This window comes from Pezoporus occidentalis, unplaced genomic scaffold, assembly GCF_034315485.1.
Source record: "Pezoporus occidentalis ecotype Australia unplaced genomic scaffold, CSIRO_AGI_Poc_V1 ctg42, whole genome shotgun sequence".
Taxonomy (NCBI): Eukaryota; Metazoa; Chordata; class Aves; order Psittaciformes; family Psittacidae; genus Pezoporus; species Pezoporus occidentalis.
This window is the reverse complement of record NW_026915747.1, coordinates 2174925-2247013: the sequence shown is the minus strand read 5'-3', so window position 1 is coordinate 2247013 and position 72089 is coordinate 2174925. Positions and strand designations below refer to the sequence as shown.

Here is a 72089-nt window from a genome sequence, read left to right as displayed (position 1 = left end):
TGCGACAGAAGCATGACATGGCCTTTGTAAACATGACATTTTGAAACAGCGTATATCTATCCTCTATGCAATGTGTAAACACACACCCACAGTCACATTACATCTATAATGCTGTAAAAATCAAATCCAAACTGCTTTGCATTAGTATTGGGAATCATAAACAAATTGATCAGAAACATTCCTATGTAGCAATTTTATTCCCTTAGAAAATGCTAGTTCAGTGAAATCAAAACATTCCTCAGATTTCCTGCACGGTTTCTGAAAACCCACCCACCTTCTTACTAGTAACTTGGAAGGTTTTCAAAAGGCAAAATTCAGCTGGCAAACCAAAACAACTTGAAAAACTGCAAACCCTCAATAATCTGGGCTCTGTTCCCAAGGTTTTTGTATGAGGTCCTCAGAAATTTATAGAGAGGAGTCCAGTCCTCATGAGTTCCCAAGGACCCTGTACCTTGGGGAACAAAGGCTTTCCTGCCAAAGCAAGGATGTTGGGAATTCACAATTGTTCCACTAAAAAAAAAACAAAACAAACCATTAAGGAATGATAAACTTTATTTATTGCTCTTGATTAAAAAATCCTATTTCCTTTCATCTGTTGAAAGACATGCACACTTGTCCTCTTTTAGTTTATAATAAACTCCATTCAGCATTTTTGGGGATATACTCATGTTGGTGGACTTTGGATCTAACCTGTTAATATTGTCGCTCTCTATTCACTAACCATGACATATACAGAATACGTTGGGACTATTGAGTGATAAAGAAGGAATATGCAGAATATGCAGACCATTAATGTGATACCATTATGGGAAGTGCATGAAAATCCCATAATCTAGTAGGTATGAAACTACAGTAGCAGTCAGTAAACCCATGCTTTCTTCTCAGCTCTCCAAAAAATACTCTGGATGATCTTCAGCAACTCCACTGTCTAGTGCCCTGTTTTCCCACCACCATCTTTTGCCTGTCTTTTGTATCAGGGTAAATACTACCTCCTGTGCCATGTGTGTGCTGTGACTGGCACAGGGGTTTCTGGAACTCTGTCAGCAAAAGATATTAACTGGAATTTTCTTTGTTTCTTTACAGAATTTTGCTGTACTAGCCACAAGTGAGAATGCTACAAAACCTCCCAGCTGACTTTGCAATAGTTAAGACTTTTAATCCATGGCCTCCAGTATAGCACCAGCAATGTTATGTCTGTTAAGAAATAAATAGGTTACTTCAGATTTCTTGAAAGGGACCAGAAAGATAACTTCAGTGGTGGAAGTCTTCTGTATGAAACCTTTATGCTAACTACAGCCCAGTCAGCTCTAGTAGATGCTACCCCACAAACATTTCCCAGGCCCAACCTCTGTGGAGCCAGGTTAATTATCTCCACTTTGGTTCCCTTCTTGCACTCTGCTGCCACTGCCAACAAGGGGGTCAGTTACAGCAAGATGTTATGGTGGTTTCTGCAGCGCAGACACTTGTCTGCTAGAAACAAGCAGTACACTATTGACATGGAGGGAAATGCCAAATTGCCTCAAATTGCCATATACAGCCACACCCTTGTGTAAGCATGGATTCATATTCAGAGCCTCTTAGATGCAGTAGTACTCACGGCATGAAATACATTCTGTATTTAGTTCCTTCACACTCAATAATGGCTTATTATGGATCAAATATTTCGCTTGCTTGGTAAGAATTAAACATTAAGAAATCATTGCTGCTGCGACTGCAAAAAAAAAAAGAAGGGATTTTATGTAATGTAAAAGTAGTACTTTTCACAAACATATATAACTGTTGGTTAGAGAGCAGCTTCTGATTAGCATTCCACTCCTGCTTTAGCTTTTCACCCATGTTTTTGGAGTGTCATTAACCTACTATATAATTTGCTCCTTTGTTCGTTCAGCTCAATCATTCAGTTTACTGTCTTATGGAATTTAGTCATTTTAGTATAACATTTCCTTGAGAAATGCAATTAAAAAAAAAACCAACAAACCACCTGATAAGGCACGTGAAAATTCAGAAATGCCAGGCTTTCAACTAATCAATTGTACAGAGAAATCCGCTGTTCTTACTACACTTCCAAATGGGGTAGGAACAGATGAGATAAATGAAACAATGAAACAGTGAAACAATGGCAGAAACAGACTCTTCTAAAGGCATAAATATAGATGGAGAAAAATGTAACTGAGTTGATTCATTTATAATGAGTTTAGTTTTGTCTTTCTGATTCCACTGGAAACTAATACTTAAATTTTGGAACTACCATTGTTAAGTAATGCATCTTTATCTTTTATTTTTGTATATGCATTTAAAGGAGAAGACTATGAAACCACACTTCTCTATTTCCACAGTGAAATTACAATATAAATATGACCATATCCAGTGCTCGGCTACGCTCACAGTAAAAAGGTGTCTCATGTTCAGACAGAGCCTCCTGGGTTTCTGTTCACACTCATTGCAACTTGTTTTGTCACTGGGCACCACTAAAGAAGTCTGGCTCCATTTGCTTCACAGTCTCCCTTCAGGCATTTACATATATTAATACCTTCCTCCCCTGAGCCTTCTCCAGGCTAAACAGTCCCAGATCTCACTGTTTTTCCCATAGAAGAGATATTCCAGTCCCAAAATTATCTTCATGGCCCTTTGATGGACTATCTCCAGTATATCCAGCATATATTTAAAATTACTATTTATTAATAAAATGCACCATCTATTAAAAATCTTACAATATTTTTGTCAAAATCTGATTAATAATTCACAATTCGTGCAGGCACTCTTCCAAACTTTCTCCTGAGTTCAGGGTTGTATATTGCTCAGATGAGGTACATCTAAGCCTCTGCTTGCTGACTGATACAGTTGAAGAACTCCACTGATAATCTCTAGCACTTTAGCATGGATCCACTCTCCTGTTCATAAAGCCTAGAAAGGTGGGATGTGAGATAGACAGAAGGCATATCAAGTTTAGGTCTGTATTTTAATGGCAGGCTCAAGACTAGACTACAGGTCATTTTCATTGCAACTACCCTGTTTTTATCAGGTATATTCTTTGAACTGGGTTTGAAGCATGTGGTATATTAAGGGGGAAACGTCTCTCCTGCAGTTACATGCTGCTTGCGCCACTTTCATGCACTGTCAAACCAAATGATGCCATGTGATCATGCTGTGCTGATAAGACAGCCAATGTCTATCCTGGAAGGGTCCCCATATTTTCAGATATGTGGGATTTGCAAACACTGATATGCAGAGCCAGATCTTAAGAGTATGACACTCTAGGACACCTGTGGGACTAGCCAACCCATGGGACTAGCTCAAGAAAACTGCAGACTTAGCCCTTGAGCCCCAAAGTACAACCTATTATGTGCATAAAAAGTATTCTAGTCCTGAGAGTCCTGACCCTTCATTCCTCCCTATGAAGTATATTTAAATACAATATTTTTCATTTAATATAAATTCACTAAGAGGAGTGGAAATTCTTTGGTCATCCTCCCACAGCAGCGTCTGAGATAGATGACTATTTCCCTTTCACATAGCTGTTCTAACCTCTACCTGCCCTCACCTCTCAGTTCTCTTTACATCATGACTGAATTTGCCCTTTTGTTTCCATTTGTTAGGCACTGAGACTTGCATGAGCAGATTCTCTCATAACGTTAGGTGTAGAAGAATGCAAAATCTGGACTGGTCATACCACAGTGGGAATAAGCCATTCAGATTTGGCTTAATGATTTCAAGGAAATGTTTTCAAACCCACTGACAGCAAGTAGTATCTTTTCATTAAATGCAGTACACTCCAGATTAAGCATTGAGTGCTTAAGACTACTCACAGCACTTTAGTGTGGTCTTTATGTTATTTAAATAGATTGAGAAACTCTTAAGAACCTGCTCTTTAGCTTTGTTTATTCCTAGCTAAATACCTTACACACAGAGATAGCTTGATCCTTTCTCATGCTAGATTAATTTGAATACCAGTCTTCTCTGAGTTTGACCAGGTGCTTCATGTAAAGTGAATCATTATCAACATGCATTGTCAAACTTGCTTCTAACCTTCCTTTTAAATAGAGTGCAAGTCTACATAGTGAAAGACTACAAAACCCTATCAAATGTATCCATAAGGTCATGTACCCTTTGTGTTACAGCTTTCCCATAATAAATAAACTTGCACCTAAGAGTAGGCACTCATTTTTATAGTTGTCTGTATGTCATTTCAGACTGCTGATACAGTGCTGCCTTGCCAGTATTCCTACTGCAGACACAGAGTCAGCACAAAGTCTAATACATCAGCAGTCGATGATATCTATAGGTATGTGGAAAACGAGGTAGGAAAGAAACATCATGCCTGGGTTTTCAGGGGTTTGTTTTGTTTTTAACCAAATAGTTGTTGTCGGGTCTTTTGCCATGTCTGAGCTTTTTCCATTAGATTTTAAATTGACAAATTATTAAATATTTGTGCTACTACTGATTGGCCATACTAAGACAACACATAAACAGGCAATCCTTTTACATACAGAGTTTCTTTAATGATTTTAAAGGATCTAGCTTGTTTTCTTCTGGGAAAATGTTTGCTGGTTTGTCGTTTGCAAGTCAAGCCATGATGATGATGATGATGATGATGATGATGATGATGATGATGATGATGATGACTTTGAGCTTTGTTTGCTCATCTCCAGAATCACACTTACTTGAGAATTTTCGTACCTCTGTTTTCCTTGTGTGGCAGAGTTCATTGTCTGTGATTCAACTCAGTAATGCAAGGGATAAATTTAATTTCATGTAAAGCACAATGAGTTTCCTCAGCATATATGCTCAGTTTTAGAGGTATACAGAAAAAATTGACAGCGTTAGTATAAGAGCCATTAAAAAAAAAAGAACTAAACTACTCACCAATTTCAGTAAATATGTCATAGGTGTAATATTTTATCTATCTGCTATAAACGATCACAGGAATGTTGAAAATATAGACAAGTACTTTTAAAATTTAGTATTATACCAAAATAAATACAAATATATTACAAGTACAATGATTCCTTTTATTAATATGAATCATATTGCTAATATATATATTTTAAAAACTTTAAGAAGAGTTTCTGTTAATCATCATAGAGGAAAAAACGTATTTTTCCTGCCATCTTAAACAAAAGAGCAATTGTATTCTTTACTGCAAAACCAAAGAGGACAAAACATGTAATCCATCTTACTATGGTTGGTAGCAAACATTGGCTAGACAGCTCCATTCTCTTTATGGAGGGGAGCAAACCACCCTCTCTGAAATTACAAAATGCTGATTATATGAGACCACATCAACATAGAAAGAATAACCTAAACACAAGTGACCCTCATACTCACCAAGTACGTAAATTATAACCATAAAGGAGAAGTAAAATTTTTTCAGAACATTAAGAGACAGAAGGTACCATCCTTCAAAATCCACTCCTGAGAGGAAGCAGGAGAAAGGAGAGGAGAAAATCATGGAACATAGTAAACTACAACTAAATAGGGAAAAAGTTATCAATACCAAAATGACATGGGGGTAAAACTCTAAATAATACCTATGTACAACAGAGATATGATCAGTTGGTTTGTTGGGCTTTGTGTACCAGTGTCTGGCACTACACTTGCTGCTCCTTTGACTTCCTCAGAGGAGCCTGCTATGTTCTCATCTCATTTGCTCATAAACAGTCAGGTATTTGTTTGGCACTCACTAGATCTCAGTCACTGTTATTATACAGAATGTCAGAACTTCCCCAGAGAGGTTGTGGAGCCTCCATCCTCGCAGATACTCAGAATCTGTCTGGACATGGACCTGGGTAACCAATTCTGAATAACCTTACTTTAGCAGCGGGTTTGCACAAGATGACCTCCAGAGGCCCCTGCCAACCTCAGACGTTCTGTGACATCATGTTAGCACAGATGTTTGCATGGTAAAAACAAAACTGTAACAGCATTATTAAAGAAAATGAGGCTTTCCTGTATGCTATGAAATCTACAGTTTCAGGTTTCAGACTTCAGATTATTTTACTGATTGTTTAATCTTTTGCTGCCCTGTCAATGACAGAATATATCTACAAGCTCATTGCATTCCTTGTCATCTTCTTTAAGTTAATATAATGCTCAAGATGATGCAGTAGTGACAGTTCAAGGAAACAAAACTTTTTCCATATAAGGGTACATTTTCTATATAAGGGTACATAAGCAAACAGCAAAGTGAGCAACATAAACAAGACAGTATCACTAATTTTCAGAGCCAGTTTGACTCAGATCCTAAAAAGCAGAGCTTCTTCAGGGACCATGAAAGAAATCATTGTAAAAATCTTACTTGTGCTGAGGACAAGATCTGGGGCTAAAAGAGATGATATTTATGAAAGATTCTTTTTCCTGGGAGAGGGTTAGTTTTATTTGAGCACACCTGAAACAAACTTACTTGTCAAATGTAGTTATGATGAGATTCTGATCATATATAAGCACTTTTCTGAAAGAAATCACCTGAAATCACTGATTCATACCAGAGTTGAAGAACTCCTCAGTGGCAGCACTTTGAATACTTCTCTCATAGTCTAGAAATAAAAGTCACTGTGGTCCTTTACTGACATATCGAACTATCTAGTGAATCTCTGATTTGTAGGTCACAGTTTGAATTGTACTGTCTGAACATAAACAGACACCAAAGTTAATCCAGTATTTTCTTTACTGTATTTCACAGTAATAATTGAGCAGTGTGTTGCAGGACAGTGTTCTACTGTTTGTCAGCTGACATGTTCTGCCATTAAAATCAATATAAGCAGTAATTAATTTCAGTTGTGTAGTGCACTTCTTGATGACGCTATTTGCCACTATGGATTTTTGATGTTCTCTGTTTTTAATGCAAAGCTGATGCCTTTGAACCTACCTCCATCTGATTCTTCTGTCTTTGTCACAGTACAAACTGTGATTCTGGGAACAACAGTTAACTTAAAATGCTAAGATTTCCCCCTTTGTATGTAGGAATTATGACACAAACATAAAGACAAACATCATAACAAACCACACAAGCTGCAAGCAAGGTAGGCGGCATTTGCCATCTGCACAAGGGCTGTCTGTTGAGAACCCACACACACAGGTCAGGAGTGATCTGGGCAGTTTGTTAGGTACACCAAATAATACAGAACAGCTCACATATGATGATAACAGAACGGAAAAATTTAATAACGTTTTTAAATTTTTTTGTCTAGCATTTCTGCAATTCTCTTCCAAAGAGTTTTCTGAGAAAGTATTGCTCAAAACAGGGACTATTGTGATGCAGGCAGTATTATAAATTTCTTCTTTCCACCTTGCAATAGACTTCTGCCCTTAGGTATGGTAAATCTGCCTTTCAGTGAACATACTCTCTGAGAAGAGTGACCAAAGCAGCCAAAGTTCTTTGGCATTCCTAAAGTGTAGAAAGAAGTACTAAAGGCAAAGTAGAAATGCACAGATGCATCTAATCAAAATCAGTAACTGTTCCAAAGCCGAAGCATAATCACTGGCTGTGGAGTATAGGATATATGTATACATGTTAAGTATTTAAAAGACCTGGTAAAGAAGCATTCTGGATATACAATATGTCACAGGAATGCATGATCCATATTTATTTCTGAATTGATAAACAATGGAAGGGGAGTCAAAGAAGAACTCTGTCATAAAAATTGACCTCCTTATTTTTCTGTTCCCACGGCATTTTTTGTGAGAATAGGGCTTATTCCTTTGTGGAAATAGATTCTTTTTCCCTAAACTGCAGCTCTGCTCCATGCAAGCTTTCCACAATACCAATCTGTCAAGATTTCCCCAATGTCAAACTGTACAGAAAGACAAATGGAATAAAAAATTACTAGCTTTGCTGACAAGGATATTGACTTTTCTGCCCCAAACGTGGACAGCAGGATAAGAAATTATATATATAAGAAATGATATTTACCTCAATTATATGTCTACATAATATGGATCATCAGCCAACAGAAAAGAGTCAGACTGCTCTCCAGAAGACATCTGCAGAGACTAAGAATGGGAAGAAAGAGGTTTTCAAGAGACTGTTGAGTTCAGTTTTGCACATGTCTGCACAAAAGGGAAGATTCACATGCAGATCTGGGAGACTTATTCCATCTGAGTGGCATTAAATTTCCTATGTCAAGAAAATCTTTTCATAGTTAGCTTTTCAAAGCATTTCTGAAGCCAGTTTAAATCAAGAGAAACACCCAAGATGGTACAGAAAACACTCCTACCAATTCAGCAATTCCAGCAGAGTGATTAAATAGAAACTCATATGACCTAAGTTGTGTGCTGTATTGCATTGCATTGCATTGTATTGTGTTATATTTATTGTATTGTACCATGTCATGTTACATCTTATTTCATTCTATTGCATTTTGCATTGTACTGTAATGTATTGTGTTGCACTGTATTCAGTTTTATTCTATTATATTGTATTCTGTTTTTTTTTTATTAAGAGTATCCAACCCTGAAAGCTGTGGGAAACTTTTTTTCAGAAGTCTCCATGGGTTTCTATGGAAATTTAAGAATATTAATAACAGATTTCTCAATAATGACTAGGTGTCACGTTAAACTCATTGGCTTTGCCTCGTGTCTATTACCCCTCTTGTCTATAATTAATATGCAATTGAATAATTAAAACCATGGATTGCTATTATTATTTTTGACTGATCCTTCAAGCACTGAAACCATAGCAAAACTCTTCCTGATTAGGTGGTGGAGGACTTACATTAGTACTGCATTAGCAGAAAGGGCTTTGATTCATTTTAGTAATTAGTCCTACTTAGACAGAAGATTTAGAATTCCTGCAATCATGTTTTTGCAAAAACAAGGTGCCTTCATATTGTTAAGAGAAAGCAAATATCACCACAGTGTGACCAAACAAAAATCCCATAACCCAAGAAAATATCCCAGCAGCCATTCTACAATGCAATAATTATGTAAAGTTCAGGGAGCTAGTGATGTACAGTATCTAAATCACTTCCAGAATGCAGAAAACTGTGTTTATACTCAGGTTGTACTTTAAATACAGAAGGATCTGTTTATAATCATGTCACAGACAGTCTTGCATTCAAGCTTGTTCATTAGTTCCAGCCATGCATATGGGCAGCCAGCTTGGAAAAAATAATTGTTATCTACAGATTATTTCAGACGCGTGTTTAAGACAAGACTATTTATACCAAATATACAGGGTCTGAGTGCAAACTACAACTTGCCCTAGGCCCAAAAGCAGTTTCACCACGAACATGCACAAGCTGATTGTTGTGTGCATTTGGAGTCAAAGGAAAGTGGTAGGTTGCTGTGCTACTCCTGACTGGAGCTTCTGACTGGAGCTCCCACAGATCACTGTATTATAAATGCCAACAAATTATCCTCTTGCTTACCTAAGGTTCTTTTTTTTTGTATTATTATTTTGTGTTCTCTGCAGTTTGGTAGCTAAGGCCAGATAATTTAACTTAACTACCTATACAGGCCAAGTAAATATACAGAAATCTTTCCCTGGTGCTGCAGGCAGACCAAGGCAGAGATCAGCAACCTTTCCTAGCCCCCACAAGAAGACACTGCATGCAGATACCCTGCTGTGACAGTTTGACTGGCCCATGCAAATGCCTGTCCTTTGCCCAGGAATTGCTTAGGAAAATTATATTTAGTTCAAGCCATAACCGTGCTGTGGAGTGTACTAGCAATTTAATGATGTAAAAAATTCGAGCTCTAGGGCCTGGGAACATTCCTTGGGACTGTTTAATTTGCTAGAGCGGCTGTAGCTTCAGGCTCAGGGGCTTCCTTTTAGCCTTTTGCCCAAGTGGAAGAGGCAGGTAAAATCCTTGATCTTGTGCACTTTAAGAAAACATTGAGCTGTACAGCACTTAAATTAAATGTAAATACCTGTTACTAACATCAAGAAATGAAGGAATAAAATTATCTTTATTGAACTGCCAAAACAAAGCTGTTTATAAAGTTAGTTAAAGTGACTGGCATTTTTCTCAGGGCTTCTGGATCACTTTTCAGAGGCACCTATTTAACTCCATCACGTCTTCAGGGAGAAAGGTTTTGGCATCCCTGCACAGCATGTCACCTGAACTGCTTGTTGCCATCTTAAACAGGAACACAACAGCAACAAGGCAGTTTGCCTGCACACTGTGAATGTTGATCAGTCAGTGATGCTACATAAACTGTGATTTGGAAGACTTGTAGTCCAGTACACCACTCCCCTGCACTGAGCAAAGTGTGCCAGACTATCAGTACTGGCAACTCTGCCCTTCCAACAGGTACAGAAGGGATCCTTCCCAGCACTGCCTCAGGACTGGACTGTCCAGAATCTTTTTCTGAGAGTCCATCACAGTACGCATCCTTCCTGCAACCTGTTACTCCAAGGAAGAGTTTAGCTTTCAATTTCTTACAATGGTGTAAACATGATGAGTCACACAGAGAGACAAAATAAATGCCACTCGTAGTCCTTGCTCAGTTACATTCCCTGCAACTTATGCTGTCAAATGACAAGCCCTGGTTAAGTGTGTTGCACCTGACAATGCAAGCTTTCAAACAGATTTCTAACTAATTTTGACTGTAAATTACTACAGAAAATAAACTTTGAAATAATTTCAATTTTTTGCAGTCCAGAGTAGTGCCTAATTATATTCCAAGGAAGTAGTAAACGCTTCTATCACTGATGAATGGTTGGCAACATCGTTTATTTTAATGGATATATATTACTTTGAAGTAAGTCTTTGCCATCTGTTCTGATCCATAATTAGGAATGTAAAAAGAACATATTTCACAATTATATCACTAAAACTTATAATGTAAGTGACTTAAATGCATATGTATGTTCTCTGAACAATGTAGCATGCATCTGCGATGTTTTCCTTGTGTTTCAGAAATAAATCAGGATGGACAGAAGCTACTTAGTCATTACACAGTAATTTTCTTGATGTCAAGTTTGTTCACAAAATCCAAAACATTGTAGGAGGAAGATTCTACTGTATGAGCATTTTAAGAAAAGTAAAAGTATATGTGGATAAAATGGGAAAACAACTAAAAGAATCATTTTCATTTCAGCGTCTTTAAAAAATAAACTTATCAAGATATAACTACATTTCTGTAACCATATGTTTCCTGCTGTTTAATGGACAGCTATGAGATTTTACTCTAATCTCTTGGGATTTATCTGAATGGAGAAACTGAGCTAATGATTTCTGTAGCATTAGTAATATGTTATACCTTAATGCAAATAACAAATCCTGGGAAAAATAATGTGTTGGACTCACTAGCACATTTATATTTCTTACAGCATTTACATACTCCTCTGCCCAGAAAAAAAAAAAAAAAAAGAAACAGAGTAATATAAATGACATTTAGGTTGTGATGTCATCAGTGGAGTTACTCTTCATTTTCAGCAGAAGATAATCACACATGCATTCTGCATTCAGCAAAAGTGCCATCAGCTGAACAGCATCAGGGAAGTGCTTATCCTCCATTGGAGTTAATTTTGTAGGAGTTTGGAAACTGAGAGCTAATTTGTTATGAGCTTTCAGTAACAATGCATTAAAAAAGAGACAATAGTAACTGTAAACCAATGTGAAAATTATGTAAATAATTTCTGAAATATATTCCAACTTCCTAGTGCCATCTTGTCCTGAGCCTTGTAGAGCCAAGCTGAAAGCCCTTCTTTCTCCCACAAATCCTAAATGAGAGAAATGCCATCATATATAAACTACTTTCCCAGTTCTGCCATACTCATGCTTTCATAAGTACTTCCATAAAAGGATATCATCTACTCCAATACTGAGAAGCATATTTCAGGTATCAAGTTTCTACCTAACTCAGACAGAACAGCATATGGGAAATACAGCAAAGTGCACCACACAAGAACTACTGCACCATGGCTATTGCATGAACCTTTCACACCAAGGGAAAACAGTGGCATGAGCCATGCCTTCCACCGCTACACACTGTCTGTTACCTGTATATTGAAAAGTACCTATTCAGATTGTACCAGAGATTTTGGGTAATTCCAAGAGGAATTCTGTCTTATTGTCTCAGCTTGCTTGCCATTAGTGGAAAGGTTTATACCGCAAAAGAGATTCCATCAGAGCGTTAACCCCAGCTCTGATAATCAAAAGGTTTAAGATTGTGTCACAAACTGAAGAGGACCATTTACTACATCTTCTCCATTCTCTGCCTCTGGGTAAACCAAGGTCCATGTGTAGGGAACCAATAACCATGTGATAACGTATTGTAAAGAGTTGTTCTAAGGTAGCCAAATCAATTCAAATATTAACCAATAAATAACTGAGGAAAAAAAAAACCTTGATCACTACTACAGAATGGGAAAAATGGGGAAAACAAAAAAGCTAACCACAATGCAGGCTTCCTAGTCAGTAATTCCCCTACCATTCGAAAGCCAGAAACATCTGCTGCTGCTCTAAGAGGCATACGGGATATGTTGATCATCTCTGACTTCAGCAATCATTGTTAGTGCACCCAAGAGTGTTATCACCAAGCTCAGGGACATATAGATAGCTTGGCTATTCGAAATGGGATTGGTGGGGGCAGAAGAATTTTCACAAGTGCTAGATCACTTCCCTGAAAGTCTCAGACAAACCTCTGTTAGGGTATTTTTTCTCTTTTTTATATAGTGCATCTGCAATGCATACTATCTCTATAGGTATTGTGCTCTGATATTTTATAAACAGACAACTGCTTCAGTACTACATCTTCATGCTTTCCTCAGTCACTGATACAAAAGCAAGTACCTATTAACAACCTGTTAGATGGCAAAGCTGAAAGAGTGATTCTTGAAAGCAAACAGAATGAAGGGATGATGTCAGGCAGCATTATGATAGCTGTCTGAAGGTCAGGAGATTTGGGTTCCATGTTTAGTCTTTGTCATTGCATTCAAACAGTTATCTGAAGGAATTCACTCTCTCCTTAACTTCTGCTTCTATTTCTTCTTTTTAGATGAGGCACTGAATTTCATCTGATTTGGCAAAAGACACGGCCAAAAAGCGGAAGGGGCTTTTCTTCAGGCCATGTGTTAAGACTCATTCTGCTATTAGAAAAAAAGACCTGGAGCTTGTACACATATTTGACAGCAACTTTAAAACACTAACTATGGGTTCTCAAAAGGTTTAAAACTGCTATTTGTACCTTTATGAAAGTCTTGGTGAAATTATCTTCATCAGAGGGAACAGCTCATCTTGCTCACAACATCTGCATATGAAGGATGGATTTGGGTACATGGGGACTGTCAGCTTTTAACTGTCAACTCAGTTGTCCCTCTGAAATCATCCAAACTCCACTTCCATTTTTATAGAACTTCTAAGGTTTTAGGCCTGATGAACAATTAGAGTTTGCCATAGAAAGAGTAATCTAACTCTTCGTAGAGTCAGATGAGAGCATCTTTTGTTCAAGTCACTTTTCTTGACACCATCAATGACGTAGATCAGGGGCTCTAGATTTGCATCACTCTGGCCCACTTTTTAACGGTGTTCTAGCTACAGGATCTGTACCACAGGTAGGCCCTACTGACTGCTGTAAGTGTGTTATACTGACATAGCAGTAACAATAACGGGGTGTTGCAATGGTTAATGTGTGCAGCTTACAAAGTATTTAATACTTACTACAGCTTACCTCTTTAGTGTTGAGACTAAAAAATTGGTCTGCTTTGGTCTGAAACTATATTCCATTTTTCAAGTGTGTGTTTCTGCTTCTTGCTGAGACATTTCCTACAGAGCACTGTCAAAGGACATAATTTTTAAGCAGAATAAATGTGCAGTAATTTATCAATTAGTAGAAATGTTGTTGCTAAGAAATTATTGTAAATCACATGCACCTCATGCACATACCAGCAGGGGACCCTGACAAGGTTCCAGGGCTGGTGGTGAAATACAGCACTCTAATTGAGAAAATGCTCAGGCTCTGAACACATCAGAGATGATTTTGCTTGCTTTAAGCCATCTTCTTACATTACAAGAAAAATTATTATTAAATGAGAAACATTAAACTTCACGGTTACAAAGAAAATTCTACTTCATTTGTTCAGAATGCTGGTCACAGTGAGTCTGAAGAGAAGCCTCTTGAAGGTGATGTGAGCTCCACCAGTGAGCTCCAGATCCCCCTTTCTGTTGTCAGTCAATGTTTAATCTTGGAGACCGATTACAAAATACAGTAGTGAAAAGTCTTTCATGCAAGTGGTTAGATTTGTCAATACAGCCCTTTAAAACTTCCCTCCTGTTTCTCTTCAATAATTTAGTTTAACGATACACTTAATTTTTCTAACACCAGAAATTATATCAAAACTCTACTGGAAAACAAAGGTGTAGAGCTCAAACTATCAAGCAACATTCTTTGGTATGTGCTTCAAAGAGGACATAAGATATTACACAGGCTCTTTCTGACCCATTGAGTCCACACATTTTATGCTCCCTCTCCCCATTCCATCTATGTGCTACAGAATCACACATTAATGCTGCAATTCACACCATCCTGTTTTGAGTTCGTCTTTAATACCACCTCCCCACCTGTTCTGCTATGCCTGAAATTGAATTGTCTGGGTGGAGAACAGATGAACAGAGGCAGCTGCAATAAAGTATGGTTCATGATAAAAAGTAAGAAAAATGACAAATGATTTTCCAGTTATATCTTCTATGGTTCCAGCTGAATACATCAGACAGGTCAAGAGCTAAAACAAAGTGCTTTCATAAAGTAATTTTGATAATTCCAGATGGTTCAAACCCCAGAGAAGGCTGTGGCAACCACAAATGCACAGGAATTGAAATTCTGTCTCTATGTGACTTCCTTCATGCCTAATACACATGACAGGAGAGTGCCACTCAACACCCAGGACCAGGGATTTCTAGTAGAAGAAGGAGCTGGTTTGTGAAACCTCACAATATCACTGTATCCCTCACTCAGTGGGCTATATTCCACAGTGGCTACCATGGAACTACACTGTAGGGGTTGGAATAAGTAACATACATAGTACTCACGGAAGGTGACAAAGCTTTTATGAAATGGCTTTCAGAAAACCTGGGACAGATTTAACAAACAATTCCATATTGTCACTTTCCAATCTGATGAACCATAATTTTGTGCAGACTTTAACTCAAATTAGAATCATAGAATCGTTACGGTTGGAAAGGACCTTAAGATCATTTAGTTTCAACCCCCTGGCCATGGGCAGGGACACCTTCACACTAAACCATGTCACCCTCCAACCTGGCCTTGAACACCACCAGGGATGGAGAATTCACAGCTTTCCTGGGAAACCCATTCCAGTGCCTCACCACCCTGACAGGAAAGAACTTTTTCCTTACATCCAATCTAAACTTCCCCTGTTTAAGTTTTAAACCTTTACCCCTTGTCCTATCACTACAGTCCCTAATGAAGAGTCCCTCCACAGCATCCTTATAAATCCCCTTCAGGTACTGGAAGGCTGCTATGAGGTCTCTACGCAGCCTTCTCTTCTCCAGGCTGAACAGCCCCAACTTTCTCAGCCTGTCTTCATACAGGAGGTGCTTCAGTCCCCTGATCATCCTCGTGGCCCTCCTCTGGACTTGTTCCAACAGTTCCACGTCCTTTTTATGTTGACGACACCAGAACTGCACACAATACTCCAGGTGAGGTCTCACAAGAGCAGAGCAAAGGGGCAGGATCACCTCCTTCAACCTGCTGGTCACGCTCCTTTTGTTGCAGCCCAGGATACGGTTGGCTTTCTGGGCTGCAAGCGCACACTGAAGCTGGCTCATGCTCATTTTCTCATCAACCAACACCCCCAAGTCCTTCTCTGCAGGACTGCTCTGAATCTCTTCTCTGCCCAACCTGTAGCTGTGCCTGCCTTGTGATTGCTCTGACCCAGGTGTACGACCTTGCACCTGGCATGGTTAAATTGCTAATGGTTAAATTGCTAATAGAAACACTGTTTAACTGATTCACTGTATCTGTTATCAAAGTTGATTATGATTCCCCAGTCATTCATGAAAATGTAACCAGGTCATAAATCAATGGATGTGCAATTAATTTGCTATTTATGTGCATACTGATCTATGTGAAACCCCTGTGATTTTCAGGGAAGTATGTGGAAGCATCATTTAGGCCAACCTGCTTGACTGTATCTATTGCATGTCAATAGGCTTCTTTTCCTGTTATCTTCTCTCCTCTGAATTCATAAGAAATGTGTCACATGCATTGATGGGTATACATGAGACCACAATAAAATAAACTGATTTTCAGAGGACTAACATTCAGTGCTTCCACAAATATTTCAGCTTGATAGAAGCTGGCCTTTGCCAAATTGCACTCAGAATGACTGTAAAAATTAAGTCAAATATCTGAAAGTTGTGAATTTTCCTTTGTATAGCTGCAAATCAACAGTACAAGGAACAAAAAATATCTCATACACCATCAATCCTGCACTTGCCTTATTATCCTGATTAACCTATTACTTATGTGGCCAACACAGAAAAGTCCCAAACCAGATAAATGATCTGTTTTTCAGGGTGGTTTATCATTCCAGGATCATATCACATGAATATTAATAAAATCCACACATCTTGTATAAAATTTCAGCTTTTTATTGTACTAAACAAAAAACAAAGTTGAAGGACGGTTAAATCTGGGCAGATGATTACCATGCCATACCCAGGTCTGCTGTGGCTTTTTCAAGCTGGACAACTGATCCTGGGAGGTACTGCAGTGCAGTCTTATCAAGCTTGCAGATGACACCAAGCTAGGGCCAAGGCTGTCATCCAGAGAGACCTAGACCTGCTGAAGGAATGAACCAAAAGAAACCTTAAGAAATAAGTGCAAATTCTAGCACTTTGGAAGGAGAAGTCCTTTGAAACGACACAGGCCGGGAACTGACTCACTAGGAAGTAGCTCTGTTGAAAGAGATCTTATTAGACAGCAAACTGAGCGTGAGCAAGCAGTGTGACCTAGTCGGGGGGAGTGCACCAGCAGTGTGATGGGCTATATTAACAGAAATGTCACCAGTAAATTGAGGAAATGGATTATCATTCTCTACTCAGCACTTGTAAACTGCAGCAAGAGTACTGTGCCCTGTTTGGGGATCCCCAAGATCTACAAGACAGACATTGATAAACTGCATTGAGTTCAGTGGGGGGTCACGAAGATATCTGGGAGCTGAAGTATGGCCCTGTAAGGAGATGCTAAAGAAGCTGGGATTGTCAAGTCTGAAGAGATGACTCTGAGGAAAGCTAACAGCAATCTTGCCAGTGGCTACAAGAAGGTTACTGAAAAGACAAAACCAGACTCTTTACCATGGCACATGTTGGGGGGACAAGAAGAAATGAGCATCTGTTGAAACAAGAGAGGTTCCAACTACAAATAAGAAGAAACTGTTTCCCAGTGAAGAATGTCAGGCTGCCCAGAGACGCGATGTCTGCCCTTGGAGGCTTTCAGGACATAAACTGAATAAAACCCTGAACTACCTCCTCCTGAGGCCCCTTCCCACATGAACTACCCAATGATTAAACTCAGGTATTGAAAATGCTAATTCTGTTCTTTAGTTGTAATGGATGAAATAAATATGGTGGGATTGTTTTGCCTTTCCAATCAGATGAACATACCGTAAATTTAAGATGTGGGTTTTCTCAGATACTTATATGCATATCTTTGAAAGTCCTTCCTTGAGACTGCTTTTACCAGTAAATGTCAAATATTCACATACTGATAAATTTAACATAGATAACATACTAACCAAATAAGAAAAGAGTAGACATAAAATATTTTTTTCTTTTTTATGAAAGGTCTTTAATGGACAATTTATATTAAATCTTGCTTTAATGATTTTAGATATTGTTCTCCAAACTGACTACCCTGTCACCTTCTGAAAGATTTCCGCCTTTGAGAAAGACTTGGAAGAAGTAAATAAAAGTCACTGAATAAATCCAGCTCCAATAAAAAGTTAAACTTCTTACACTAAGACTCTAATAACCATACATGTGACCAATAATGTGGGATAGTGCCTTTGAGCAAGCACTCTCCTCTATTGATTTTTAGAACAGGACAACCTTTGGCAGAGAGGCAACACATACATCTGGGGAAAATAGTTTAAACCATTACAACAGGATTCAATAGAGCACATCTGGTTGATCCAACAACAGTACAGATCCAAGGATAACAAAGAGAGAAGAGGGTGTACACAACTGAGACACTGCTTGTAGCAGAAGGACAACCATGGTAGCCATGGTTATCACATTTAAAGACAAACCTTCAGTATGCTCAGGAACAGTTAAATAACACTTCACTAGTCATTAATTATCAAATATAGCTAATAATAATATGGGGGGGGGGGAGGAGGGGGAAATAACAAATCTAGAATTACTTTGTTATACAGTCTAGTTAGCTAAGACATTGCCAGCCCAATCTCTGGCAAAAGGATTCTAGTGATCCTTCTAAGTGTGGTCACTGTATGGTGTCTGTTTTCAAAGTACATACACAACATCTTGTGGTAGGAACCTACACATATATGGAAACAATTTAAAATATACAGGACTTGTGTCAAGACCTCTGTTCACTATTTTGACTTATCTGAAAGCCTGGATGTGTTTTACATTTACATTTTACATTTACATTTTACACTTGTTAACAACAGGGTGAATTAAGGACAAGTATAATTTCAAAGTGCCCTTGCACCTACAGATTGAAGTCTAACTCTTAACTGATAATATTTTGATAGATTAAGAGAATATCTTTCAGCGTGTATGCTTGCATGTGTGTGATACTTTTGAACAAGTACCAAAATCTTCCTGCATAGTTTGAAGTTAGTTTCTTGTTTTACTCCAAATTCTGTTATTATTTTTAACGACAGCTTAGTTTTCAGTTAGACCTAAATCCTGTACTCAATGCAAACACAGTTCAAATACTTTCATCACTATCCCGTGTCTATCCTTCACAACACAGATACAAAATAATGACACAGTAATGAGGTAACCTGAATGTTCAAAAAGCAGTTTTAAAAACCAAAACATAAACAGGAATATTTTCTGAGTTAGTGGGCACAATAGTGAGGGCATTTAAGTTTTAAGTGCACTATCATTTGTGAAATCAATATTATTCCTACAGTTGAACCAAAACAGGTAACAAATTTTCCCACTATAGTTAAGACCTTAATATCAATTTTTTTTCTCCATCAAACCATAGAACATTTCCTCACTCACAAAATTCCAAGGAGATTATCAGCAATTCCCAATATTTCCAGATACTTTTTTATCATGAATGAAAGTGTCCTAAGCTATATATTGATACTTACTAATGGCTTTGACCAGAAGCAGGTAATGCAGGAGTGCTCTGTGTTCTATGGCCTCCAAAAGTTATCAAAAGACCATTCTTGGGTCACCAAGCGCAGTTTCTTGTTATCTAAAATTAGATAACTATTTTCTGAAAATTATCAAGCTTATCTTAACAGTAGTTGTTGTTTTTTTTTCTTTCCCAGAAGATTGCCCCAGAGCATCATTTCTGTCTTGAAAACTTTCAAATTCACAGTCTAAACTGATTTATGACTTTTACCTTGAGCCGTCACCACCCTTTTTCATTTCCCACCTACTAGTAATTAGTCCTTTGATATGTTCTTAAGAAACATTCCAACCTCCCTTAGATCTTCTCTGGCTAGCCTACATTTGACATGCTTTTGCAGTTTTTCTTACAGTAGCTCTTCATTTCCTCACTTACCCAAAAGGCTTTGTTTGACTATCACTGAAGGAATGACGGTAGCATGAAGTCATTCCATGTTACACACTGGGGGCAGCAGAAACACTTTATAAATATTTTCAATTGGAGCTCACACTTCCAGGAAAAACAAATTCAATCAACTGCAGTCACCTGAAAAAAAGTCAGCTTCTTGATTTCTGGTACCCCTAGAAGCAGTTTCCATAATGTAACTCAGTTACCACTCTTGATTGGAAGAATCAGAATGAAGCAGAGGACAGTATTTGCAATAGATTTCATATTCTTGCACTTTCTTTTTCCTAAAAACCTTTGTTTAGATTTTTCTGTTTCAGGATGACATTACAATGAATTGTGAAATTTAGCAAACATTTAACATTAATCTGGGCTAAAAAAAAAAAAAAAGTATGAACACCTTTACAAGCAAAAATATTGCTAATGCAAAGGACCATTTTCTTTCAAAGGAATTAATAAAGAATACACAATCTCCTTTTCCAGTCAATTTTTCTAGAGTGGGACTCTGAATGCTCCATCCCTGGCAGTGTTCAAGGCCAGGTTGGACAAAGCCTTGGGTGACATGGTTTAGTGTGAGGTGTCCCTGCCCATGGCAGGGGGGTTGGAACAACATGACCTTAAGGTCCTTTCCAACCCTAACTATTCTATGATTCTATGATTTTTTTTGACTCATGCTAGCTGTATAAAGGTTAAGATTTTGGTCTAATGTAGTTAGGTAACCAGACTGCTTCCACAGTCAGTGCAGAGATATGCATCTTAACAGGGCAATTCAGTAGGTGTGTAAAATATTCACCCTAGTCTTTCTCCAGACTAATGCAAAAAAGACAGACATTCAAAGGTCTACCACAGATGAGATGAATCTAATTTTCTTCCTTCCACTATCTTTTACAATGTATAGGAAACTGGACTGCATCATGAGCTGAACAGCAGTGTACATTAGCAGTTGTTCCAAAACAGTAATAGTAACCAAAGAAGCATAAGCATAACTCCAGCACAATTCAGATCATAATTTGGCCCCCGGTGTTGAGCAACTCCCATACTTTCAAAATGAAACAGTTTGCAAACCACCGAAACTGCAAGCCAAAACTTGCTAGGTTGGCTTGTCATCAGAAGAGCTGTTGTGGGAAAGTGCTTACGGAATATAAATCTGCCAATCTCTCCTTTTATTTGTAGTAAATCACATCTCTGTCGGTGGTCCTCATATTAATTTTGTTGCAGTAATGCAAATGAAAAGGATATTCTTGCAGAAACAACTGAATTCAACTAAAGAGCCTCAGTCTTTCTCAGGCTATATACATTAAGATGCCTGTTTCTATTAGAAATCTACAGTTCTTGTAAAAGTAATTTTCTCCATTGAGAAATCCTTTTATGGCAGGATAGTGAACAGTGCATAAATTCTACACAGCATATTTTGCATATTTAATTTATTATAATTACACCAAGGGCTTTTGGACAATTCTTTTTCTGCATCTTGGCAGTATACAGATTGTGCTCTGTTGCTTTAACATTTGAGTTTTGCAACAGTCTACATCTATTTGTTGTGTACCCTAGAGTCAGCTTAAAATGTGTGAAGCTTTCATCAAAGTTGGCTTCAATTTCTGGTTTAGGTTCTATTTTAGACAAAGCTTTACTTCCTTTTTTTAAATTTACATATTTTTAAATTTATATATATATATATAAAAATATATTTGTGCCATAGGGGATTTTTTATAAGCACTGATGCTAATGAATAATCTGTGTAATGAAAATATGTCTTCATTTTTGGCAAATTACTAAATCCCATACTCCTCCTCCTCCATTAAAAGATGAACTGTTTAGAAATGAAACATTAGAGTATTTACCAACACAATTAAAATGTGTATAGCAATCTCAATTAGTATACTTTAGAAACAGAAAATAACTTTTGACTCTTCTTTGATTGGCCAGCTAGAATTCATTGACATAATTGGCATCCACTAAGAACACAGCAATAATCTACCAAAACACCATGCCAAAAATAAAAAATAAAATAAATCTGTTCTATTTATAAGATAAAGATATTCAAACCACAGTTCATTAAACAAAGTTTCCAAATCATTGACTTTTCTTTCAGGGCACCTTGCAGATCATCCTAATGAAATGTCTAGGGATGTTTCTGTCCTTACAATTAATCAACTGCAAAGTGGTAGCAGTATAGACAATAAATCAGGCTCTTTTAAACATACAACATACATGCATGGTCTAACAGAGACTTAAATGAGGAGGTATTACTATAAAACTATCTCTTCCAGAGTCAGTCTGAGGACTTTCATTCCTACAGATCACAATGAAGAAGGAATATGGTTTTCTATTCTAAAAACCTCTTAAACTTTGTGGAGTCCAAGGACCTGACTCAAAGGTGCAAGGACTTAATGAAACCAGGAGGGCCCTGATTCTGAGTTGTAGTTTCAAAGATCAATTGAGTGACTGAAAACAGGAGCAGAGAGATCAGATGTCATACAAACATAATTTAAAATAATATTCTATAGAATTATATAAAATCAGTTTGTTTATATTAAATTAAGAGTAAAGAACTAGAATTAATTTTAAACTGGAGCTAGATAGACCTTCTGAAAGAATAATCTGTAGCTCGTCTTGATACTGACCCAGAAGGTCCCTTTCCCATATTGTGCTTTAATACTGAGAAGAAAATATCATTAAAATGTAAATACTGAGAAAAAGAGGAGATGATGTAGACAGAAACTGCTCACACCCTGAGAACCTGCTGGAGTGGAAAGATTGTTCAAGCATTAATACATACAGAAAGGGATCTCTCTTTTACAGAAAACATACAAACAAACCAACCACCAAACATCAACAAAACCCCATCCTTAAAAATACCATGAGAAGAAGGACAAGGTGGAAGAGTGAACAGTTCACAAACCCTGTGAAACCAAAAGCACAGTTCACAAGGTTCACAAAGCCTCAAAACAACACAAGATTTGCCCATCCCTTACTATTAGTCATCTACAAGAAATGTTCCTCCCTGACCTCTGTGAATCCTCTCCCGTGCATAGCTGATCCTTCTGGTTTTGGATATAGTGCTCCCTGCTCAGGTGCTACACACATTGATTTTGAGGAATCTTTGTTAGTCTGAGAGCAAACTTATATCTGGCAAAAGAACAGGTGATTTCACTACTGAGGAGAGATGGAAAAGTTTATAACAGGAGATGGGCAACATTCTGTGCGTTACACTGGAACATAACCAAATCCTGCAATGCACTGATTTCCAGCATACACCACTTGAAATCTGCAACATGATCGTTTTTTTCTTTTTAGGTTTACCAGAGTTTTGTTCTCCAAAAAGGTAAGAAATATACTTCAGTAGCATGAAGCATACTGACAGCACTCCCAAAGAGACTGACAATTTACCTTCATTTTCATCCACCCCACTCTCACTCTTCCCTGCTATTTTAGGACTTGTGAAAATCTAGAAATGCTCTAATAGACAAGGTCTGAGCAAAACAAATTTGTATGGGCTTATGACCCAGTTTCATATACAGACGCAGTTAATGCAGTTTTCCTTTACACCCATAAATTTCAGGAACCAGCCTTCAGCTGCAGCTACTGTTCTGCACTAAAGACAGTAGAGTTGCATCACCCTGCAAGGAATACTGGGACAGAAGGAAACAGATTGCTTCCTGGAGCTCTACATTTGCATTAGAGACACTGGGTGTGATTTGTGACACCCTTAGCAATAAAGCACTATTTCCTTCCAGCATGACCAACCAACCGCTTCTGGTAGCCTGTCTGAGAGGGAGATGAAGGTATGCTTACACTTACTGTCTGCATACTCCTTTGAAATACTTTCAGGAGATTAAACCCACACATTCTTAAACACAGTGGTTGCATTCCTGGGCTTGCACAGGCTAACTACACAGGATGTTTGGAACGAATGGGGTGAGAGGGGACAATTTCTTTCCCATTAAATAAGGAACAAGCTAGTATTAGAGTCTTCTTTCAACACTGTATTTCCTTCTAAAGAGAGATATTTCTGCATTCACGATACAATGCTTACCACTTTCCCTCAGAAGTCTTACTTCTAAAAATATTAGAAAGCTACGTGATAGCAGACTTCAATAGCGTTAATTTAGAAACTGTCTAAAGCAGCCTTATATCCCTGCTTGGTACTAATGAGAAAGGGTGGAGTCGCATACTATTTAAACAACAAACCAAACTGTAAACTATGATAAATAAATGCCTGAAGAAAACCCTGACCCCACCTTTGCCTGATTCAAATGAAAAAATACCAGTTTCACCCAAACCACAAACGCACACATGCACACACAAACACTGCAACCCTAAACTCCAGGATTTGATGACTGGAGCATTTTGAACAGGTGAATTAGTGCATCAGTAAAAACGCTGCCCTTTTAATGAGGGCTCATGATTTTTAGAAAATGTATTTCTTTTTGGTTTTATTTCCTAAAGATTTCAAAAGTTTAAAAAATAAGTTTCAGATAATTACTATTTCTATTTGTCCTTGAAATCCTATGTAAATATTTTATATTGCTTTTACTGTATTGTTTGCTACAGTACTTACTGCTTCCCTGTTATATAGTGTCTTCTTCAGTTCATGCCTTGACTTATTAATACATTCTTTGGTCCTTTTCTCTATCAATGAAGAGCACCTACCCTAGCTCTTCATTGTACTCCATGTTTTCACCGTCCTTTAATTTTTACATGCGTTATGTGTCCTCTATATATGGAAACGCCAAATGCTTTTCTTTACACTAACTGTTCTTGAACTTTTCCCCCTTCTTGACTGTAAATGGCCAAAAAATAAAAACTATTTTCATGCCGGACAATGTGCTGCAACCCCCCACCCCCCCGGGTAGCTGCTGTCCTCCTGGAGCCATATAGGAACAAACCCTAAGAACAGCTGTAACAGGTGAAAACAAAGATCTCTTTAGCCTAGTGTCCAATTCCCAACAGTAGCTATTAGCGGATGCTAGGGGAAAGCATACGAACAGGGCAAACACAGAGTATATAACTTCTATACATTCTCCCATGCTTCAGCAATCTGTGACTCAGAGACATGATCATGTCTTCTATCTCCAAAGAGGCCAAAGAGGCCTAGGGAGACAAAGAATAAAATACAATTCAGAGAACATGCTGCTAAGTGAAGTACAACAAACTTGAAAAAAGGAAAGAAAACTTATCTATAAATTGGTCAAAATATTAAAAGTACCTCTAAAGAAGTTTGCTTTAGGTACTGAATGCAGTCTAGCCACACAGGATAGCAGTCTGTACCCACTTTGTAATCCAGTTGTACAGAGCAATAGGCTGCCACTTCCAGATGAGTTCCTAACCCATTTTGGTCAAGATAGGTAATTTGCCCTAAAGGATTTGAATAACAGGTCTTGCTAACCCTTTTGCCTGAAATAGGCTAGGAAATACTTACAGATCTACAGGCTAGTCGCAATCAGGAGAGGAAGTTTTCAACCAGCACAGGTAGACATGACAGGTGCTATCAATCCACAGCAGTATAGAGCCAGAAATGAGACTAGACATACCCTGTGCCAGCCATAGGTACAGTGATTCCCCACTATCCATCACGATGCTGCCACTGGAGATTACACGCAGAGTTGTGCAAAATGGAGTGCTGTAACAATGGATGGAGTCAGTCACCTTTAGTAAAGTGAAACTTCAATTGCTTTACAAAATGCAGGTTTCACTAGCAGAAGTATTAATGCTTTTCCATGAAAGCACTCCTTTACCAATTCTTCTGCACTAAACTAGGTGAAGTGCTTCCTAGCCTGCTTCAAACCACATCAGCTAACCCCCTTCACATTGTTAAATAAAATATTTGAAATTACTTAGCTGATTTTGTCAGAAGAAAGTAGGAAGTGCTCAGGGAAACTTCCAGCTGAAGTCCTGGATGGGATAAATTATAACAGAAGGCAATAGTATGTGCCTAGAAAGCAATAGTAGGATATCCTCAGTTGCACCACACTATTTGTAGAACATAATCTACTTTCAACCATGGTGTCACAGGCAAACTGGTACAACTTGGGAGATTTTTACTTAATGCATTGTCAGTTAATACAGGTTTTGACAAGGTATGTCTGTGCACTGAGTTTGGTCATTTCTTTGCTAGCCTAGATCTATGATGACAGAGGGATAAATCAGCCACAGTTCTAATGGGCACCAACATCAATGCAAGAAAGCAGTGGAGCATGAAATGCATGGTGTGGGTAGTAGTAGGCAGGGAGGGTAAAAGACCTCCTCCTTCCACAGTGGCATTCAGTTACAGCCCAGTTAGGCATACTGAGACTCATTAGGAAAACAGGTGTTATTATAGGAAAATTGATGGTCCATGTTCAAGGGAAGATCTACAGATCCATCAAGAGCATTTGTTATGAAGACAGAAGAAATACTAAAAGATAGATGAATAAAAAACTCATCCATCCTAGCACTTCACATGCTTTTACTGAATGTCCTGTAGCAGTGCTGTTATCAACTCCTACGCTTCCTGATTGCCCTAGAATCTAGCTCCAAGAGGCTCCCCTCCTGATCTCCCAGAGCACACAACATTCAAAGCAAATCAATGCACAGCCTAGGTATCTTAAGGTGACTTGAAGAACTCAAGCCAGCCAACATCCAGAAGTCTGTGCACTACTGTGTCTTCACACTATGACCATGTCTGTTGGCCTTTATGCATTCCATATTTCTTCAAAGACTCCACAGTGTCTGAAAGACACAAAAACCCTCTTCTTCAGAATACAGTACCATTGGGTCAAGTCACATTTCTGGGAACCTGTAAGCAGGACTATACTGGAAAGTTTTAATACGCTATTTCTCTATTGCCACTCCCCTTTCACACAGAAGAAAAATGAGTAAGATTATCACCTTGCCAGAGCCAATGAGTCTTACAAGGCCATAAACTTTGGTGGAAGGCAATACTGCCTTTACAGACAAAAAGTTTTAGGAGCGCCTTTTTTGTTCTTGGCAATGCATAACCACATCTCTGGGAGGAATAGATGTCATCACCAAACCAAGGAGGAAACAATGTTCAACTGTCCCACCTTCAGATATTTCCAGAGGGGTCAGAGAAAAGGTATCCTATTTGCTGATGTAAGAGAAGGTATAAGAGAAGGCACACCAGGAAACATTGGAATCAAAGGCAGTTTAATAAATTTTTACATTTGCAATACAGAGTCCTGAACTAGTAGGTATAGTCCGTGTACAGTGGACACTTGGTCCATCAGAATATAATACTCAACCTGTTAGGGTATGAAGATATACTGAAGACATACATAGTGGAGTTTGGATACAAGACAGATTTCTGCCACCTTGTATCTGTATGAAGGAACCAGTAAGCAATATTTTGCCAGTTTCTGCACACTGAGTGGAAGGTGTATACAGTTTAATACATAAGGGAATCAGACATTGCTTGTGAGATGAAACTTCATAAATTATGAAAGCTGTTTAGCTTTTGGACCTTGTATAGCATTTGTTGTTACTAACACTATTATTATGACATTTAGAAGTTAAGAACAGACTCATTACAGTGACAACTAGTCTAAGAGGAAAGCTTTTCCATTCATTTCTAATGCATTCTATGATTCCTAATCATGCTCTTAAAAGAGTTTGTATGCCAGTTTGTATGGTATTATACAGCAGATCTCAACGTGTTATGACATTCTGTTATCTGCAATGTATAATACTGAAATCAGAGCAGGCAATGAATTACACTTCTACTACATATAATCCTTTCACTGATTATTATTTCCTGTCAAAATGCAAAGTTCAGCAATATGGATAACCATGGACCCACACCCAAAAGAAAAGTATGAAAATTAAAAAAAAAGATATGCGAGTAATAGGATGTATTAAAAATCAAACAAAGTACAAGAGATTATTGAAGTCTATTTTTCAGCAATATGACCTTCAAGGCTGATAAGTCTTTGCTCTGTTACCTCTTGATCCTGGGTATGGGTGGGGGAGGGAAGGCCCATTTGCTCCAGCAAAATAAGTATGCAATGGGAATCATAAAAAGCAATAGGACAGTAAGACTGCAGCTGCATAGATGAGTCTGCGATGGTCTTATTTAGATCTCTCTTCTGGCAATGGAAATCCTTTTGAATTCAGTCAAGAAAATCCAGGATGTGAGAAATTAGAAGTGGGCCTTGTGAAGCACTCTGGAACAAACACAAAAGCACCCAATAATATGACAAGAATGGCAGCAGAAATAACAGCTTCTCTTGTGAATTATTAGAGGTGGTTGGCAGAATTGGTGTCACTATACTTTGCCTCTCTTTACTTGCACAGGATTTAAAGAAACCATAACTAAATTATATTTTTATAACTTAACACTCACTATATTCATGGAAAATTCAGCTAAAACAATTCAGCCTTGAAATCACTTTCTCTTAGTGTTCAGACCTAAAAATTGTAGCAGACACATCAAGAAGTGCATCAGCCACCTTTGCCCCAAAGGTGGTAGTGGACCTCTCAGGGGTAAGGCACAAAATGGAAGGAATTAATAAATATTAGATATTAAGCTGGTCCCTCATGCCCGTAAGCGTCCTCAGACAGGTACTTTTTACACACATAAAATGGACTTCAACTTTCACATAATGAATTTAAATCTTTCATTTCACCAGAAATCTTATCCTCTATGAAACAATACAAAAAGCATTTGTATGGCCAGCAATACAACATTGGCTTATTCTCTTCTTTTTGACCACAGAATAGAAATTATGAGGTCTCAAACTACAGAGACACTACCTTCAGCCCATGTATTTTACACATTTTCAAAATGTAGTAAGTTTCTCACATTTGTCTTTTTTTTAAGTATTAGTAATATAGGTATACCCAATTTCCCTGCAGACAGACAGTAAATAACAGTAATAAAATACGGCATCAAGAAATGTAAAACAGAAGTTAAGAAAACCAGGTAACAGGGGAAATTAAAAGTATAGACAGAATAATTCCATGTTTGATTGGACTAAGGACAAAAACTGATTTTTAATAAAAATCAGAAGTAAAAGAAATCCCAGCTTTTGTGAATGTTGCTGCAAAGATGGCAAGAATATCACTTACATCAGAAAACACAGATGACAAGATTGTTAATCATGCAGGAAAAGTCAGAGGTGCTCACCACGTTTCTGCTCTGCTCAGAACAGAGCTAAGTGTGTCTTTGTACCATAAAATAATGGTGATACATTTCCTTTTCCAAGATTAGCTAAGGATGATGTTGAAGAGAAGCAATTAAAAATAAACACTGAAAAATAAGCAGGCCTGGGTAACTTTCTCCCAAGAATCCTAAAATAATGAGTCATCTGGATACTTGAGAATTTCAACACATTTTGAAGACTCAGAATTGGCTTTTTGTCCTGCCTTTTGGAATTTTCTTCACCAATGCTTCAAGAGGGAAATGTTATGATCCAAGGCAAACTAATGGCACAGCAGCAACAGGACCACCACAGTTCCCAAAGAAGGGGAATTGTTAATATGTATTACTTTATCCCACTAAATATCAAATCCATTTTTAGAATCATAGAATCATTTGGGTTGGAGAAGACCCTTAAGATCATGGAGTTCAACCATTAACCTAACACACCACTAAACCATGTCCCTAAGCACCACATCTACATGTATTTTAAATACCTCCAGGGACGGTGACTCCACCACTTCCCTGGGCAACCTGTTCCTGTTTGTATTTATACGGCCTAAATTTATATGACGGCAGCATACTGTTGTGCACATTCCTGTTGGTTACCATTCTGGGAGCATGGCTGATATCTCGCTGAAGTGTTACAGCAAGATGTCTTGAACAATTAAGTCAAAATTATGTACATCACTGCTAGATCACCTAACTAAAACAACATATTGCTGCTTCTGGGTGAAGCAAGAATAACAAGAGTGAAAGACACAGAGGTTCCCCAAGTGAGGAGATAACCCAAACTCTACATAGTAACAGAGGGCACAGTTCTTAGAGAAAGTGCTATCTTATCTCAGCCTCTTACCTTAGCTAGAACTGTCTACACAGGCCTTCTCACATGTATTTTAAATATAGTTTCTGAAGTACTAAATCTTAACAGGCTAAGCATCACAACCAAAGTCTGTAGAAGCAGAATACTGTTAACTGCCCCCACTATTTGTGGAAGCAGAGAGAGTGGTGGTTGTCACCAGTTTCCTTCTTGGGTGTCATCCAGAATGAAGTCCTAGTCACCGTTCTCTAGCCTAAGCAGTACTGGGTACACTTTTGTTTTTTCTCACTTCCTTGCAGTCCAAGCCATTCAGTCTTTTTCAGTTTCCAGCTCCATCAACCTATCAATTGTCTACAGCTTCTACTTCAGTACCATCTAAAACATTTTTAGCAGCATATTCCACACTGCTACCAGCTCCTTCAATACCTTTTTTTTTCATATCACTGTCTTAAATACAGATAACTTTGTTCCTTTTCACCTCACATGAAATATACATTTTATGCCCTAGTATAACACTGTCCTTTTACACAACACATACAGAAATTACTTTTAGAGCAGGATTTAGACTCCAGTACTCCTCCCTCACACAAAATTACCCTAACCAGTAGTGACATGCTCAGAATGCTTCAATTGCAATTTCATTTTAAAATGAAATCGCAAACAAGAATTTAAGTTGTCAAGGCTCAAGAATACACTGGTACCCCAAGAATCACTTTACTGTTGAACATTATTTTTTAAATCTTATTAGAGGACTCCATTTTGGTGTCCGTGCAGTCTTGTGCTCAAATCTACACACTCTTCATCTCAGAGGGTGGATGCACTCAGAGTACCGTTAGCCTGGTAAACAGAAGACCATCTTTCCTAAAAAGCAAGAGCTGTGCCTCTCCTTAATGCAAAGAGTCTAGAACACATACCATCCCTTCTTTTGCAAGGCTCTAACCACTCGAGTGTTTTAATAGTTTCACAACAGGACAATGTTTTATTCCCAAGTGGATGTTGTTGTCCTCTGCCAGACTCTGTCAGGTGCCTCTTCAGACATACCCTTCCTCATGATGAATGTCCACAGTAGTATTGAGGGTTGGTCAAAAGCGATTGTCAAAATAACTCAAGTAGGATTCACTCTTCTTTAAGCTAGGATTAACAGCCAGGATGAAAGCTGTACACTTCACACTTTGCATTTGGAAAGCAGAGTCTCTGGTCTCCGGCACAACCGTATCTTTCTCATCTCAGATTCGCTGCTTCTAAAAGACAGTGAAAGTTATATGGAAAGGTAAAAAAAATGTAATTCTGAATAAGTCTGCCAGCAGATCTTCAACAAGACATGATCATAGGTAGTTTCTAACACACAGCAGAAATGGAAGGGCTGAAGGACAGAGTTTTCAGGTGAGCATCACTCCTGGAAGCCCAGCAGAGCTAAACAATTATTAGGATAACAGTGGCTCACTGACACAAACAGACTAGAGAACGACCTCGAGATACATGCTTATTTTCTGTGTAGGCATAAACACAAGTTAGGTAGTTATAAGTGTCCCACAATGATACATCCATATCAATCTGGTTATGATTCTGAGTGTCCATTCATAGAACATCTGAAAATCCACTGCAAACTGAACATACACATAACATCTTACAGGAACACAGTTACTGAAAAATAACACAAAGAATTATTCAGGTGTCTAAACTATTAGATGCATGAGTAATTTCAGATAACAGCATACCTGAGGCTTCTACAAAGGAAGATGACAAAGCAGATGACAACAGATGACTGCACAGCAGTCATATTGTTCTTGAGCTGCTGTAGGAGGCCAAGTAGGATACCCTTATCATCTAAAATGGCATCTCTTTACATACTTGAATTACTTCCTAACTCTGCATGAATAGTAACAGAATACTGAGACCCCACCTCCTTATAATCAGACCCTTTGGAATGCTCTCCACATATATTCAAAGCCAGAAAGTGTCACATGTGGTCTCAAAACCTTCACATGGGAAAGGAATAAAAGATAATATGGTTACAATATTCAGAATGGACTTGTCTTTTATGTCCCAGTTTTTGCTGTCCAATTTTGTTATCTTTTCCTGTTTTTCAGTGGACACAGTTTTAAAACAGGCATAAGAGAGTTATCAGCTTGAAATATACGTAAAATCATGCTGTCAGAAAGCATAATTATTAAATCATTATAATATTTGCTTTAAATTTTAACATTTAGGAAGCAATTAAAAAAAAACCTCCATAAGAGATTGATTAACATAACAAAACTATGATAATCTTCATGAAGTCAACGGAAACACAACAGAAAAGGAACAATTCTGATCATAGTTATTACATTACTACAGATAAGATATACAGTAAAGTGTCCTTTGACCACACAGTCATATGTAGTTTATGGTACATACCTTAGTTATCTATGCATAAAACATTGAGCAAGGACAGTCACTACATTTTTAATTATAGTACAAGCATTGGAGTTCATTCAGCTGAGCCTTGATCAAAGATCACTTAATGTATTATTAAAATTGAAAAAAAAAAAAAGATGGGAAGGGATGAGTATCATTAACAAACCAGGCATCAACCTTCTGTATATGCTAAATGGAATTGTTCTTCTCATAGACTTGATCTGACTTAAATAAAAGTGTGGCCAATGCTGACAAAAGCAATTACAGAAAAAATGTACTCAGTATGTAACCTTCTCCTCCACGTGAACTTCTGTTGTCAATTACATGCATTAGCACAGTATCGAGGATCCTTTGTGCAAAGGCACACACAGTAATTCAGGTTGCTTGTGATACTGCTGTTGGCTGGCACTAACGAAGCTAGCAGTGACCAGCAATGGTTTTGCAGAAGACTACATGTGGGATGCATATGCAGGTTAATAATTACATTCTTTTAGCTTAGCAAAGGTCAGGAACACCAGCAGTTCACCAGTCAGAATGCTGGGGCACACCCATTCAAAGTAATCTGGTGGTTTCTTCCTGTATGTGGTTCAAGGGACAAATCTTACTTAGGTGAAAATTTACAGCAGTTTTCTCATTACAGGGTGGTTGAGAAGCTAAAGTGGAGAAAGTGGAGATGGAGGCACATAGGAAGTGATGGTAAGGTAGCAGGAAATGTGTAAATTTTTTTACACTGTTCAGTTCTGGCTTGCAAAGCCTTAAGTAGGACCTTACATAGCCGTAAAACTGGTTGAAAACTTAAACTGTTGTTCCAAAGTGCATTCACCTATTGCATTTTAAAATGTGAAGTTATTCCATCATGCCCATATTACCACTACTATATAATTATAACAATTCTTGATTTAACTGCTCCACCACCAACCTTCCTTTCAGTCTCTTTTAAATTACTCCTTTTACTTTTAAAATTAGAAACATATCTCTATGTAGAGTAGAAATCAGAATCATAAAATCATAGAATGGTTTGGGTTGGAAGGGACCTTAAGGACGAGCTGGTTCCAACCCCCCTGCCATGAGCAGGGACACTTTCCACTAGATCAGGTTGCTCAAAACCTTGTCCAACCTGGCCTTGAACACTGCCAGGGATATGACAACCACAGCTTCTCAGGGCAACCTGTGGCAGTGCCTCACTACCCCCATAATGAAGAATTTCTTCTCAACATCTAATCTAAATCTCCCCTCTTTCAGTTTAAAGCCATTCCCCCTTGTCCTACCACTACATGCTTTTTAAAAAGTCCCTCTCCAGATATCTTGTAAGGCCTCCTTTAGGTACTGGAAGGATGTTAGAAGGCCACCATGCAGCCTTCTCTTCTCCAGGCTGAACCAAGCCCAACTCTCTCAGCTTGTCTTCATAAGAGAGGTGCTCCAGCCTTCTGATCATCTTATTCTACAAGATAGAAAGCTGGTTCCCACCTTGAAACTTGAAACTTAATAGCCCTTCTATTATTTTTATGCTCCAATTATAACTCTGAATATTCCTGTTATCCCTAAAAAACACGATACTCTTTTTAATCTTGTTACATTCTTGGCCTTTGTGACTTGGCACTGAGTTCCACACTCTAATTACAAGTTTTATAAGTAGAGGTAATTACAGGTTGGAGGAGGGGAGAGGGTTATCAGTTTTGAATGTTACCTTTTAATTTTCCTTGATGTTCCTGAGCTCATGTTAGATGACAGAGAACATGGTCATCTAATCTGCTGTAGCTAGACCACTATTTTACTGCATCACTTTTCTTAATCTTCTCTCTAAAGTGAAAAAAGACCTAATCTTTCAGAAGAGGGTGTTTTTTTTTTCATATCTTCAGTCATTCTTATTACCCTTCCTTGATCTCACTTTAGTTCTCCAATACCTTCTTGAAACGTGGAAAACAGCTGCTGAAATTGTACAATCTCTCTACTGAACAGAACGTACCACCTGCATAACAGTGGAAGATGAGATCCTGAGAACTCAGTTCAGTGGAAAGCCGTGCTCTTCAGTTCATAAATATTAATGCTGCAGAGACTTTCCAGTCTGAGTTCCCTTGACACAACGTCATGGTATCTAATGCAAATTCTGCATCAAATCTGTAAGTTCTTTTCAAACATGAGCATATCTCCTTGCCCTATTTTAAATCCAGTTTCAATACAAGGTCTTCAATTAACAGAGGACTACATCCACAGTTATCTGCTACCTGTTTGTACTTTACTTGTATAATTTGCTGGTTTATGTCAGTTCCCAAGCTGGGAAACTCTTCCTGTGTGAAACTTAAAGAGCTGTGAAATAACAAGTTGGGGGAAAAAAGTAAATACATCGTAGATACTTCTAGACTGTGATGGTAACAGATTACTTCTTAACCTTCTCACAAATAAACAAAACAGATTGACCGATTAAAGCTCCATGTTTTAAGAGACTGGTGCTAGAACTTGTATCCTCCTCGAAACCCTTTCCAGTTTTGCTACCTTCATTTAACAGTACCGCAGTACTGGTCTCACACAAAATCAAAGGGGTTATATTCTCTGCCTACTCCTAAATTAGTACTCCCCTGATAAAAGGTCAGCGATCATCCCCTTAGCTTACAAGTGTCTCCACCAGACAAGTGGTTATTTCTACAAGTGTCCCATAGCCCTACCCCCCACTACCACATGGTCAAAAGGAAAGCGGTGAAGTTGCTGAAAGTACCCTACAACCTTTCTGCAAGACCTGACACAGTCAGACACCCTACTTGCAAGTAAACAGGCAGGTATAGCAGGGGCCTGCCTTAGTGGCACCGTGAATATGACTGAGCTCAACAACCAAGATGAGACATATGGGAAGTGGAAGTGGGGACATGACAAGGAGGAATACAGGAGCATCGCCCAGGGATGCAGGGATGGAATTAGAGGGCTGATGCTTGTGTGCAGTTAAAATTCAAGGATGTCAAGGGTAACGACACTTTTGCAGCCAAACGGGAGGCTGAGTAAAAGCTAGGACGGCCGGCTACTGAATACAGCAGGTGACATTGTGACACAGCACATGGGTACTCAGTGTCTTCTTTGTCTATTTCTACTGGCAAGGTCTCCTCTCAGGCATCACAGAGCTTCACATCAAGCAGCAAGAACCAAGTTAGGGTCTATTTACACAAGCTGGAAATGTAATATAAGTCCATGGGATTGGAGAGGATACATCTGAGAGTACTAAGACTGCTAGTAAATGTCTTTGGAAGGGCACTCTCTATCCCTCTTGAAAGGACACAGTGATCAGATAAAAATGTTATGCCTGTCTCAGAAAACTGCAAGGAGAAGGATCTGGGTGATAACAAGCTGACCAACCTGCTCTCAGTCACTGGAGCAAATACTTACAGAAACCACTTCCATTCATACAATGCAATAATGTTATTGAGAACAGCCATCTTGGGCAAGCTGTGTCTAGCCACTGATTGCCTTCTACTATATTACTTCTACAATATTACAGGTTCTCTGGGTGAGGTTAGAGTAGTAAGCGTTGTTATCCTTGTCTTTAGCAAAGCCTGTGATACAGTTTCTTAGGGTCCTTGCAGCCAAACTGTGGAGACACAGGTGGACTACAAGGTGGGTTAAAAACTGACTGATCATTGGCCTCAAAGGGTAGCTAATAACTGAAGTCAAATTAGCACTGTTCATAGTCATAGAATGGTAAGGGTTGGAAGGGACCTTCCCATGGCTCAGTACAAGGGCTGATATTACTTAACTTTTTCATCCATGACCTGCATGATGAGACCCTTTAGGAAGTACAGACACATCTGTTTTGATGTTTCAAAAAGATAAACACAAGGTCCTGCATCTGGGAAAGGATATACTTACAGAGGAGTGCAGGCTGGGACTAACAGTTCTCCAGGAGAGGATCCAGTGGACCACAAACTGAACAAAGTCAGCAGTGTGTCCCTGTGGCAGTGAAGACTAACCATGTCTTGGACTGCATTAGCAAGACCATAGCCAGCAGGTCAAGGGACATGATTACTGCCCTCTATTCAGCACATATGAAGCCACATCTGGAGTACTATGTTCAGTTTGTTCTCTCGCCAAATAAAAGAGACTGAAGAGAATCAAGAGAACGGTCATAAAGATGGCTAGGAGCTTTGACATACAAGGAGGATGGGGAACCTGGGAATACCAGTATTCTTATCAACTAAGCAGCACTTCTTATGGTCCCATTACGCAAACAGATGCATTCTGTCCCATCCAGAAGACCTACATCGGCCATAGGTACCTATTAGAGCACACTGATGCTACCAGTGCAGCTCCTGATGTGCCACAGCAAACTCTGAACTGGGTTCCACACAGACGTTAAAAGATGGCCTGAAGCTGGTACTGCCCCTGTGCTGCAAGCAGAAACTCCCACGGGTCTTCCATATTTCTGTGCCTGACAAAATCATGCCTGCTCAGGGACTGTCGCACAGAAAAATGATTTGTACACCAAAGAACAAACTGGCATCCTACTCGTAAATGATTTTCCATTTATAGTTGCAAAGCCACTGATAGAGAGGACAAAACTAGTTTATAAAATATTTCTGCAACTGTAATTGTTTAGGACCACTGAACGGCATGTTCCAAGCCAGATCAAAAGGAACACCACAAACCCAAGAAAGGCTTATGGGTAAAGACAGAGCAAATTCCATGTCTGGGATCCATCTGTAACTCTGTCAAACCAAGAGTCCTTGTAGCTGTATACAAATGAAATGTCTGTCTGCCAAAATTAAGTGAACGAAGAACAAATACCCCCTTACCATTTTTACAGTAGCTACCTTGTTTTCTTTAATGTTAAATATAAAATACCCTTCCTTTTCCACTGTTGTGAAAATACAGATCAAAATCAGAATACCAGACATTGATCGTGGTCTTCAGATTACCATTTTGCTTCAAATACAGATGTGTAAAGTCATGCTGTACTCTTTTTGACTCAAACTATTGCAGCTGCCACAACTGAAGTTGCAACTTAAAGTCAGGAAGATTTTGAGGAAATTGTACTGTTTTCTTGAAGAGGGTCAAGGCAGATATATCACTGACTTATCATAGACTGACAACACAGAGATGTTATCAGAAACTGAAAACGCATTTGGAATGAAAAGGCCTGATGTTTTTGCATTTGCACAGTAGTGATACATGTGTGATTTTTCACACTTAGCCATGTAAAAAAGCAGGAATTAGTAACTACTTGCAGTGTCAATTCCCTAAATAATTCACATTTATGAATAGTAATATTTAATGCCACTTTTCTCCCTTAAAAATATTTACTATTTCAATAACCAGAGATCTCATTTTAGAAGTGAGAAATACTTCCTCTCCATTTACAACAATACTTACATCAAGTCACTGACAAGGATTATAGCAAAAGATACAGCAAAATTCTTTAAAATAAACCTGGAACAGGTATTGTGAGATCATGAAATCTCCCTACTGTTTCTACCTATTTACATTTCAGTAGCAATAAGCGTAAGCACAGCATGCATTTGCCATTGTCTGAAGAAAGTTGCTGAAGATTTATTTAATGTGGTAAGAAATAGCCAAAAGGCAGGATATCAAACACTAACAAAAAATAAAATAGCTTTCTTACTGCCTTATCCAATAAATCCAAATCATTAGCTTTAAGAAATGTGTAAACATGAAACCTCCCAAATCCTTCAGCTGCTCAACAAAATGAATGGTTTAGTTTGGTTCCTCTACATACACCATGGTCTGTACAAGGGGTAGTAACTTCTACAGCCTAACTGATCTAGCTTAAAAAAAAAACGCATACTGGAACATGAAGGGTTGAAACTGTGCCTGAAAACTTGACCTTTACATCAGTTGGTCCAATCTAATAAAAGATATTACCTCTCCCTAAAAGCCCTTGCTTTGTTTATGGGCATGACTGCCTGAGATTACAGCACTACTATTATCAGACAATGCCAACTGCAAGGCTCTCCCAGTGCCCAGGGTGGGAAAGACTGCCAACTCTTCAAGTAATCGTCCAAAAATACCCTCACGTTAGGGATCCCCATGAAGAACCGACATCTCCAACTTCACTGTTGTCAACTGAGGGGCCATGAGACACCACCATTATGCACCCTGGACTGCCAGAAGGGTGGCAGCGCCCAGGACTGCAGCGCTGTCAAAAGAGGTGGCCAGGCAGGGGTGAGGTGCTGCTACAAACGCCGCCGTATTCCCCGACTGAGCTTCAGCCTCGTACATCTGCACGCCATTTCTCCGCTCATCTGCATCTGAGCAGTACGCTACTACTGCCACAACAGCTACCATGATAGCCACCCAGCACAGGACCAAGTAATTTCTAAGCCAGTGGCCCACAGATTTTGCTGGGCAGGCACTCGGCAAGATCCCGTGTGTGCACTCTGGCCTTCCTCTCCCCATGGACCCAGCTGCCTGCGCCTCCCCTCAGGCAAGGCCGGTGCCGGGGGCCTCAAGCGGCAGTGCCCCAGCCCCCGTTACCGGCTCCCCGGACCGCGGCGGGCCGCACACCTCAGCACAGGGGCCTCGACAGCCGCAGCCTGCCCGGATTTCTGTTGATGCAGCGCCCCCTGCGGGGCGGGACGAGCTGAAGAACCACGGGGCCGCACAGCGGCAGGCCTCGGAAAGGAGAAGGGCTTCGTGTCCTTTCCCGGCACGGCTCCCGGGCGGGGCGGGGGAAGGGAGGGAGGGAAGCCCTCAGCTCTTCTGAGGCGCGCCGCGGGGGCACCGGCGCCCGCCGTCGCGCCGCAGCGGCCCCGCGGGGCTTCTGCACAGGGAAGCTGACCGACAGCAGCAGGCGCGGAGGGTGGGCGCCCGGCGTCCTCCGGCGCTGGCACGCCGCCGGGCTGCACCGAGAAGGGAGCCGAAGCAGGGGGGGGGAAGCGCGCCACGCGAGTCGTCGCTGAGCACCGGCTGAGTGACCGGGATTTGACACGCAGTGCCGGGGGCTGCCAGCGCCGCAGGCCGGCGTACCCGGCGATGGCGGCGGCACCAGCCGCAGCGAGTCGCAAATCCCCGCCATGCCATGCCCCGCTCTGCCCTGCCCGCCGTGGCGCGAAACGGAGCGAGGCGACCTTCCCGCAGCAGTGGGGCGGGGCCGGGTAGTGCCGCTCGCGCCGCGGCATTCCCGCCGTAGCCGCCTGGACCTGCTGTTCGCATGCAAATGACGGCCCTCCTCATTGGCTCCGCCGGCAGCCCTTTCAAAAGGGGAGCCGCGATTGGTAGCTCGGGGCTGCTCACGCAGGGGAGAATCTCCCCCGCCCTTCTTTTTTTTTTTGCCGCCGCTAATGTGTGATGCTCTGCTCCCTCAGACAGCCTGTAACGCTGCGCGCCGGTTACTACAAATAAATAGTTCCCAGCACCCCCATCTTCCCCCCCTGCCCGCCCGCACGAAGGGGCGGGACGGGAGGCTGCAGTCACGACCGCCGCAAGGCGGGCGCCCCGGCGCGGAGGGGAGGGGGGCTGGCTGTGGCGGCGGGGAGAGGTGTTTCCCTCCCCCGCCCCGCCCGCCCGTACCCCGCGGAGGGATATCCTGGGAGCGCTCGCCGCGCTCTGCCCGCACCAAAACATTGGGAGTTAAGAGGCGGCTCGGCGGCGCCGCCGGCTCAGAAGCGCGCGGGCAGGATCGGCGGCGCTCGCTTCGTACTGCGGCGCCCAGCTAGCTCCCTGCCGCCGCGGCCCCCGCAGGGGCGGGCTCCGAGCTCACCCGGCTGCCTCCGCTGAGCTCTACCGCTGCCTGCGTGCTGCGAGCGGCTCTCGTCCTTTGAGGGCGACGCCTAAGCCAACCGCCTTTCGCCGGAGGAATTAGTGCCGCCGCCGCCGCCGCGTGGACCCGCGTCGTTGGGGACCCCCGAGGACTCCGTCGGTGTCCGTCTCCGGCCGAGAAAACAGGCGCGCGGAGGGTCTCAGCGGCCCGCCGGCCCCGCGGGGAGGAGAGCCGCGCCGGGAAAACGCCGGCGGTGCCACCGCGGAGGACCCACCGTTCACCACCACCACCCCCCCCGCCTTTCAGAAGATGTTGCTCTCCAAGTTTGGCTCGCTGGCTCACATCTGCAGTCCCACCAGCATGGACCACTTGCCGGTGAAGATCCTCCAGCCAGGTACGGCGGGACCGGCACCGGGGTGTCCTCCGCGAGAGCGGAGTGGCCCCGCATTATAGGGTGCTGGGGCCGGTGCCTCGTTGTCCCCAGAACTTCGGGTGCCCTTCTGTTTTTTAAATAGAAGATTTTTTATTTTTTTTTAAATACAGTAAGAAAAAGCCTTGGGCAGAACTAGGGCAGCGCGCATAATAAGCGTCCAACGGGCATTTTTATTACTATTATTTTCGATTCCTGGCGCAGCACGGCAGCGGGCACTAACGCATTGCGTTTCCCTTTCGTTTCCCCAGTGAAAGTGGAGAAGGAGCCGTTTGACAAAGTCTACCAGGTGGGCTCCGTGCTGGGCAGCGGGGGCTTCGGCACCGTCTACGCGGGCAGCAGGATCGCCGACGGTTTGCCGGTGAGCCGCGGACCGGGTGGATGCAAGGGGTGGCCGTGGGATGGCGGCGGGCGGGAGCGCGGCGCGGGGGGCTGCGGGCGCAGGCGGTGCCCTCCCCGCCGCAGCTCACGCGCCTCCTTTCCTCCGCGCTCCGCAGGTCGCCGTGAAGCATGTGGTGAAGGAGAGGGTGACCGAGTGGGGCACGATTGTAAGTACCGCGATGGGGAAGGGGCTGCGGGCGCGTTGCGGGGCTCCGGCGCGGCGGGGCTATTGTGTGGGCGGCGGGGCCCGCCCCGTTGGCGCGGCCTCTGCGTCGGGAGGGAATTTGGCGGGGGTTTGCCGCCGCAGCGCCGCGCCCGCCCCTCGGACTGCGGCAGCGGCGGAGGGGGCCCGGCGGCCGCGCCCTCCCCCCGCCCCGCGCCGCTGACCCGCGCCCCTTTCTCTGCGCAGAGCGGGGTCATGGTGCCCCTGGAGATCGTTTTGCTGAAGAAGGTGGGCTCCGGCTTCCGAGGGGTCATCAAGCTGCTGGACTGGTACGAGCGGCCCGACGGCTACCTGATCATCATGGAGCGGCCCGAGCTGGTGAAGGACCTGTTCGACTTCATCACGGAGAAGGGCGCTCTGGACGAGGAGACGGCCCGCGGGTTCTTCCGGCAGGTGCTGGAGGCCGTGCGCCACTGCTACGGCTGCGGCGTGGTGCACCGGGATATAAAGGACGAGAATCTCCTGGTTGACCTCAGGACAGGCGAGCTGAAGCTGATCGACTTCGGCTCGGGGGCCCTTCTCAAGGACACAGTCTATACCGACTTTGATGGTACGTGCCCATCCACCCTAGTGCCCGGGACAGCCCGAGTTGGGGCAGACCCTCGCCGCCCACCCACCCCGCGTGATGCCGTCCCCGCAGCCGCCGTTTCTTCCGCTCCTGGCGCCCGGTGGTAGCGAGCCTTGCGGCTGACGCAGGGGTTCCTATCGGGTCTATCGATAATGGAAACCTTTGGACCCGAAGCAGCTTAAGGGGGTGTTCAGTTGCGTAGGGAAGAAGCGATTCCAGGCAGTGACGCAGCAGTTTATGTTTCCCTGTCTTGGAAAAAGCGATTTTTTTTTTTCCTAGAGGGCGATCTGTTTACACAGAGACTCCGGCAGTGTCAGATGTTTCCATGTGTGGAAATGCAGTTTTTATACGCGTCGCTTTTTTTAACTTGAAGCAGTAGCTCCCCCCCTCCTTTTTGCCAGTGTCCTGGAAATCCCGCATTGCAGATTTTAAAGCGGTGGGGATACATATGCTCCCTGGAAAAGCCGGGATATGAGCTTTTGGGGCCCCGCCTTGGTGCTTTGGAGGGGGAAAGGCTGGAAATAAGCCAGCATGTGACAGAGAGGGAGCGTTTCCCCCAGCCCTGGTGTAACGGAGGACTTTTTCCCCCACACCTTCCCTCCTCCCCAGCTGCTGCACTCACATCTGTTTGTTGTGAAACGCGAAGTCCCGCTGCACATCACCCGGCTTCCCGTTCTATTTGCTACCCGGGGAGCGGCGGTCACCGGCGCAGAGCCGGTGAAGCGGGGGGGGGGGGGGGGAGCTTACAAACGTAGAAATGGTAAGCGGCCCTATTTTGTTTACCGCCTTGTGGAATTGGATAAAGCGGATTAGCCTGGTGTCACACGGGTAGAGCGGGGTTTCACCTCCCCGCCCGCCAGCCCCCTTTGTCCTTTTGTGTCTATTTTTGGTGCGATGCTGCAGACGCCACGTGGTCAGTGAAAGGAGCTGCCTCGGTAAACAGTCAGCTGATCGGCTGCGCTGGGCCCTGCAGCGGATAGCAGGACCGGATGAGCCAAGTGGTAGTGGTGTAACCCCGCGGGTAACCTTATGTTACACCGCTAATGGCTTTGGCACATGAGAAATAAAAAGTTGTTGTTTTTTTTTTTAAGTACCGCATGACAAGCTTATGAATTTGATTTTATCCCTGCTAGAATGAGCTGAAAAACGGGGAAATGCTCTAAACCTCAATTTTTTTTTTCTTCTTCCTCCTGCTTTTAGGAACGAGAGTATACAGTCCTCCAGAGTGGATCAGATACCACAGATACCATGGGAGGTCAGCAACAGTATGGTCTCTGGGAGTTTTGCTGTATGATATGGTTTGCGGAGACATCCCTTTTGAGCAAGATGAAGAAATCTTGAGGGGACGATTATACTTCAGGAGAAGAATTTCACCTGGTGAGTTGACCCCTATACAAGCAGTGGGTTTTCTTCTAATAGAAGACCTTTGACCTTGTATGGGTGCATTTTTTTATTTAGGGTTCTCCTTTTACTTTCCTAGTCTAAAAGCACCTTTTTTGGTATGTTTTTTTGTTACAGAATGTCAACAGCTGATCAAATGGTGCCTTTCACTGAGGCCTTCAGACAGACCAACACTTGAGCAAATTTTTGACCATCAATGGATGCACAAATCTGAAGTCGTGAAGTCCGAGGACTGTGACATAAGGCTACGGACCCTTGATACTGATGTATCTAGCACAAGTTCAAGTAATGAGAGTCTGTGAATTACTAAGGACCTCGCACTGGGAGGGGAGCTACAAGCAGAAAGACCACAGTGCTGCTGCCAATACTTAGGAGGGGCTAGAAAAATGCATTCATTATTCTGTAGTTGAATCTTTGTCTGAGGGACTTGATTTTATTTTCCCCCTTTGCTGGTTTCTGCTTTGGAATGAGATTTCCTTTGGAAACGCTGATGTTTGGGAGATGCAGGCCAGTACTTAGTCAAAGACTGACCTTATTAAGAAAGCAGTGACCTCTTGAATACATGGTAAACTTTTTTGCTCTCATAGAGCCTGGACTAGATTTTATTTGCTTTTGAGTGCCTTTTTGAAAGCTGCTTCAGTGGGACTTTCTTTTTGAGCTGTGTATGTCCAAAGAAGATCCAGTTCATTATAGGAATTTGCTCCCTTTAGACTCTGTGCTGGAGGAAGCAGCTCCTATGATGCATTGGAGAACATGTTCGGTGATTGAATGAAGTAGTCCCATCCACTGGTGATGGAATACTTGAACACAGACATTTCACTCCTGCCCCCCCTGCCCCAGTCCTTTTCCAAATCCAACCCATCTCTGCTGCTCAAAATATTTCCCATAGCCTGCACAGAAATATGAACAGGTATATCAGCTTTTTTATGAGAAACATTTATTCATGTTCCTTTTAGCATCTCTATCATTGGGCATGAGAAGCCCCTTTCTCAACTCCCCCCGGCCTTTTGTCACCCTGCGAGTCTTAAAGTATGTATGGGCATGTTGAATGCACAATCAATGCAATATTCAAGAACTTTACTTTTTTTTTTCCATACCTGTATAATGTGTTTATGTAAATTTGTTTTTTCCCATGTACTATACAGTTATTTATTGTTCAGAATTTAGAAGACTTCCCACAGGTTTCAGCTGTGGCTATTTATTTGGTTAATTTATTTGGTTATAGTTACTCAACACTGTGCTTTCCCTTCCTTCTCCCCATGGGAATTCTAGTGGTTTGCCCATGGCACTTTTTCTTTTCTGCATTCCTGTCAACTTTTGTTTAAAAAAAAAAAGACAAAAAAAATTCTGACCTTATCAATTTTTTGTTGGAAGATGGAAAATTGTTGTACAAAGTCTAATTTAAGGGAAATAGACTTTTTAAAGTTAGTCGGTATGCCTTTTGTCTGGTATTATTGTACCAGAAATGTAAAGTAATGCTGTTTGGAAGGGTTTTAAATTATTGACATTGTACAGTCTCCGTGCATTGGCTCTGGAAGGTAAGAGTGGCAGAGTCATAAACCTTAATTTATTTTAATAGCTGTGTTTCTGTGATCTGGTTGCATTTATGCAGCTTGGATTTGGATTTTTTTTTTCTGTTTAACAGTGTGAAATGTATGGAGATCATATTTTTTATACAGGTATTTCAATTAAACTTTTTTTGTATATAACAGTTCTGTGTTTGTGTGCTCACTTTTACCTTCACTGCTACTCTTGATACCACCTGGGGAACATGTATTCTCTTAACTTACAGATTGTAAAGGCTTGCAGTTAATAGGCCTATGCCATTAAGCACTGACCATTTTGGAGAATTAAAACAATTGCTCATCTTGACTGTATCTACTGCATTGCTGTATTTGGTGTTGATCTGGTGATGGTGTACAATACAACAGCACCAGTGGCCTGCATAGAAGGGAATTAGCCAGTAATGGGAGGAGAGGGGGTAGCTCTGTAAACACTGAATAGCTGAAGTGTCACTGTACTTGCTGCTCTTTAAGTATAACAAGTAAGGATTTCTTTTTTTGTAGTCACTGGTGGTAACTGTTTTAACAGTTGACATGTTTACTTTCCATTACATTCAGTTTCCTTCTTCCTGCTTACCCTTTCCTCCTGGGGGGGGTGCACAGGAATTTCCTGTGCCCTTACAGGAAAGGAATAGCATTCTTGGAGAGCAGGGTAACTGTTTTTCTTCAGCTTCCGTAGCTTATTGAAAAGACTGCTGTGTCACTTCATAAAGTTCTGGGGAACACATGCCATTCTCATCCATAGCAAAAGGCAAGAGAAATATCCATCTTAGTATGTTGGAAATCAAGTCTTGCAGACTACTGAGTTCATCCTACGTTCTCTGCAGCTAGAGACTAACCTGGCTCAGTCCTTTTGTGGGCATGGTAGCTATTAGTGGATTTAACTACCACAGAGGGATCTACAGAGTACATTTATGGATGTGTTCAGTCATTAAAGGTGCTTTGTAGTAGTCACAGCAAAGGGCTAGGCTTAGAATCTGTTGGGTTTATGTTATTTCCCTTTCTGGGGATCTTTCTGCCACCTCATCTATTATTTTGGATCCCTGTGGGGAATATCTCACTTGCTAACATCACATCAAGCTCCTGATGCTAACTAGTTTAATGCCACTGAATTAGCAGGAGGTAAAGCAGAAGGGAAAAGACCATTTTTTGTGCTTGCAGTTTTCTTATGACATGGGGAGAAGGTGAGTATCTTTTTCTTAGCCATATAAACAAAGTTCAAATTACTCAGAAAAAAAATAACTACAGTTTTGTCCAATTTGGCTGTTTTCTGGTTTTGTTTTTCATTTTAGACTTGTTTCTCCAGTTTTTAATAAAAATCTGTATATACATTAAACTTAGTCCCTGTGAAACACGTATCCATGAAAATCCCTATTTTTGGAACTCTGTTCACAGAAATTAAAGTTTTTATACTTACGTGTAATTTAATCTGATCTTAAATTTGCTTAAGAAAATCATTCAATCCTACCTGAAGGGAAGAACACTTAGAAGTGAAGATTGGGAGTTTTGCTTTGGAATTAGAGGTTTCTTTTGCTTAAGAGGAGGGACTTGGGTAAAGCTACAGGAGAGACGATCCCAGTGCCTACTGCAGTTCTTCAGGGAAGCATGTTTCTAACCACAAGTGGTCCCTGGAGAAATTCCAGTAGCTGATGATAATTAACATCTTCCACTCCAGTGGCTTCACATGCTCGCAGCTGTTGAGAAGGGGTGGCAGCGAGGCCGTGCGGGTGAGCTTCAAAGGGCTACCAGAAAAGCAGTTCTAAAAATACATTTGTAAAGCTATTGTTGGTGGCTGAACTGGGGACTTTCAACGTTTCCACAGGAGCCTATGTTACTTGCCTTAGCTTCATAGAGAATTACTGTTGAAGCAGTCTGTTTTGAAACGTAAAAACTAGGTTTTCACCTTCTGCTACTGAGGCAAAATGCATTAAAAGGATAAAGGTCAAAAGGACACTGGCTCGAGTGCTGACTCCCCTCTGGGATTAGTTCAACATAAAAGGTGCACTTTCAGTACTGTGCAGGCAGCTTTAGTTGTGAAACTCCCCTGTACACTAATAGAAGCCACGTGGCTGAAACACCATATACCGAAAGTAATGATTTGTAAAAATAGCTTTTCATTGCAGCTGAAAGTCAGAAAATGATGTGTTAATATAGTTCCATTAGCTGAGTGTTACTGCCAAAATGAGCAAGTAAGTGACAGCTCTTGGTTTCTCCTGCGCTTCTATCTGGTATTTTAATATTGTAAAATGTTACTTCTCTGGGATCCTCCTCTTCGTATTCTCCCCCATTAGGTTGGTTTTCAACAGCACAGAGCTTGAAAAGTAGAATTCAGCAGATCATTCAGAATACTACTATGTATGTCACAGTCTGTTTTAACCTTGACAAATTGATTTAGCAGTGATCATACCTATGCACATATGTATGTTACTGGCTTCATAACAGGTATATGAAATACGTTCTAATGCTGACAGATCTTTAACAATGTAGTATCTTGTGTAATTCATATCCTTAATAAAACTCACTCTTCTGTGTGCATAAGCACACACGCTCTTCTTTCTTTTAATTTTAGTTAACTAAGCTTATATTTACTGAGGCCCTTTGAACAAAACTGTCAGGGGGATGTTAGAAAGCTTGACGAGGGTGTGTTCTCGCCAAACACTTATGGTTCTCTTTCAGTGATTTACTGACCTCTGTTGGTGAAATTAAAGTATATGTTCCCAAAATAATGATGCATAAATTGGGAAGAGATATTTTAAAACAGTGCTGACTGCCATGTTTAGGCATGGAAGAGTATGGCTAATAGTTAGGTATCCCATAGTGTTTGAAAAGCTACAATTACAAAAGGAAACAAAACAAAAAAAAAGATAAAAAGACACTGCAACTATGAAAACCGCTTTTCAATGAGAATGGGAGAGGGGAATATGAAATCAAAAGGTTGCCAACTCTGCAGCTGAAGTTACAGGGGTGACATGCCTAGTGATTCCCCCAGTCACTTATATGACTCTTGGCGTAAGCATTTATGACCATTAGGCCTCCCTCATTCTTGCGCTTATTTCAGTCACAATGAGAAGCACTTGTCTTCTGGCATACAGATGGGCAATAATTCTCAGTGGTGTAAGCAGACAACAGAACAGAACATTGTGGCCCTATCAGCTTATAATTAGTGGATTTTTACTACTAACAGCAGCTATGCTACTGTTGGTAGCAGAAGTCAAGATCATGGCATTTTAATTTTGTTGCAATACATGGTTTTTCTGATATTATACTGAAGTTTTCTCTGCTTGTAAATTTGCAATTGCTTAGTTTCACGGTTATCTGTGATTTAAAAATGTAATATGTTTTTGCCTAAGGGTTTCCTTCAGGTAGCTGATAAACCAGAGACTTATTACTCTGCTAATTGACTACGCAAATCATTATGCCAAAAAGCTGCTTATACGAGTCCACTAGTAGAGAATTAGTGAGATGCAGACTTAACTTGCACCCTTTCTCAAGGAAATTTTTGTAAAACCTTGAAGTAACAGTTAAGTCATAAGCAGCAAAGCATCTTGTAGATCAGTATGAGTATTAATGACTCAGCAGTCACTTTGACACTCCAATCAGGAATAATGAAAGATTGCATAAAATTATACTGAAAACCAGAGAGTATTTTGCTCCATTCTGTGTAGAATTATAAAAAATAAATTTCATAGTTCTGTGAATCATTGTCTGTGTAATGGCTAATTAGAATAGCTTTTTGTATACATGGTCTACAGAAAAAAAAAAACTAACCTGCTGTTTTGTTGAAATAAAACAAGTTGTGCTTGCAACAAGAATTGGGCTGGTTTCAGGGTTGAAGTTTGTGTCTCCACTTCTCTACTTCCCTTGGTTTAGGACAGGAAAACATAAGCATGAAATATCAGTTTATTCCAGCTAAAATACAGAAATACGTTAACAAGCATATGCTATAAAAGGTGGGAGTGGGGATCCCCACGGGGGGGGTATTTTTGCCAGGTTTCCAAACCTTACAGTGTCGTGAAAGAGACCAGCCTCCTTCAAGATCATCCTATGGGAATCCATTAATCAGGGGAAAATGCTCCTGTGTTCAGATTCCATGCAAGGGTTTTTTCCATGTAATAGCTAAAGTCTTGCAATATACAGATTTACATCAGCATAGAAAACCGTAAAGAATCTCATCTTTCCAGAGGTATCTTACCTATTGTTCAAGGAGAGGTAAACAGATAACAAATTTAATCTGCAGGAAGGCAGGTGAAGTTGCAGTAAGGAAGAGATTTATATCTTTAAGGATAGCTGAGCACCACAGTAAACTAACTGTGGAGTATATCAAATCATTTTTTGAAACAAGCATTTTTCATAAATCATCTGGAAATTGCAGCTGACTTAAAATGCTGTGGATTTCATCAGCCTAATGGTCATGAGTTAACAAAAAGAGATTTCCATCCACAGCATTCATTCTGCTTGTTGAACCAGTATAAAATTTATTGACAGTATCCCTTTTGCTAGTGGCAAGACACTTTTTAATGCAAATTTGGCCTAATCAATAGAAGTAGTGACAGACTTTGTCATGATGGTGAGGCTATGGGGCTACTGACCTTTGCTCACAGCCAGCATCACTAAACCGGTCCTCCCTCACACCATCCCTTCCTTTTGCTGGCGCACTGATATTCAGATCAATAAACTGATCTCCCTTATAACCACCCAGCATAAGTGATATGCGCAACTGCTTGGGACTGGGGTTGGGGGGAAGGGAGATGTTACTGCTGAAGAAAGGGTATGTGTGATAACCTTCATTTTCTCTAATACCATCAAACAGACCCCTAGTTTCGACCTTATGGCTTCTGCAACAAGAATCTCCAACGAATGTTGACGAATCCTGCTGTTTTCAACCTTGTATGTGAAATATTTCAGGTGTTTTTTTTTCAAATCGAATTCTGAGCACTTGCTTGAAAGGTTCACAGCACCTCAGTTCCTGCTAAGATCACTTGGAATCTCATAAAGATCAGAACTTAATTCACAAATATTTTTACACATCCCAACAGTATGCCCTACTTTCTAACCAGCTTCACAGGTACATTTGCAAATAAGAAAATACGTGAAACATTTTAGAATAGCTAATAAATAATGACACTTTACAGCTATGTATGCATTAAAAAAGTTGCAGTGAGAAAAATTAACACAAATGAGTTGAAAGCTCATAACTGCATTTATTATTTTATCTCAAGATCTTTATTTTCCAATTTCTCTGTCATTGTGAGTCTGTTCAGCAGGCATGAGCTCCACTGTTATCTCTAAGATATCTCTACCTATTCTATAATTTAATATATAAAAAGGAAAACGTCAGCAATTGATCTTGGAAATCTTTGTCAGTCCTAGTAAACCATGAATTTTTAGTGCATTTTGAAGATACCTCTTTACCCAGTCTAGTGCTTGTTGTGGTAATACACTCAAGTAGCTCTAATGGCTTCCCTGACAACTCCTAGCCAAAGAGCTCTTGGTGGCATAGGACTCAATTCTGCAATTCCTGCTCAGAGATTCCAATCATTTCAAGGGGAATGTTGTCTGTATGATGGCTATAGGATTATCTCTCAAGTTGTGACAAAAGAAGGGCTTCCCTGGAAGAAAATTAATGAGAAGGCCTCAAGTTGTACTGAAAACCCTCTACTGCAATGCTGAAAAGTGGTAGAGAGAAGAGAAAAGGAGCCTTTCTGCCTTTCCAGAGTCAGAGCTGCGTTGTTCTGAAAGACAACAAAGGAGATACTTGGAAAGCAAGGGCAAGGTAACCAGAAAGAAAAGTAGAACATAAAAATTATCTCAAAGCCTGGGACGTGGGTGGTGTTTTTGTTAATACCACAAAGAGCAGTTACGCACTAGAAGTCTTTTTTTCCCATGTAACTGCCTGTTAGTGTGAGAGTGTTCCTTGCAATGTTGATGATAATTGACACCTCTCTTTTCCTCTTCCCCTGCTGAACAGACTTTTTATGTCACAAACCAAGAGCGCCATCCGACTCCTGTGACAAGCTGGTACTGATACAGGTGATGAGGCAAGTACGTGTGAGTAGTCACACTTGCAGAACAGATATTAATACATGTTTGCATATTCTTTACTTAGTTATGTTTTTATTAATTAAAAATTATTAAAAAAACTGACATCCACAATGGCAAAAACTGCACTGGTGCCAATGTTATTTTTCATCCACATAGTTTTCACAGTGCTTTAGAAACTTCCTTGGTTGATTGCAAATGTACATATGATAGCAACCCTTTGCTCACATCCTCCTGCCACCTTACAGAAAAGCTTTCTCAATTCTAAAGTAATACAATTGACAGCACTGAGCAATTAACTAAATTAAGAAAATTAATTTTATTTTCTAGAGCTCTAAAAAAGAATAAACATGTTTATTATACTTACATTTATTATATAATTAGTTATTATATGTTGTATAATATAAAATACAAAATTAAAAGAGGATTCTAGGAAAGAAGTCTCTGCATTTTGTAATAATTCACATTTCTTAAGCCTTTGCTGTTTCAGCTCCCAATGAAACCTACTGGAGAAAAGTTTAAAAATGAACAGAAATTGCCCAATGAAGCTCCATCATGGAGGAATTCATCATTTAATTATATTTTCTTGCCTTTAGCTGTAGCCAGTGACCCCAAAATACCTGAAATTATTTGCTCTTACTTACTGATTTATTCTTTTTTTCGTTTGGTTACACTGGAAAACTTTGGATTTGTATAATGGAAATTTTGAATGACACAAGTTCATATATGTGACTATACAATTTACTAATATTTCAGACTACTGTAGTAAGTCTTATGCAATGAAAAAGTTAGTTCAGCTGAAGCTCACTGACAGCTAAACGCCATAAGTGGTGATGATCAAGGCAGTATTAGAAAGTCTTAAAGAACCCTGGAAAAACACAAGTTTATCAGAAGTGCCCATGAAGTTCTCTCTCAGCTCTCGCAGATGGCCAATACAAAGTTAATGTGGCACTGAAGACAAACTGGAACAGAAGGCGCTTCCAATAGCATAGTGACAAGACATTACATGGCTTGGTACTGGTTTTCTGCAGGGAAAAATCAGCTGCCTTGTTGCACAGAGGACGTGTTTGTTCTAGAGTACTGCACCTAAGCTGCTAAAATTCAAGTTAATTGATTGCCAATTGTCTTAGACCTGGAGAAAAACACAAACATTTCTGTTCAATTGTTCATGAAATATCTAGATTAACATTTACAAAGCTGTTAACTAGCTCAGGTTAATTGGCAATCAGTTCAGAGGAGAACATTGCCCAGAGTCACAGACTTCAGCTAAAGCATTGCCTGCTGAAGATTATTGCCAAATACAGTTTACGAGGCAAATTTTCAAAGTAGCATCTCTTTGAGGACAATGCACAATAAAAAGTGATTTTTCTTCTCCTTTTTAATTAGTTTTATATGAAGCCTGTTTGGGGACACTTATTGGTTATACCAATTTAGCTAGAATGGCCTCAGCAAGTTAGGTGAAGCCTGCGTCTGGGTGGGGAGCGGAGTGCCAACTGCAGCAAGCAGCATCTCAGAGCAGCGTGACTGCACTCCCTGCTTGTCTACTTACATTCTTCACATTAAGTCACTGGTGGATGCTTCTCCTCATGCATATTTTCATGCAGATTTGCCCTTAGAAGGCAAATAGTGGCCTAGTAGTGGCCACTGTAAATAAATAAATGTCATTTAAAGATCATAAACTGAAGAAAAGTCACAATGGAATCTTGTTCTGCATACAGCTGCTCACTGCTTCCTTAAAACTATGGAGTAGTTGCTTAAGATTCTCCATACACACATTTTTTAGTCTAACCAACTTCAAAACTGTCTGGGGTATGTTGTACAAATTTTGACCACAAGCTGCCCTGCACATGCCACTGTAATCTATACAGTTAATTACCTTCCAGTTTCTCAAGGATATTGACTGGCATGAAACTTCATTTTTTTAATTTCCAGTAATTAATTCCCTGTAGAGAGTGACTGAAGACACTAAACAAAAGCATTTTATCAGGAATTATTAGAGTTGGTTTGTCCGCCATCTGTTAATCACCATTCATTTTTGTACAAGGAGTGAAAATTTTATTAAACCTTATACTTAATTAAAACATATTGTTTCCGTAGCAGATTGGAAGTACTGTCATCTGTTTAGACTTGTATCCTAAGATTTGTTAAGAATTCGTTTCCTGCAGCATGTAGGCATGTAGAATTTCATTCTGTTGGGATCTGAACGGAGGTACAAAGGGTGAGGGTTATAGCACAGTCAAGTATTCTTTTACTGAAGGCTTTCCAAAACCCCACCATAATGCAGACTGACAACACAGTGAAGGAATACTAATGAAATTGAATGGTCTTAAAAATGAGAAAGTGAAGAATAGTAAGAGGAAAAATATTGCTTTACAGATTTTGGGATTCATTGTGTTAATTAGGTCTTGTGAATTATATGGGTGCTAGAATTTTGTACAACCATTCTGCTTAAATCTTTATTACAATACTCATAGAAAATGTGATTTTGTGTATATTTGCTGTTGCTAGAGAAGTGACTACAGCAGCTTGTTCAAAGCTAATGAAACCAGATTCTTTTGGTGTAACATTCATCTGAAGAGTCAGAAGGAAAAATGCAGGAAAATGACAATGACTGATTACTTTTTATTGTTATAGTGAGGTGCAAAGACTTGCAAAACACTGCCTGTTTTCAATGGCTCCTCACATATATTAGCGTTCGGCTGCATCATAAGTATGTAGGAACATGTTAAGAGGTGTGTATCTCATTACTTTTATCGGTGCAGAATGTCATCTGGGCCCCAGGTTCTTGCCAGAGTGTAATAGATATTGCTGTATACATCAAGAAGACTGAGCTGCAGTCAACCATTTGGCCAAAGCTGAGATTAAGAGTTAGCTTGTTAGACCTATCAGTGAAAAGGGAATCATAGAATCATAGATTCATAGAATGGTTTGGGTTGGATGGGAGCTTAAAGATCATCTAGTTCCAGCCCTGTGTGTTGTAGGATCTCACTGTTATGTAGCTTGCCAGGTTTTGCTCTGTCTCTGCCTGTTCCTTGGCCCAGGATTCACCTTTGGCTACATGGATTTCTTGACTCTTCACATTCTTTGCCGTTTTTACACCACACACTTTAGTTTGGTGTATCTCTTGGCTTTCTTGGTTTCTGCCTCTTTCCTCCAGCACTGACACCAAAGATTTGCTAACAGCTTTCACATCCCAGGTGTATTGCTGTTGTGATGACATTAAAGTGATTGCACCATGAAGGTATGGTCAGATGCAGCTGTAACAAGGGCAGTACTTCACTGAGAAACAGATGCAGATATGGGTAAAAAGGTGTTAATGTTTTATATTATTACTATTTATCATTACCAACCATTGATTAAGTGAGCAGTATGAGCGATCCAAAGCAAAAAGCACAGCTTTGCTATTAAGTGCTTGCAGTCCAGGAAGACAAACAGCAGACAAAGTGTAAGGGGGAAGGGGAATATATTTTTTTAAACAAATACCATCTATTTCCACTGGCCCTCTGCCTAGCCATTATTAACTTGCATTAGTTCGTAGGCATCCAAGTTGAATCTTCCTGCTGTTACTGGAAAATTTTTCTTGGCTCAGTTGTGAAAATAATTTCCTTTCAAACTCAACACTATGTTGTTACAACATCCACTCTAATAATCTAATGGTCAAATGTGATGATTGTCTTTTGGAGCACCTCACAGGGACATCATTGTTTTGTGACTGTGACCTTACATCTGGGAACAGCCTTGCCTACGGCTTCCCAAATCTCCTTTACAAAGCCATGTGACAGACATATGTAAGGCTCGGAGCCAGTCACACTTGTTTAAAAACTCCTTGACACAGTCACAGCACTTGTGACTCCCTGTGCTGCTGTGACATATGACCCTTATGCCACAAATATTCTTCTGCATTATGCAAGGGTGTCGCTACAGAAGCAGGATTATGTGAGGTCATGGCTAGAGTCTGATCCTGCTTCATCCCCAGATGTACAAGCAGAAAACAGTTGAGTGGATTAATATGTAAGTGGCTTTTAGAGGCAACTGCCCCCTTGTTCTGACATTGCTAGGTGAACAGATGCTAGATGTTGCTAGGTGTTGCTGGATGGCCCCAATCTGTTCAATAACCATCTACATCAGCTTATAACATAGAATAACCTTGGACAACAGCAGCCAATGAAACCAGCCCACCTCTGCCATATACACAGGCACCTTATTTTTACATGTTTACATATTACACATGTTGCACACTATTTTTATCCCTTGACAGCTATGAGAATGTGATAGTTGGTAGCTGATCTCATCTCCCCTTCATCAACCAAAAATTAATCTAGTCAGAGCAATCATATCACTTCTAACAGGAACCTGTACAAGCCACAGCTGGTCTGCTAAAACAGAAGACATTACAAAACACAGTGATAAAAGCAGATAAGTATAGAAAAGTACATCTAGAAAAGCATAAGGTAGGCTTTTGTTTCAAGATACATAACAGACTGCCCTGGCAAAATGGAGTTGCTGGAGATCTCTCACTGCCTAACTTAATGTTTCTAGCTTCATTATGTTAGTGTCATGTAGTAAAATCTCTAGTCTACCACACATATAGGTGCCTATAAACCTTACATGTTCCTGTTGGAACTAAGAGACAGTTATTCATGCAAATGTTCTCTGTAAACTACTGCTTTTCAAGCAGATGAATTCTGTGTTCTTTCCCTTATATCTGCACTTCTTAAAATCAAGTCATGCCACAACTTCAGGTTCCCCCTCCAACTCCTTACCCATTGTTATTATCCCTGTTAACACTATGTTTTCACTGCCAGCAGTTGGGCTGCCAAGCTGGAGAGAAAGAGAGGATATCATCTTAGGTCTCACTTATTTTTGACTTCAGAAATTAATGCTGTCATCAAGGCAAGTGTTAGCATATTGAAAGCAAACTTGGCTTTCAGAAAAATCAGTGAGCTGCAGGCAGGTAGTTACATCCTGTTAGCTTGGAATCAATTAAGTCCAAGAAATGTGGGAATGACTATTTTTTGTATAGAGTACAAGCACATCAGAGCAAGAATCTTCCCAGATCTGCCTTGGAGTATTTCCAGAGGAGTTGGGAAGGACTATGAAATGCACTGTTAGAAAAATACCAAGTGACTAAATGCAGAAGCAAAGGAAAGGGTATAGATCTGTCTTAACTGTGTTAGCTTCATGAGCTGTTGGGGCTGCAGGGAGGCCTGAGAATCATCTCAAACCTTTCTGCCCTGTGGCAATTAGAAAGAAAGATTATATATCTGTCTCACATTGTTCTAAGGAAAGGAAAGACTGACCTACAGCAGAAAAAGCTCACAAGGTGAGTGAGAATCATATGATCTCATTCTGCAGGTGACTAAGTAGTGAACACTGGGTGAGGAACACTGAGGGGTGACAATGTACAAAGATGATGTCTTGGAAAAGTCCTTTCATGGCAGGTTTAGGGATCAATACTGCAAAGGTTTTAAGCACATAATGTCACTATCTAAAGTTCTGTCTAGACCTGGAGACCGAGGACAGTTTGCCCTAGATTAGACAGGTTTCAGGGAGATTAGATAAAGTCTCTCATTTCTTATGTTTGGTTTTTGGTGAGGGTTTTTTCTCTTTTTTATGTGGTTGGTTGGTTCGCTGTTTTGGTGGTGGTTTTGTTTGTTTGTTTTTAGGGTTTGGGTTTGTTTTTTTTTCCCGTGGGATATTAATTTAATAGGATTTATTAGCATATCATTAATTCAGTGAACTCCTGTTGAGGTGCAGATGTGAAGACACATGGAAAAGAAGTGCTTGTTCCTTAACACCACCACTACTAAAGCTGTGATTTTTCCTCAAAAGAATTCACTACCTGTTAAACCGTTAAAGCCAAAGATTAGTGAAAGGTATCTTTATCGTCAGCGCTCAGTGGCAGATGATTTTGTTAACACAGATTTCATTTCCATCGTTGCATCCTGAGCCTTTCCAGGCCTCTAAGATAAACAAGGCTCCAACAGATGTAAATGAAAGGGAGGAGGTTTCAGTAACTCCCTCTTCCTTCCAGCCCTGTGAAGAGTCATACCAATTTTAACGCAATCAAAGTCCTTATGTCTACTGCTGCAGAGAATCTAGCCAGTCTGTAAGAAATCAGTGCTTAAAGAGAGCCTCTCCAGTAGATGTTAAGTACACCGATCTTCTCAGCGGCAGTTTCTCATGAATGAAAATACCCCTTGCAGATGAGTACAGGGAGAAAACAACGCAGCTCTGAGAGGTGTGAACGACTGCATTCACCTTGGTGGGTCCTCCTCCTCCCTGCCTGGGGCCAGGGGTTTACAGTCTGTGATCTCATCAGGCCGGTTGTTGTCAGCTAGCACAGTGAGGCCTGGAGGTTATTTACATCATATACCTATGTCACACATCATTACCACTGAAACAGAGAGAAGGACTCAGGCAAGTTTAGTGCACCAGAGCCTCCAGTCCCTCCTGCACCCCCGAGAACACCCAAGGGGCAGCTGAAAGGGCAGTCCTTCCTTTCCCTCCTCCCATCCTCCCCCCCCCCACCCTTCTTAGCCTCTGCGAGAGAGTCAGGAACCACTGAACCCTCTTGAGCTCACACAGGGAGAAGGGACAGCACTTCAGAGGCCTGCAGCGGCAAAAGGGATCTGCCAGATCCTTTTTCCAATGAGAGAAAACGGTTCCAGGAGAAGTTTCATTCCAGATTTTTGGGGAAGTATGCAGAGAGTCCAAAAGACCGTTGGAGGGACAGGGACCTTTATTGCCCTTGTTTTCACGAGGGAGGACAGATATCCCTGTCCCTTCCCTCTTTAATTCATAGTATGCATTTGTTCTTGAAGTTATGTGCCAGTTTTCCCTTTTCTATGACATCTTTCCCTTGTTCTGTCTCATCCCTTTCTCTCCTGAACTCTTCTTCCTGCATGGGGAAATCTGGGACAAGTCTACTCTAATAACCTTTCTCAGCCTGTTGTCCCCTACTGCCTGCCCCCAGCAAATACATCCACATCTAGTTTCTTTTTTATTTTTTCAAAATAGTCTGAGTACTATTTGAGCTGTTTTTTGACTGTGTCGAAGCAGCTGGCAAGCAGTTATGGTGCTTGCAAAGAAGCCTCATACTAGCAGTGGAGGGACTGATTTCAACAATATACTCTCACAATTTCTCCACATTGCCATTACTTGAGTGGTCTCAGTCAGTGGCAATTTTAGAATCATAGAATCATAGAATAGTTAGGGTTGGAAAGGACCTTGAGATCATGTAGTTCTAACCCCCTGTCCATGGGCAGGGACACCTCACACTAAACCATGTCACCCAAGGCTCTGTCCAACCTGGCCTTGAACACTGCCAGGGATGGAGCATTCACAACCTCCCTGGGCAACCCATTCCAGTGCCTCACCACCCTTACAGTAAAGAACTTCTTCCTTATATCCAATCTAAACTTCCCCTGTTTAAGTTTTAAATCGTTACCCCTTGTCCTATCATTACAGTCCCTAATGAAGAGTCCGTCCCCAGCATCCCTATAGGCCCCCTTCAGATACTGGAAGGCTGCTATGAGGTCTCCACGCAGCCTTCTGTTCTCCAGCCCCAACTTTCTCAGCCTAATTTTATAGCCTACATTCCTACCTAAGTGTTATAAAAGCAAGAAAGTCACATTTTCCCCAGCGGCTCAATGCATATATCTGATTGCCACTCAATTTAAGACCCCATATTTACATTAATGGTTCTATACCGGTGTCGTGGTTTAAACCCAGTCAGGTAGCTCGTTCGCTCACTTCCCCCCCTTTCTTGCCCTCCCCCTGCTCTCGGAGGGACGGAGAGGAGAATCAAAAAGAATGCAACTCCCACAGGTTGAGATAAGAACAGTTTAGTAACTAAGGTATAACACAAATCACTACTGCTACCACCAATGATAATAATGATAAAGGAAATAACAAGGGAAGAGAATACATCATCTCACCACCAGCCAACCGATAACTCGCCCCCCCAGCCCGACCAAGCTCTGACCGATACCTCCTCCAACCCTGCAGTCTCCCAGCCCTTCCGGCTAACTCCCAGTTACATCCTGGGCATGACGTGCTGTGGTATGGAATACCTCTTTGGTCAGTTTGGGTCAGGTGTCCTGTCTCTGCTTCCTCCCGGCTTCCCCTCCTCCCTGGCAGAGCATGAGGCTCACAAAGTCCTTGGCCAAACCAAAACATCGCTTGTTATCAGCTCTGTTCCCGAGCTGAAAGTCAAAACATTGCACTGCACCAGCTACCAAGAAGGGGAAAAATGACTGCTACTGCTGAACCCAGGACATTATCCACCCCTTATTCCATACCATTCACGCCATGCTCAGATCCCACATTTTCAATATACCATCACTCTTATCTCAGTGCACTCTTATCTAAGTGCATGGACTATAAAGCTATATCCCTATAAAGCTGCTGAGTCCATCTGGTCCATGATGTCAGGCTCCATCTCTTGTAACAGTCTTCCAGAGCAGGAGAGACTGTGTGCAGTGTTCACACTCGTGAATAATCTGGGCAATAGTGTCCATTGCTAAGTCCACCCCTCGATCATGAGTCCATCTCTGTGTTGCATCTCTGCCCTGATGGCCTGAAGTGCCATGGGCCCACCAGGCTCAAAATAATTCACTGTCCCCTTAAGCAGTTTCTGCAGCTTGCTGCTGGGGACTCCATACAGCTGCCTTCCATCTCCGATGCTTCCAAAGCACTGGAGGGGCCCAGTGGACTAGATACTTGCCCATACTGTCACACACACCCTGCCACTCATGACTGTCCAGCTTTGGGGAAAACCTTTTGGTCCCCTTATATCGTCGTCTAACCCCAGACAAGACCCAAACCTGACTCTGCTTAACTTTTGAGATCAGACAAAATGGTTGTGGGTAGAACACAGTCTGTGTGTGTGCCAACATGCTGATCCCCATCACGATCAGCAGGCAGGTCCCAAGGATACCCAAAGGCCATTCAAAACCTTCAGAACTCTCAGTTGATGCTGCTGTACTTGTCACTGGGGCTGGTGTAGCCGCTGTGCTTGCCGGCTCTCCCACCACCAGCTTCTCTTTTCCCGAGTCCAGATCTTCCTCCTCTGCCTTGCTGGGAAATGCTGCGTGGTCTCCTGCATCCTCCTGGGGCTCGGCGGGCGGCTGCCGGGAAATGCTCTCGGCCGTCGCGGGGCTGGGCTCGGCCGCGGGGCTCGGCTCCTCCGCGGGGCTGGGCTCCTCCGCGGGGCTCGGCTCCTCCGCGGGGCTCGGCTCCTCCGCGGGGCTCGGCTCCTCCGCCGCCTTCTCCCGCTGCTCGGCAGCCGCCTCCTTCCTCTCCTCGACCGCCCCGGCCTCCTCCACCCGCAGCCGTCCCCTCGCGGACTCCGGCCCCGCTCCCGCCGCCGCTTGGTCCCCGGGGCCTCTCTCCCGGGCCGCTTCAGCAGCCGCCGGCTCCCGGGGCCGCTCCCCCTCGGCTCCCCGCAGCCTCACGAAGATGGAGAGTAGGGTGAGGGCCAGGACGGTGAAGAGCAGCCGGACGGCCAGGTACAAGTCCACGGCCACGTCCGTCCCGCCCTGCTGCTGGAGCCCGCCCGTATTACAAGCCATTGCCATAAAGCACAGTGAGACAAGAACCTTAGCCCAGGCCCCATACTTGATAAACACTATCACAGCAAATACCGGCTCTAAGTAAGTTACAACATTCTGAAGCTGTGAGATCAAGGAAAACAACTCTGAGAGCCAATAAATCAGCATTGTGACGAGTGACTATTAATCCGGTCAGATCTGTCGTTATCTCAACCCTTCGTGCCCCACGTTGGGCGCCAAAAAGAACTGTCGTGGTTTAAACCCAGTCAGGTAGCTCGTTCGCTCACTTCCCCCCCTTTCTTGCCCTCCCCCTGCTCTCGGAGGGACGGAGAGGAGAATCAAAAAGAATGCAACTCCCACAGGTTGAGATAAGAACAGTTTAGTAACTAAGGTATAACACAAATCACTACTGCTACCACCAATGATAATAATGATAAAGGAAATAACAAGGGAAGAGAATACATCATCTCACCACCAGCCAACCGATAACTCGCCCCCCCAGCCCGACCAAGCTCTGACCGATACCTCCTCCAACCCTGCAGTCTCCCAGCCCTTCCGGCTAACTCCCAGTTACATCCTGGGCATGACGTGCTGTGGTATGGAATACTTCTTTGGTCAGTTTGGGTCAGGTGTCCTGTCTCTGCTTCCTCCCGGCTTCCCCTCCTCCCTGGCAGAGCATGAGGCTCACAAAGTCCTTGGCCAAACCAAAACATCGCTTGTTATCAGCTCTGTTCCCGAGCTGAAAGTCAAAACATTGCACTGCACCAGCTACCAAGAAGGGGAAAAATGACTGCTACTGCTGAACCCAGGACAACCGGTTAGTTTCCATATTTCTATTATAAAAGCATTCAAAACTTGAGGGTTTGTCTTGCTCAATTATATGTATAACGTGTTGGCCTATTTTTCTTCCTCATTTCAAAAGCCACATGCCACATTAGTAGCTAAAATACATTGGAAAAGCAATGGCCTCTGGCTGTGTGAAGTTCTGGTGTCCCCAACATAGGAAGGACATGGAGCTGTTGGGATAAGTTCAGAGGGGGCTATTAGGATGGTCAGGGGACTGGAGCACCTCCCGTATGAAGATAGGCTGAAAAAGCTGGGGCTGTTCAGCCTGGAGAACAGAAGGCTGCATGGAGACCTCATGGCAGCCTTCTGGTGTCTAAAGGAAGCCTATAGGGATGCTGGGGAGGGACTCTTCATTAGGGACTGTAGTGACAGGACAAGGGGGAACAGGTTAAAACTTAAACAGGGGAAGTTTAGATTGGATATAAGGAGGAAGTTCTTTACTGTAAGGGTGGTCAGGCACTGGAATGGGTTGCCGAGGGAAGTGGTAAATGCTCCATCCCTGGCACCATTCAATGTCAACCTGGCGTACCGTAAGGTGCCATGGGCAGGAGGGTTTGAAGTAAATGATCTTAAGGTCCTTTCCAACCAATACCATTCTATGATTCTATGATTTTTCTTATTACTGTAACACTTGTTATTTTAGCTACCTTCACTTAAAGTAGTTAAAACTATCATAGAGACCTGGAGAGGAAAGATGTAATCTCTTTCTGATTTCCAGTCAATAGAAATATTCTCTGTATTATTAAAAACTTAGGGATATATTCCTCCAGGCCTTCAACCTGCATTTGCAGTAGATCTCTGAATGTCAAGGTCACACATGTATTTTAGACTTTTTAACTGTTAGCCAAATAGCTGCAGAGGAATTGGATCTTTAGATAGTAAAAGCCAGGATAAATGACCAATGATTACATGCTACTAAATGTTAAAAAAAGAAAAAGGAAGAAAATAAATCCCTGCATATCAGTTCAGTATCCAGAGAAATTTCATTAAAAAAAAAAAAAATTCAATTAGTTCCCTGCACATGTCACATGGAACACATCAGTTTCACTGCTTCAAGTACAATTAGGCTGAGAGACCGCAGAGCGTTAAGAAAGGAAGCTAGGTCAGGGCTCCTGAGCGCAGCAACATTGCCACACTCAGCTCTGCAGGGAGGTGACTCCCATCTCCCCTCAAGAGCTTTGTCTAGACAGTGACAGTTCGTTAAGCGCCCGGCGGTAAATGAAACTTCAATAGCTGAGTCTAGTCATGTTTTTGATCTGCAAGACAATTAAAAATATATGAATTCCCAGCATCTTAGGTGTGTGAGGGTTTTGTTGTTTTTTGTTTTTTTTTTTCCTAAGAGAAGTCTCACAATAAAAATAATTAATAATGTATTCTGCTGCTATTATCTCTATACAGAATTGCTTTTCTTGGTGTTAATTTAGATTTTTTTTTCTCCAAGACAAGATGCACTTTGACTAATGCAGAATTCTGCCCTAGAGCAAACTGAGATTTTTACCAGAAACAACAAATAATGTTTTTAAAGGTAAATTAAATCACACACCATTCTTGTTGTGTAAAAGTCTTTATTTAAAACATACCCTGCTCATTTCAGCGGTGAGTATAAGGTATAATTAAGTAGAAATACACAATTTTTATTTGTGTAAGAGCAGAATTACTACAGACAGAAGCAGAATCCAAATGAAACTTTTTTTAAGAAAAAATGACATTTTCAAAAAAAAAAAACAACCCTAGGTTAGCCATTTAACCTACTTATTACTTACACTTCCAACGTTAAGTCTTGGCAAACCGAGATCACCTTTTATATGTATAAGGCAAATGTTTAAGAGGAATACAGATGATCTTCCTAAAACAACATCTTAAAAGGCATGCGTTTTCTCATCCCCGCATGTTTCCTCACCTGTCCCTATAAATTTGTGATGTAAACACCACTGGCCAGAGGTAACAGACCAGATAGTCTGACCTGTAGTAAAGATTTTACTTGAGCCCAGCTTGATTACCCTGCACTATAGCTAGAGTATTCTGTATAAAGTTAAACCATAAAACACATGCATTTTTATTATCAATGGTTCCTTCACAAGGCACATTAAAAGGGCCCAAGAAAGCTTTTGTTTCATTTTCCTTGATGAAGGTCATTGTCAAAGTTATTGGAAAGGCAAAATTGAGATGTTCCATGAAGCTACAAGTGGCCCACAAGTGGAAAAGAAAAACCACACAGGAGACAAACATCTTTGAGAATAAACAGCAACATTATGATGGCACTTATCAGGCAGGACTAAAGACAATTTTTTGTTTGCTTTGCCACATTTCTGCATTAAGGCAAGAATTTATTAGCTAATCTATTAGCACATATTTTGCTGGATGCTTATCTTAGCAATGGCTAAGATAAGAGTAACTGAAAGGAAAGAGTTTAAAATAAAAAAAAAGCCAAATGCTGTTAAAGGTGGTTTGCAAGAGATTGTTAAAAATAAACTTGTCTTTGCCTCTTATTTAATATGTGCAAAAAGTGCATCAGAGGATTTTAGAGGTTTTTACACCTATTTTAGCAGGTTCAGAATAAACAAAAGAATTTAACATAAGTAACAAAAAAGAAAATTAAAACCCAGCATAAAATTGCAATACACTACAATATGTATGATATATCTACATGTTTTCATCAAAAGACAAAGTGAAAAATGGTTTAACTATTTCATTCCACATTTGGTTTTAAACAGACTCCAAGGCAAAGATCATTTCTTCCTTTCAATTCCTGGGTATAAACATCATTCTTGGGTAAAGCTGCCAAATACCACGTACTCACAAGGTTGTGATGACTAATGGTCTACAGTACTCCAGCCTTCAAAGTGACTGCCACAGCAAACGATCACATTTCATGCACCAGTTTCTTTGACATATGCTCTAGGAAAACAAGCATTTCATATTCCTAATGTCTTGAAGCTCAGTGAGTAGAGAAATCATACTGCTTTGAAATGTGTCTCCAAGGTAATATAGAGGTAACTTTGAGTAATTAAGTTAGGAAAAATACTGTAATTTTTCTTTCTATTTCCCCACATCATCATCACAATTTGTTGTGTGATCTTTCCAAACCTGATGATACATAAAGGCTGGACATCTTTGACTGTGTTTAACTGAACCACCTTGATCTTCCTTTTTCCCAAAGCACAATTTTTGATGGAAGACATAGGTTATTGTCTTCTGTAAGGAGAAACTGATGGTACACTGATTCTCAAAGTATTATTATAAATACCTACTCTTTCAGAATGAGCTACTTGTGAAAGTCTCAGCAGTTGTGGTGCTCACTATGCTCTTAATGCACTTTCAGTCTTGAATGAAGTACAGTCAACTCAGGGAGCTCTGTGATGCAAAAAACTCTCCTGCTCCCTCCCTGCTATTTCTATGTGAAGGGAGAAGACAGCTACTTTTCTGCTATCTAAATAGCTTTGTTGGTTAGCTACAAGGAAAAAACAGTTGAAATTAAAAATGTAGGAGATGATGTGCACTAATTAACGTTACTCTTATAGCTCAATCATGTAGCCAGTATTTGTGCTTATAGTACTAAAAATTTTCTGTGATTGACATCAAGCTTACCTTTCTTCACAAACAGAAAAGCTTACCTGCTTAACTGACAGTCAAGTATAGAAATAAAATGTTCACTTAGATTTTTGTATGGTTTTGCTCCTGCATCCAAAATATCATATGCAAACTTGTTTGTATTAGAATTTCATACCCAGACTTAATAACTGTAATAATAATTCAGTCAGAGATAAAGATGAGAGTGTATCAAAATGTATGTGCAAGTGCTAACATGTGGAAAGTTTTTGTCAACAAAAGAACCGAAGTTACAGACCTGATACAGTCAGTAGATAGAACAGAAAAAATGCCCAAATAACAGCATTAGAGAATTGCAGAATTATGTTACTTTTGCTTCTTGTTTCATTTGCATGGACACCTATGATTAAAAAAAAAAAAAGTCAGAAATTTCTAAAAATGTTTGGTTTAGGTTATTTAATTTATAACTGCAATAAAATATTCCTTATGAGAGGATTGTCATTATATCTAAAAGCAGAACTTGGTCTATTAGTCATATTTAGTTTCAGTCCAAGCCATTAATGCTCCCTTTTTTCAGATGTCAAGTAACAATGCCCACAGCTTATTATTAGTTTACCTGCCTTTTAATTATATATAGCAACATAAGATTTAATTGCATCTCTTACTCTAAAATATGATCAATATGTCTAAATGTAGTCTGATACTTGGTTCACAAGCATGACTCTTTTACCAAATAAAATAATCTGAAAAATGTCACTGTTCTTGTCACAGACCATGCAGCCACCATAAGTTTGGCTTCTTGACCCCTTGTAATAGCAAGATGAAATCAGGATGACTGTTGTTCCTGGTATATTTGCTTCTGTCTACTTTGCACTGTATCATTTAGTCTCATTATTACTTTTGTGCCTAATTTTTGTATTCCTTCTTATCAGTATTCTCAGGAGGCTTGCATGCTATTCTGCTGAATAGTTAGGGTTTTTCTAGGAACTAGAGAAGAATGCTACTATTCCGTTTATCCTACAGCTATTCCTGTGTATAGGTGCTGAGTGTTTGACTCATGAGCAAACAATGTCTAAGACGCTACTACCTTTCTTAGGAATGTCAAGTTCCTGAACAATCTGAGCTCCCCAGTCACTATTGATGTCATCTACCTGGACTTGTGTAAAGCATTCGACACTGTCCCACACGACATCCTTGTCTCTAAATTGGAGAGACATCAATTTGATGGATGGACCACTCGGTGGATAAAGAACTGGCTGGATGGCCGCACGCAAACAGTTGTGGTCAATGGCTCAATGTCCGGCTGGAGACCAGTAACGAGTGGCGTCCCTCAGGGATCGGTGTTGGGACCGGTCTTGTTTAACATCTTCATCGCTGACATGGACAGTGGGATTGAGTGCGCCCTCAGCAAGTTTGCCGATGACACCAAGCTGTGTGGCTCGGTTGATACACTGGAGGGAGGAATGCCATCCAGAGGGACCTTGACATGTTTGTGAGGTGGGCTGATGCTAGCGTGATGAAGTTTAACCATGCCAAGTGCAAGGTCCTATACCTGGGTCAGAGCAATCCCAGGCACAGCTACAGGTTGGGCAGAGAAGAGATTCAGAGCAGCCCTGTGGAGAAGGACTTGGGGGTGTTGGTTGATGAGAAAATGAACATGAGCCGGCGGTGTGTGCTTGCAGCCCGGAACGCCAACCGTATCCTGGGCTGCATCAAAAGAAGCGTGACCAGCAGGTCGAAGGAGGTGATCCTGCCCCTCTACTCTGCTCTCCTGAGACCTCACTTGGAGTATTGTGTTCAGTTCTGGTGTCCTCAACATAAAAAGGACATGGAACTGTTGGAACAAGTCCAGAGAAGGGCCACGAGGATGATCAGGGGACTGGAGCACCTCCCGTATGAAGACAGGCTGAGGAAGTTGCGGCTGTTCAGCCTGGAGGAGAGAAGGCTGCATGGAGACCTCATAGCAGCCTTCCAGTATCTGAAGGGGGCCTATAGGGATGCTGGAGAGGGACTCTTCATTAGAGACTGTAATGACAGGACAAGGGGTAACAGGTTAAAACTTCAACAGGGGAAGTTTAGGTTGGATATAAGAAGGAAATTCTTTCCTGTGAGGGTGGTGAGGCACTGGAATAGGTTGCCCAGGGAGGTTGTGAATGCTTCATCCCTGGCAGTGTTCAAGACCAGGTTGGACGAGGCCTTGGGTGATATGATTTAGCGTAAGGTGTCCTTGCCCATGGCATGGGGGTTGGAACTAGATGATCTTAAGGTCCTTTCCAACCCTAAAGATTCTGTGATTCTATTTGGCCTTCAAGCCATTTTTGTGACCATTTTTATGATCGCAGTGTAACAAAAATTGTGTATGCAAAGCTAGGAACATGCCATGATTAAGAATATGGAACATGACAAATCTACTGTGATCTGAACCAGAACATTTTTTTCAGGTGGAAATAACCCTGTGTTGAATGAATGTATGTAACCTTACCTAGAAACTGCATTTTTTAATGGAAATGATGAAGTAAACATATGTAAAATACGTGTAAAACACATTGTGACCATTCTAGCATTAGACTGATGAGGAATTTAATATTATTATCCATAGGACACTGACTTCCAGCTCTCCTACTTCACATACAAACAGGAGGCACATTGTGGTATCCTCTACTTTTGCCATATGAAAGCAATTCAGACCTATTAACATCCAAAATTCTATTTCACATCTTCATTGAGATCAGGGTCAGCTCAGCCTTCTAAGTGCTGAAGTTTGGTTTTCCACTGATGTGAAAGGTTTGCCCACTTCTGCTAGGTCTGGGCAAATTAATAGGCTAGAAGAAAAGAAGTGAGTGGTGCTTTTTAATGGCTGTGTGATTTCACTTGCTTACAATGTGACGACTCAAAGATTAAGTCTGTTGATTTCATTACCTGACCTCATTTGTTATTAACTCATTTCTGTTCCTCTTTGGTCCAGGTCTGAAGCTTCTATGAGCCACCCAGCTTCTTGGCCACTTACGTCCATCCATATTGTTTATCTAATGTAATAGCTTCTTTCAGAAGATTCAGTAAACAACTTTTGTTAGAAACCTGATTATCACTGGGCCAAAATCCAAAGCCCCAGTCTCACACACATCCTCCTCTTCTGGCACTTCTGTAAAAACAAGAAGTGTTTTTACTTCTTGTTTTACTATCCAAAATCTGATGAACTTTAGGTGTAGATTTCAAGAACACTGACTTTGGGAGGTGTTCTTAATGTATGTCTTTTTGGGCTTTCAGCAAGCACAAATCTCTTTCTCAGGAGTACCACACTTTGAGCTGGATCCATGTGTACATTTCTTTGGCAAAGGATATATGCTCTGGACTGTGTTTAGCCAGACAAAACAGAGAACATACATGTGAGATTTCTCCATCTGAGATTTAAGCTAGCCTTTCACAGTGTCCCTTATGACCTTGCTATCCAAATGAGGCTTGCTGGTTTGGTATCATCTTTTTGACACATGATACTTGTACACAGCAGCAATGGGCTCTTGCAGACACTAACAAGAACCATATGATAAGGCTCGTACTTTAGCGTGTATTTTTGATAAGTGACACAGAAGTTGTTTGTTAGATTGCCACCAGCCAGATACACATTCCATCACCACACTGCAGCTGTTCAGCTGGTAGATGGATAACTTCTCTCAGTTGACTTCAGGATCCTTAAAGGAATGCACAGTTTACCAGATCCTGATAAGAATAGCAAGCTATTTATCTGCATAGGAAAAAGCTAGAAATGCATGTACTTCCCTTTCTGCATCCACAGAGGAGCTGTAGAAAGTTAGAGAGTCGTATTATTTAACCGGGTGATCTACAGCTGAGGGAGGTTAAGTGGCCCTGGTAGTATGCAAGGCATGCAAAATTGCAGAGAAAAATCTTTTCTTACTGATATATTACTTCAACAAGTCTCTAAGCACTATATGGACATATGCATGCTCTGGAAAGCCCTGATATAACTGGATAGTCCTGTAAGTGCTAAGCCATCCTATTTGTACAAAGTCAGCAATGCATTGTGTGATCTGTGGGTGTGAAAAACTCTTTATGTCACTAAATTCTCAAAAAGCAGATCTAGCTGTAGTTCTTCCAGATTCAAATAGACTGGCTGCCGACTGCTAACAGTCCTATTTTCTATGGTCAATGGCTGATAGTGAATTGCTGCTTGCTTTGTTTGATATGGAGAGAACTCAGTGTTAGCTTCATGATGGTCACCTACTTAAGTTTTTGACCCACTGATGAATATAACTAATCTGACATATAATCTTTTTACTATAGTTCAGCAAGATCCCTCTTGTTTCAGACCAAGAACTCATAAGGAATGATAACTTCATCATCAAGGCTTGTTTAATAACTTAATAATCATCTTCCTTTGGGAGATGATGAAAAAATTGTAGCAGGCCAGCATTTATACCTTTGTTCATAATGAGCAGCCAGAGACCATGCAAGCAGATCAAGGTGATTCATTGTCGTGGTTTAAATCCAGTCAGGCAACTTGTTCACTCACTCCCAGTGAGTGGTGCCGGGCTGACAACAATCGAGGCTCCCCCCCCCGGGCTCTCCCCTTCCCCGCTCCCAGAGGAATGGGGAGGAGGATTGAAAGGGTGCAACTCCTACGGGTTGAGACGAGAAGAGTCCAGCAACCAATGTACGACACAAATCACCACCGCTACCACCAACTACAACAATGATAAGGGAAAATAACAAGGGAAGAGAATACGATACCACCGGCCAAGAAACAAGTCCCACCCAGAAGCCCGTGTCCTTCCGGCTAACTCCCAGTTACCCCTGGGCATGACGTGCTGTGGTATGGAATACCTCTTTGGTCAGTTCGGGTCAGGTGTCCTGTCTCTGCTTCCTCCCGGCTTCCCCTCCTCCCTGGCAGAGCATGAGGCTCACAAAGTCCTTGGCCAAACCGAAACATCCTTGTTATCAGCTCTGTTCCCAGGCCGAAAGGCAAAACACAGCACTGCACCAGCTACCAAGAAGGAGAAACATGACTGCTACTGCTGAACCCAGGACATTCATATAGCTTCAGTATCTACTATTTGATCTTCTACTGACATCTGGACTCAAGTTTCCTGGATTTTCCTTTTGTTCATCTAGCAATCAGAATAACCTACTCCAAATCACTCTCATACCATAATGAAAAAAGTTACTGAGCAGTGATCAGCCCTTAAAACTCAGAAGCACGTATTCCATGATACATCTGGGGACAGCAGGCTATGCTGCACATTGCATAAAACAGCATAAAAGGTACGCAAGACTTATTTCTAAAGACAGAAATTAATACGTGGAAGAACACATGTCAGTATCTTGGATATCATAAATAAATGTAAATCAAATGTTTGGGGTTGTTTTGTTTTGTTTTGCCCAGTGAGCATAGAAGGAAGCAAGCATATTTCCTTATTGAGGCAGCAGAGTATTTTTTTCCTATATTTTCAATATTTTCTATATTTATTACTGTTTTGATCTATCCATCTCTGACTGAACTACCATGAAAGACCATGACAAGCGTCTTCAATTACTACTGAGCTTCAATCCAAGCCAAAACCAGTGATGTGTAACGCTTCATTCCTTGTGGTCTTGAATGTCCAGTAGAGATTTAAATTCATGGCAGCAGGCTGTAATGCTGAAGCAAAAGAAACAGAGTTTAGTTGGGCTCTGGTCCCACTTACTTTTGAAAAGCTCTGTATGTTCTTTACAGAAAAAATCATACTCTCTTTAAGAAAGAGTGAAGAACAGTTTTCAAACCCAAGCTTCTTGGTGCCACTGCAGAATTAGACTTTTATATTTTGTGTCTGTAGTTCCCAGTCCTACAGTTGAGCAGGAAATGAAGCAGCTCTGACACTTATATAGTACTCATCAAAAGCACAGGAAACCTGTGTAACCACATACTCAGAGTACAAATGAGAATGAACAGAAAATATTTTCAATGGTTACACAGAGCAGTAAATTAGATTCAGCTCCAGAATTTAATCAAGGAATTCATAGTAGTATATCAATATATTCATTATGATTTCTTCATGAAATAATGTCATGAACATAATGCAAGTATTCAGAATATAATGCAAGAAATGCACTATCCAAGTTGTAAACTTTTTGAGAAAGGTGACAAAAAGTGAGTGACCAAGTTTCTGAGTGGTGTCTCCGAAAGATGCACAATTTATGATAAGCACTTTCCAAGTCAGCACTTAGTCTTCCTTGAGCCTACTTCACCCAAAGTGTATCCATGGAGTGATGTACAAAGCCACCAGGTTTTAGCTATATTAGACTTCCAGATAGATAGGAGCAACTAGTGAGATGGTACCTGTTCTCATGTTGAAAAAAAAATACAATACAGGAGTGTTGAACAACACATAGCTGCAATAAAGCTACTGCACTCTGCCATATGACATGGTTTTGCTTTCACTTCAATGAGCCATCATTTATAGGGTTGCTTTATAAATTGTAGACATATCCCGAGTCTAATTCACCTGTCCTGTAAGTCAAGATGTTTTCATACATTTCTTTTACATTGCTGAAATATTAACATTCTTCCATGTTAATGTGAATTCATAAGGCATATTTCTGTCCTGTGAACTTAGCCAGCAGTAAAGGGGACTATCCTGTCTTGCTGGTGTCGAAATGGACATTTAGCTTTCTGGAGACAATGAAATGTGTTTTGTTGGCACCCAAAGCATCAGCAGCTTTTCTGTATCCTCTGAGTACTGAGTCAGGAAAATGTCACTTCAGCTGTGTTTACATCTTTTCATGCTCATTTAAAAAAATATTCAAGGGATCAAGCTTTCTAAGATGACAATATAAAAAAAAAAGCAGATAAATTTAAGCTAAAATGTTTGCTGAAACATATTTATTATTTCTTTTCATTTCTACTCCTTGATTTTTGATGCTTGATTAAACAGATCAATCCATCAGGAAAGAGACATTAACATGTGAGTTGTGTAAATAGCCAATGGCATAGAAATTGGGAAAAAGGAATATTGATATTCACAACAGAATGATGATGAATTTGTTTTGAATAATTTTAAAATAATTAAAAAGAATAAAATTGAAGTTTCTCAATCTGCTTATGAATATTCTGAAAAGGAAAAAAAAAAGAATTTTTCACTTCGAGGTTTTATTATGTGTTCTACTTCAGGTACAGGTCAAAAGATTGCTTTCCAGTTGACATCCCTGTCTCACTGAACACAGCATCTGCTTCTGAGATTTACCCAGGTGTGGCAGATGAAAATCAGCTGTGTTAGGATCACTCAAAGGGTGTATAGAAGGAGACACACTGCCTATTTAGACTGAGATATACATAAACTGTGTTCCTATAAAGATACCAGTTTTGTTAATTGGTTCATTACACCAATGCTAATCATCAAGTGGAAAAAAAATGTATTTAACAGAGTAGTTTTCAGTTTAATTAAAACTTACAGCCACTTTATGTGTAGAATTGTTTAATATTAAGAATTTAAACTAGCAAAAACACTGTAGTTTGTGTAGGTTTTACATTTTATGCTCGTAATACCTAAGCCACAGTCAAATGATACCTGATCCAGCACAAAGCTTGTTAGTACAACAATAATCTGTCAACACTTTAAAACAAATTCAAACAGCCAGGTGGAATTTATTCCATATCAGCATTCTGTATCATTTGGCTAACATGGTTTTTGGCAGTACAAGTCCTGAAATTGTATTTTCTGTTTTCACAGTATCACAGTATGTTAGAGATTGGAAGGGACCTCAAAAGATCATCTAGTCCAATCCCCCTGCCGGTGCAGGAACACCTAGA

The 72089-nt window shown here is 40.9% G+C and overlaps 1 protein-coding gene and 1 long non-coding RNA gene across 2 annotated transcripts in view; both read left to right on the top strand.

Annotated features, from left to right (window-relative positions):
• Nucleotides 1–39579: 39579 nt before the first annotated feature.
• On the top strand, nt 39580–44447 carry PIM3 (Pim-3 proto-oncogene, serine/threonine kinase). The gene is made up of 6 exons (XM_062634212.1): nt 39580–40129; nt 40417–40526; nt 40663–40713; nt 40956–41319; nt 42538–42714; nt 42856–44447. The coding sequence occupies exons 1-6, from the start codon at nt 40045–40047 to the stop codon at nt 43038–43040; spliced, it is 972 nt and encodes a 323-aa protein (XP_062490196.1). The 5' UTR covers nt 39580–40044; the 3' UTR covers nt 43041–44447.
• Nucleotides 44448–66609: 22162 nt separating this feature from the next.
• Nucleotides 66610–72089, top strand: part of LOC134171724 (uncharacterized) — a 12044-nt gene continuing 6564 nt past the window's right edge. The window contains exon 1 of the long non-coding RNA XR_009967716.1: nt 66610–66756. This is a non-coding gene — a long non-coding RNA (uncharacterized LOC134171724). The remainder of the gene's footprint in view (nt 66757–72089) is intronic.

Excerpts from the sequence above, each read along its gene's own strand:
- PIM3 (XM_062634212.1), top strand. The coding sequence starts at position 40,045 with ATGTTGCTCTCCAAGTTTGGCTCGCTGGCTCACATCTGCAGTCCCACC. Across the intron at positions 41,320-42,537 it reads AGTCTATACCGACTTTGATG|GAACGAGAGTATACAGTCCT; the intron begins GTACGTGCCCAT and ends TCCTGCTTTTAG. Across the intron at positions 42,715-42,855 it reads CAGGAGAAGAATTTCACCTG|AATGTCAACAGCTGATCAAA; the intron begins GTGAGTTGACCC and ends TTTTTGTTACAG.